The sequence below is a fragment of the Trachurus trachurus genome, assembly GCF_905171665.1.
Source record: "Trachurus trachurus genome assembly, chromosome: 1".
In the NCBI taxonomy this organism is placed as follows: Eukaryota; Metazoa; Chordata; class Actinopteri; order Carangiformes; family Carangidae; genus Trachurus; species Trachurus trachurus.
Window position 1 is genome coordinate 38,737,208 of NC_139891.1, and position 64,364 is coordinate 38,801,571.

At 42.0% G+C, this 64,364-nt stretch overlaps 2 protein-coding genes across 2 annotated transcripts; both read left to right on the top strand.

Moving 5' to 3' along the window:
• The first annotated feature begins 9,398 nt into the window (after window positions 1–9,398).
• sp2 (sp2 transcription factor) lies at window positions 9,399–27,048 on the top strand. Its single transcript, XM_083970847.1, has 9 exons — window positions 9,399–9,453; window positions 14,381–14,457; window positions 15,497–15,850; window positions 16,939–17,373; window positions 18,842–19,057; window positions 20,200–20,554; window positions 21,995–22,172; window positions 24,462–24,655; window positions 25,806–27,048. Exons 1-9 carry the CDS (start codon window positions 9,447–9,449, stop codon window positions 25,904–25,906), a joined length of 1,917 nt encoding a protein of 638 aa, XP_083826973.1. The 5' UTR covers window positions 9,399–9,446; the 3' UTR covers window positions 25,907–27,048.
• A 13,885-nt stretch (window positions 27,049–40,933) lies between these two features.
• Window positions 40,934–49,903, top strand: LOC310984685 (NLR family CARD domain-containing protein 3-like). The gene is made up of 11 exons (XM_083969982.1): window positions 40,934–40,997; window positions 41,235–41,390; window positions 43,274–43,393; window positions 43,508–43,740; window positions 44,212–44,480; window positions 44,598–46,159; window positions 47,649–47,825; window positions 48,665–48,841; window positions 48,971–49,147; window positions 49,503–49,678; window positions 49,785–49,903. Exons 2-10 carry the CDS (start codon window positions 41,254–41,256, stop codon window positions 49,675–49,677), a joined length of 3,027 nt encoding a protein of 1,008 aa, XP_083826108.1. The 5' UTR covers window positions 40,934–40,997; window positions 41,235–41,253; the 3' UTR covers window position 49,678; window positions 49,785–49,903.
• The last annotated feature ends 14,461 nt before the right edge of the window (window positions 49,904–64,364 follow it).

A 64,364-nucleotide genomic window follows, 5' to 3' on the forward strand; every position in this document is an offset into this window, starting at 1 on the left:
CTCCTGAAAAATTTACTTTTCTATACAGCGGAGAAAAAAAAAACTTAATTACAACCAGATTACATTTTCTATTAAACCACAGAAATGAGGATGTTTTATTGATTTTACAACACAGACAAAGTTTTTATTTTCCGCCACGCCGCCAATATCCCCCTAGTGGCCGCTTGTGGTTTTGCAACAATAAAATCTTAAGTGGCCAAAACGTTTTCCACGTAGACCATAATCATTACAGAGATTTATTCAATCAATTAAGATATTTAATAACAAATGACTCATACATTTTTTTATTTGTGTATAAAAATGGACGAATATGTTGCTTTGTAACTTTTACTACACATGAACCAAAAACGGTGACGTACAAAATAGTTTGAATTGACGTGTTATTATTATTGCGTTAACTTTGAGAGTCCTTATTTTTATTTGAAAAAAAAACTTTCCTACACCCGAGAGAAGTGTGTTTATTTTCATGACAGTGTAAAGTGCAAAGTCTATCGCACGAATGGAGCACAAGATGAAATGCTAACGTGTCCGATGCTAACGTGTCAGAGGCTAACGTGTCCGATGCTAACGTGTCAGAGGCTAACGTGTCCGATGCTAACGTGTCGGATGCTAACGTGTCGGATGCTAACGTGTCGGATGCTAACGCGTCCGATGCTAACGCGTCGGATGCTAACGTTTCCGATGCTAACGTGTCCGATGCTAACGTGTCAGATGCTAACGTGTCCGATGCTAACGTGTCCGAACATCGACGACTCAAACTTGGCAACTGGAGAGAAAAAAAATTTACATTGAATTGTCGCTGGACGCTGTTTTTTGTGTGTCCGATGTCCACTTCCTGTCAAACCGTGATGATGTCATAGTGGGTGTTTCTCATTGGCTGTCATACCGTCGCTATCGGCAACAGAATCTTGTTGCTACAATGTTTCATAAAAAGTCACCAGAGCTCCGCCTCCGCCTTGTTTTTACAGGAAGTCTGTAACCGAACTCTTCTGACTTCAGTTCAACTTATTGATGTTATAATAACATTATTTCCATTGTTAGTTCATCTTCTCGTGTTATTAATTTTTAACAAAGTTACATTTCCCAGAATGCCTTTGGACAGCTTAAAGATTGAGGTTGTTATTGAGTCAGATATCGAGTTCATTAACTTCATTAGCAGGAGAGACGTCGTCGTTTTTCTTTTTTTCGTCTCATCGGCTTCGTTCTGGTGGAGGATATTTGGCATCAGCGGCTTTTTTATTTTATTTTACTTTACAACAGATTTAAATCCTTAAAAAACTGTTTTTGAGAAGAAAAAATACACCAAAGAAAAAAAAAATCCTCAGAAATTTAATTTGCACAATGATTTCAACAGACTTTTATTGTGGAACAGGAAATGAAGTCAAAAGAACGATGAGTTGTTGTTGTTTTTTTTAACGCGCTGGGAGTTTGTTCTGGTACTTAGAGGGTTTTTTTTTTGTTTTTTTTGTTTATGTTTTTTTTTTTTCCCCATGATGCCCTGCCTCACAGTGTGTGTATCTCTACATGTCAGGTTTTATTTGTTGAGATGCCCAGGTGTATTTTGCTCATTCTGTTTCTCAGTTCCCTGACGCTGGCCGCTGGCTCAGCATTTTCAGTAAAAAAAAGAAAAAAAAGAAAAGAAAAGAAAGAAAAAATAAATAAATATTGGTTTGTGTCCTAATTTATTTTACACTTGAATATTTTTTTTTACTTTGAAACTGAAATGGAGTCGATATTCAACGTCTGAGAGTGAAAATACGTCGACTTCTGAAGGCTGCAGCAGGAATTTACAAAATAAAAGTCATGACCTGAAAGTTTATCAGTAGATTAATTGGATGATACACCAAAATATTTTCAATTTTTCAAATAGGTCTATATATATTTCATCTGTAAAGGTTGTGCAGATTCAGTTTCTGCATGTACAGTTGGTTTGTTGTTTCTGTGGATGAACAGCGATATAAGATTTGACTGAGAGCTGCTGGATCAACAACAAGGGAGTCAGACTTAAACTTTCATTTTCTCAAGCTGCTTCTTCTGAGTTTTTTTTTTTTTTTTTAATCCTTAGAGAAATTCATTATTCAGATGCTCAAAGTGGGTTTTTAAAAAGTCATTTTAGACTAAATACAAACCCTGAAAAATTCAAAAGTCACCAAATTTAGAGACGCGCACGTGCTTTTTCTCTGCATTGGAACTGACTGTCCAGGAAGAAAGTTCTTTAAAGTTTCAATTAAAGTGCTTTATTTTTGATCCAAACTAATAATATATCAATCAATCAATCAATTTGTTTATTTCGGCCATGTCAATTAAATCATCATCATCACACTTCATCTTAGTTCAAGTAATACAATACACATGGCTGAAAGGGAAAGCGGGAGAAGCTAAAGCTTATTTAGTCCCGCCCCCATTACCCACAGAATAAAAATCTTTATCGTGATCTTTTCTTTTCTTTTTACATTTTGACATAACATTCTTTTATAATATAGATCCAAAGTAGAATTTAAATATGAGAATGTGTTAGTAAAAAAACAATACAGAGCCAAAGGTGACCTTTTTAAATACTTATTTTATTATATAAGACTAAAACAACAACAACAACAACAACAACAGCATATTATGAAAGTTCATTATGTCTGTATGAAATAATTAGTTTTTCTTTTCTTTTCCAAGACAAGAAGTTTGAAGTATGAGAAACGTCTTGTCTTGGAAAAGAAAAGAAAAACTAACAACAGCAGCAGCAAATCAAACATACCGGTAGCCTGTAAGTGACTAAAAACACAAAATGTTTTGATATTTTCTCACAATAACTTATTTAAATGTCCAGCTGATGATCAGAACTGTTGCAGATTGACTTTCTGTTAATAAATCTTTTATTTCCTGATCAACAGGAAGGCGAAGGCAGCTGTAACCGTGCAGCTGTGGTGTCTGTGGATGTTCAGTAGAGTTCCCGGTGTTTTCCCAGCTCTCTGAACTGAAAGTGTTGAATTTTTCAGCGTCAGTTTATTCCCTCTTTAAATGTTTCAGGCGGCTGAAGCTCCGGCTCGTTCAAGACGACTGGTAAGTGTTGAGATTCCCCAGTTAAATTATGCAGCTCTTTCTCTCCGAGGCTCGAGTACAGAGAGGGGCGCCGGAGGAGGAGGAGGAGGAGGAAGGTGACAGACAGCATCATCAGCATCACTGCAGCTCCACTCCAGGTGAGGAGGGAGGACGAGAGCAGGAAACAGACGACTGCATGTGAATAAGGTCAAGTGCACTGAACTCTTTGGGAAAAGCCCTGTACTGTATGAAAAGATGCAGCATCATCAGGCACTGTGGATGTGAACCCAGTGAAAAGGAGAGAGAGAGAGAATACAAAAGATGTATATTTAGAATACTGGGAAAAGAAAAGAAAAACTCAAAGCAGACTAAATTGTTATTTAAAGCAGAAGTAAGTGATATATTTGTGTTAATATAAGTCTTAAAGCTGTACAGAAAAGAAAATTGAATTTGAGCCCACTTTGGGTCATAAAATTAATGTGATAACTCATCTTTCAGACGTTGTAGGCCAAACTTTGTGCAAAATTCTATTTTTGAGTAAATCCGGGATGAAAGTGTGTATTTTTTTTTTCACATTGGATAATGCAGACGCACAGATTATACGTCAGCCTGTACACGATTCATCAGCCACTGATATTGGATCCGTAATCCGTCATTCAAACGTCTGACACACACACACACACACGGAGCTCGGGCTCGCCCCAAGCTTTGAATATCCCGCCCGCTTGATAACGACCAATCAAATTCGTTTTCCTCACTCGGGTAAACTTGTGTTGCAGCTCGGGACAACTCGGCGCGACAAACAGGATAAACGGCCATTTCTGTACACCTTTAAATAGTTATATCTTCCGACAGCAATCACTTCTATAGAGTGTTTGGTCTGAATCACGGGTCTGTCAGTCACTCTGCTCTGCTCTGAGCCCAGGAGAAAACTTTCCTTGTATCCTACAACCTTTATCCAATGAGGAGAGAGAACGGCATAAAGGGGCAGTCCTCTCTGTGTGTGCAGCATCTGCTGACAGGAAGTTAGCCAAAACGACCAGATCGCTTACTTCTGCTTTAACTCTAAACAGAGAATGTAAATTGGCCGAATACCTCCACTCTGTTAGAGACATAAAACAAAGACGGATCCTGACCAAGTACAGGCTGAGCAGAGATGATTTCTCATGTCGGGGCTTCAATACAAGAGGGACATTACATACGAGCAGCATGGAGGTATCTGGATGTTTTTTGGTGTGTCTTTTTGTTACGAAGACAGTTGGTATCCATTTGCAACCGTTATATGGACATGCACTGCTACGCCGAGACCCCCTGTAACTCAGAGAAGCCACGGAGGAAATTTCAATTTTGGGTGAACTATCCCTTTAACATCTTAACTTACACCATTATTATTATTTTTTATTTATTTATTTTTTAAACCTGATTTATACCTAATGTACTTTATATGTAATATTGTTGTTATATTGAAATATGTAATATTGTATATATAGGCATATCTCTAATATTGAAATGTCTAATATTGTATGTGTATATTGAAATGCTTCATATTATATATTTATTGTATGGAAATATCTTTGTAAATAGTTTGTAAAATGCTTTGGCAACAACAAATTTCTGTTCATGCCAATAAAGCTGTTTGAATTGAATTGAAATTGAGAGAGAGAGACAGAGAGAGAGAGTCTTTGATATCTACACTGTTTGTTCATTAGTATCATCTTTATTATCATATTATCTGTTTATTTATTCATTTTGTATGTGTTATTTTACCATTTTTGTAAAGCTCTGGCAATATTGTAATGACAGTCATGCCAATAAAGCTTGTGAAATTGAAATTGAAATTAAGAGAGAGAGAGAGAGAGAGAGAGAGAGACAGAGAGAGAGACAGAGAGAGAGGGAGAACAGACTGTGTATAAGAGAGAGAGAGAACTTGACCAGCACACACACATAGGGTGAATAATTTTATGTATACTTTTTATTTATTTGTATATTGGTTTGATGAGTTGTATTGTGTAATTGATTCCTTACGCTTTGGCAACATAATTCTTTTAACTGTCGTGCCAATAAAGCGAATTTGAATCGAATTGAACACTGTAAAAACTCAACATCTTTCCAAGAATATTTGTCTCATTTCTAGTCAAAACTAAACTCTTTCCACTTAAAATAAGACTCATCACCTAAAAATGAACTTGTTTTTAGACACTTTTTTACTTCTTTCAAGCAGATTTTCACTTGAAATAAGTAGAAAAATCTGATAGTGAAAGGAAGTTTTTTGTGTTTGTAATAAGGAAGAAAAACTTGCTCCACTATCAGATTTTTCTACTTATTTCAAGTGAAAATCTGCTTGAAAGAAGTAAAAAGTGTCTAAAAACAAGCTGCTTTTTATGTGTAGCTATGTATGTATATGTATAAATATACTTATTTTAGTTATAATGAGATTAGTTTTGACTAGAAATAAGACAAACATTCTTGGTAAGATTTTGACTTTTTGCAGTGAATTGAATTGGGAGAGAGAAACAGAGAAACAGAGAACAGCTCATGCTCCATCAGCCGCCATGTTGGCTCAAAGCGCTGCAGGCCGAGTCCACTCAGAGGATGTGGAGCGAGATGGGACTGACAGCCGAGACGGGAACATTTGTCCAGAGGCCCGGCTCGTGTCACACACACTCTCTCTCTCTGAATGTGTGTGTGTGTGTGTGTGTGTATTGTGTGTGTGTGTGTGTGTGTGTGTGTGTGTGTGTGTGTGTGTGTGTGTGTGTGTTGTGTGTGTGTATTGTGTGTGTGTGTTCTGGGCCGAGACCCAAAAAGTCCAAACCAGACGAGACAAGACAAGACAATGAGCAGGACCAAGTTGTCTGGTACAACAACAACAACAACAACAACAACAACACACTGCTGAGGCTGCTGAGCTGAGAGGTTGTGTAGAAGTATTGTGTGTTTAAAGTTGTGTTTATTCACTGTTTTACACACATTTTGTCTTATGAATAAACATGTTGAATGACCACGACCTGATTCATTTAAATTCAGTCTTTCTTTTATATTATGACTTTCTAACTTTCTCTGTTCGCTTCACTGACTCAGACTCACATTTTAAAAACTTGGCTCAACTGGACTTTTTATTTCACTATAATTCACTTAATTGATAACTTGTGTCCACCGGTCCTGCAGGTGAGGACGGGGGAAAAAAAGACAGAAACAAAGGAATTCCTCTGTAAATAACATTTAAAATGACTATCGCTTCATTTTAGAATGGAAAAGTTAAAGTTTTCTCACTTCACTTTGTCATTTCCCTTTTTTCTTCTTTTGGACATGTAGGTAATCATGGCCTCATTAGTCTGACTGATACAATACAATACAATTTAGATTTAAATTTCCTTAATTATTTGCAAATTCTCATTTTAATTTGGGCTAAACTGATCGTCCACAACCTTCAGACTTTTTTTTGGTCCATGTCAGTGTCCATGTGTCTGTTTTTATTTGACTTCTTGTGACTTGTTTTAGTTTGACTCTGAGTCTTATATTAACTGGTAGGCCTATCATCACTTTAATATTTACAACAATCGTTTTCATTAAACTGATACGAGTGCTGTGCAGTATCTAGAACCACCTGGAAGATCCTTTACTCTGGTAGAAGTACAGATACAACCTTCCAATTTAAATTAAAATAAAATAAAATAAAAATGTAAAATGCAGTAAAATAACAATTGAACTGCTTTATTATTCAACAATATATCACATTTGAGCAGAGTTTTATTTGTTGTTGGTCTAACAGTACAATTGCAGGTTGAATATGACGGCTATGACGTGTTTAATACTGTAAATACACTGTTGCCCATAAAGTTGGACTAGATGAAATGATTGTGACTGAATTGTGAATGTGAGTTATTCTCGACAGATAAAATCTTCTGATCAATCTCTTCCAAACATAATACTGTGGAAATTAAACCACAACCTTTATAACAGAAATAAAAAGAGTAGGTAATGTGTCTAAAAACAAAACAGTGTGTATCTATGTCTGTGGGCCAGTATGATTGTATCATATGTGAGTCTTATCAGATCTCTACCTATAAGTGCATCACAGTTTAATCTGTTTAATTTCATAACTTTCAGTGTTGCACCAGTCAAAACTTTGCTCTCTAAACCTAGTCATGCTGTGGTGGTGCAATGATAGTAAAAACACAGACATTCATATTATTTTCTGTGCAGAAGCCTAGTAGCTACTTTTTGGAGTCTATTCTGAGCTCACACAGGCTGAGAAATATTGTATTGGTGCTTTAAAATAAACTTTTAATCCGTTTACGCCGAGATTAGAGCAGCAGTGTTATCCCACATCACGGTGCTGCTGCTGCTGCTGCTGCTGCTGCTCATAATAAACCTCAGGCTGTTTAAACGGGTCAGACGGCAGAGACTTTCTTTTTCTTTTTTTATACACAACTTTATTGACAGCAAGAGTATACACAGGACTGAATACAGTTAGATGAAATAACATTAATACACAACCAAACCATCATAAATACGCGGCCAGGGGATGACAGTCACAGCAAGACAGAAAAAATAGGTTATAAACTTAAATAAATATTTTGTAAAGCTTACAAAGATCAGACGTTTTAACAGCTTTTTTATTCTCACAATCACAGAGGGAGGAGATATATTGACCAATATATGCAGACAGTTCCAAGAAGTTTGGCTTCTTACCAGAACATTTAGACTTATGTATATAAAAGTTGGATAAAATAATTAACAAATTAATGATATAAAACTGAGAATTTAGTTTTTTTTAAATCATATTCAATGTAGCCAAACAAAACATTTTTCCAGCATAAATTAAACTGGGGATAAATATGATCAGTGATAAAGCGTGCCAGTCTGCTCCAGAGTTGTCTGGTGTGCAGTGGTGGTACTTTACTTGAGTATTAGATTTCTTTGGTACTTGTTACTCTGACTTGAATACATTTCCAAGACAAATATTTTTACTTTTACTCGAGTTAATTTCTAGGAAGGCTGAAAAGTAGGCTACTGGTTACTTTCAGGTCTTTTTCTAAAATCCTATTGGACACAAGCTGTGTTTGTCAGAGAAGGAAACCTATCACAGTGCAGCTCTCCACTGGGATCTACGTAAAAGCGGAAATACGTCATCTCTCCCCATAAGGATACCGCCAAAGTTCTCAGAAACAAGAGTTAAAAGCTCCTTAAAGCAGAAGTAAGTGATATTTTTGTGTTAATATAAGTCTTAAATAGTTGTATCTTCCGACAGCAATCACTTACATAGAGTGTTTGGTCTGAAACACGGGTCTGTCAGTCACTCTGCTCTGCTCTGAGCCCAGGAGAAAACTTTCCTTGTAGCCTATCCTACAAGTTTTATCCAATGAGGAGAGAGAACGGCATAAAGGGGCAGTCCTCTCTGTGTGTGCAGCCAAGGGATGCGCCTGAATGTGGTGACGTAGGGACGAGGACCAATAGATCCATGACGAGGGCGGGGGCTGCTAACTCCATCGGCTGACAAGAAGTTATGGTGCGTTCTAGGAAACTCGTAACTCGTGTTTTTCCGACCTGTGAAGTCGTACCAGTTCGATCTGGTACGAGTTCACGGGTCAGAAGTTACGAGTGGCCGTTATAGTGACTTTCACAGGTAAAACAGGTCGGAAAAACACGAGTGGGTTGCCTGGAACGCTACAAAGTCGTAAGTTGTGACTTGAAGCTGTAATTTACGGTTTCAAAAGCCTGCCTGGAACGCAGCATTAGCCAAAACGACCGGATCACTTACTTCTGCTTTAATAGATCCATGCGTTTACCGCAACTATGACAAGACTGAAAACCATGGAAACGTAAACGTACAATTCCACCAAACCGGCAAAACTGGAAGCCGGTTTTGACCATAGAGGACGTTCGGAAACTTGTGGATATAATGATCAGTTGGGTAAAATCTATGAAGCATTTTAAATGAAATCTCTTTGACCTTGTTGGTTAAAAAAAACAAAACGTATTAGGTAGTAGCCACAGACTTTTTCCCAATGAATATTTCCAGACGGCAGCGACTTGCCGCTCATTGATCAGCTCGGTTGTCATTCTGGTTTAGTCCGAACGGCCCCTCGAGCTTCACATTGGCCGTCATGGACGTCAGTGAAACGGTGCTGCTGCTCTTTATAGGGCCAACGGCTGCTCGGAGGAGGCCCCGCCCCCTTCCAGCAGCATCTCGACATCCCATTGGCCCAGCCGCCGTTCATTAACCGACGTTCCCGAACGGCGCGTCGCGGTTGGCTCGCTTGAATCTCAATCACAGCGACGTCTCAAGGCGATTGGTCCGCGCTGCCGTCGCTCAACGCGCCGCTGTCCGCTGATTGGTCCAGCCGCGGCGGGCGGGGGGCGGGACCTTCCCCGGGCTCGGTCTTCAAGGCTCACGGAGAGCGAATGTCGTCATGAGCGGTGGGTAGGAATTAAAACATTGGTGTTTATATCACATTCTGCTTCGTTAAACGTTATATATTCGCGGTGAACAGAAAAGCACCGTTGCGCTGCGCGGGTGTGAATAACCAGTGTGTGTTTGTGTCGCTCACCCGCCGAGCTGTGTGAACCAAAATAAGCATCGCACTTCCGGAAAGGAGGGCTGCCTTTTTCAGTAACGTTATCAAAGAGTTTCTATATTAGCCGAGGGAGCTAACTAACGGCTGCTGAGGAGAAGCTGCTGCTTCTACTTCAGCTTCGTTTCCATTAAAATCCACTAAATGCATTTCCCAAATAAATCCACCAATTCCACATAAAAAAAACCAAACCGAAAACTACTGGGATTATGCAAAGTCAGTTTGTGAAACGAAGGTGCAGACGGTTGGATTTAGCCTGAGCTAGCTGCTAGCCACATTAGCCTGCCCCCGGTTTTATATGAGTACAGCTAGTTAGCATGCTAACTGGTGTTAGCATCTGGTTTTAGTCCACAGCAAAGCAAAGCAAAGCAAACCCACAGTAAATGTTTGATGGCGGCGCTGTATTTAAGGCCGCACTGTTTTTTATTTAATTTATTTTTTATCACTGTTTTATAATTGTATTTCGTTCTATCTGAATGTTCCTGGCCGTGTTAGCCAGGGTTTTACTTTGTGCAGCACTTTTGTGATTGTGATCATAGGCTAACTTACAACACTTTGGTCAACCTTGGTTGTTTTTAAAGGTGCATTATAAATACATTTGATTTGATTTAATTGTGCGATACTGAGACTTTTTAAAGACACAATTCAGCTGGTTGTGTTATTATACTTCTGCTCAGTTTCTGCAAACACACGTCCTCTTCCGTACAGCCTGAATGAAGTGTGTGTGTGTGTGTCTGTGTGCTGCAGAGATGAGCTGACAATATAAAGTTGTTGCACTTTCACTTAATGAGGCATGTAGATGGAGGCATGTGTGTGTGTCTGCAGAAGTTTAGTTGTGACAGATGAGGTAGAAATATTTAAGAAAGGAGCTGTTGTATTGTATTGTGTTGTGTTTTGTCTGGTGTGTGTGTGTGTGTGTGTCTGTGGTTGTAAAGAAGCCTCAGTTTGTGTGTTTGTGTCATTTTGCACCACAACACTGGATTCACACAGCTAAACAACTGTCTGTGCAAAGTGAACCAAAAGTCCTGTATTGATTTTACTGCTGCTGCTTTAGTTAATACATTTGTGCAGAGTCACTCCTGTGACAACAACATGTTTAGTTTTTATCCTGCAGCAGCAAACAGACACAATAGTAGTTTTTATTTTTAGTTCTTTTTTTTAAACATCTTTTAAAAGCAACAACAAACGCTGAGATGTGTGACCTGCACCTTTACCACTGTGATGCTCATCAGTGAGTTTACATGCTCAACACAACTCTGATATTAATCTGATGAAGAAACTTCTGATAATGACCTTAATCCAGTTAAAGTCATAGTTGAATTTATGACTAATCAGATTAAGACATGTGGAGAATTCCTGTTTTAGTCGCATTATCAAACACATACACACACATTAACACTCTGTGGGAGTTTTGCAGCATTTTGTGACAGGACGGATTCACACACACACATGGCAACGGGTCGACTGTTTTACACTAAACTACAGATAATATCAAAGAGATATCGACTCTCTCCCACCAGTTCTTACTTCATACTCCAGAGCAATGTTCCCTCTAATTTTCAAAACTCCTGAGCAGAAATTCAACTCCCCTGATGAGCTGCTTGAGCGACTGTGAGAGACAGCTTAAGCGTACACAGTAGCTACGTCCACATGCTGGTGCTATGGCCTCACCTCTCTAACCCCAAATATCAATACAATTGGCTATTACGATTAATAACAGATTATTTTGACAACATTACCTAGGCTACTCCATATCTAGGTCAGTAGCATAATACAATATTGTTTTGTCAAAACATATTTTGCATTTATTGCTATATGAGCAATATGAAAAAAATAACTAACATCAAGTTGGTGTCATCAACTCTTGGCACAGAAGCATCTTGATATGAACAGTAATAATAATTCTCAAGCAAAAACTTAAATGGTAGTTGCACTACAGACCACAGTTAAGGTCATAGCTACATTTCACAATTTGAAGCCACATGAGGGAGAAATAAACAGTAAACTAGTCGGGGATATTTGAGTGTGCAACTTTTTTTGTCTTCTGGGCAAAGAGGAGGAGCAGTAAAACACCTTAGAGGGAACAGTGCTCCAGAGCCTCCCAGTTTGTGGCGGTGGCACAACTTCACGCCAGATGAAAGTACAGGACAGGACGGTTACTGGAGATGAATTGAAAATGAAACAAACAGAACAGGTTGTAGAGAAAGTCAGATGGTGTTGATCCATCTGAGCTCTGTAACATGTAACAGGAACATGAAAGGAATATCCTACAAGCTCCTCATATTAACACCTAAATCAGAATATTGTCTTATTCAGAATAAGGTCAGTAATCATCGTGGTCAGTGTGAGCGTCTAGTTGTTGTTGGTCTGTCTCAGCAGGTTTGTGTCGGTGGCTCTGTGGTTGTCGTGTGTGTAACGTCGCTCCTGCTGTTTGCTCCAGATGTTGATGATGATGTGTTTTGCCTGTTTGTGAATGAAGACAGATGTTGTCTTGAACCTGAACACAGCAGCTGCATGAAAACTACAGCAGACACACTTTTTATTCAACATTTGTCTTGTGTAGTAACACAACAACACAACACACTGCTGTGTTGATGCAGCAGTGACCCGGTCACTCTCTGTGCAACACCATGAGAGTGTGTGTCTCTTCTCCTGCAGCAGTGTGTTTAGTTTTGACAGAAACATTTGTGTCTGTTAAAGCAGCAGCGTCTAAACGACTGGGCTTCTGCCCTCACTTAACTTCTGCTGACTGTGACTGTCTACACACTAAATATCATCATAAGCCGCAATAAATTGTGCGTCTTGTCGTCTTCTCCAGTGTCGGGGAAGCTGCTTTGTAAAACTACACTTTTAAATCCAGGTTAAAAACATTTCTCTTTTCACGTGCTTATTAACTTAAAACTGTATCTATTTTCTTTTATTCTACTTTTATTTGCTCTTGCTTTTAACTCTGTTTTTAGTGTTTTGTTTGTTTTTATTCTGTTTTATGCTTCTTTTTTTAATGTTTAGTCTTTATGTAAAGCACATTGAGTTGCCTTGGTATGAAATGTGCTATAGAAATAAAGATGCCTTGTCTTACATGTAGTTGAGCCTGGCAGGAGTTTGATCAAACTACATTTCTAAGTTTTATTTGGTTAATGAAAATAAGCTGACATTTTTGGTCAACATACTGTTACCCGGCAATCTGCTAATCTGTAACAAATTATTACCCGGTTAACCTAGGATTAAAAAACTGTCATGTCAGAGGCAGCACAGTCTAGTGTTGGATCAAACTACATCATCATACCATCATGGTTCAGGTGTGTCGTAGCGTTAAACGGTTTTGGATCAAACAAGATGGTTTTTAGCTGTATAAAAGCATTTCTGGATCGAACCTCGAACTTTCAAACCTTTTTACAAGAATGTTTTTGATGCTTAGTTGCAGCAGTGTGATGTAGTTAGAGCTGCAGGTCGGGATTTTATTCTGAAAAAGACAGTTTTCAGCTGCTTTAACTGTGTTTTACTCAGGACCAGGATTTACTTTATTGTCCCCGAGGGGAAGTTTGTCTTGGATCTTGGACAACAGTGCTACTGTCCATCAGCTGCATTAGTAGAATAGAAGATAACACACATGACAGTTTTAATTAACAACAGGGGACAAAACCAGGACAAACCAGGTAAAACTGACCCACTGCACTGAGAGTTAGAAAAAGAAGTTAAAGACTCAATAAACATAAAGCTGCTGTGTAAAGTGAACATATCATTACAACACGTTAAAACCAGGGCTGCAACCAACTGTTATTTTCATTATTGATTATTTAAACGATTAATCGATAAGTTGTTTGGTCAACAAAAATTTAAATAATGTTGAAAAACATCAATCAGTGTTTCCTCAAATGTCTTGTTTTGTCCACAAACCAAAGAGAGACTCAGTTTATTGTCATAAAGGAACAAAGAAACCAGAAATATTCACATTGAAGAAGCTGGAATCAGAGAATTTAGACTTTTTTTTTAAATTAAAAAACGACTCAAACTGATTATTAGATTATCAGAATAGTTGACGATTAATTTAATAATTGATTAATAATTGCAGCTCTGGTCAAAACAAGTTAAGTGGTTTGGAAACAGAAATAAAAGCTGCTGGTGTAAAGTCTGTGATGATGAGTCATGACTGCTGAGCTGATTAGGGTTTTATTCCTCCTGTAACTTTGAGGAAATGTTTTCTTTCAACCTCCCTCGTCCTCCTATGAGCAGTTTGGATGAATCAAAGTTAATGCACTCATCATTAATTAATCAATTAATGAGTGTAACTATGGTTTACATTCTCACATGGTTGCACATATTTACATAATGTAGCTACACATAGTCACCATGAATGAAAAGCAGCAGGATGAAGAAAACCCCTCTCTGTTGTTACAAATTACATTGGCTTACTTCAACACCAGTATTATTCTCTGTTTCAAAATATTAAAGATGATGAAACATAGTAATGACCAGAAAACAAACAAAATAACGGTAGAAACCACTCATCTATCTATCTTTTCTTTTTCTCTTTCTCCTTTTTCTTTTTTGTAGATGCTTATCTTTTCTTTTTTAAACTGAGACATACTTGTACAATTTTTCAATTCCTTGCTTTGTGAATGAAATACACATTTGTTTTAAGCTTTTTAACCTTGTAAATGTTTAAAATCCAGTGTAACAGCTGTTTAGTCGTCACACTGAGGCGTCTCAGTTCAACGCTGCCGCCTGACTCTGTCTCTCTGTGTGTGTGTGTGTGTGTGTGTGTGTTGCAGAACAACAGGACAGTATGGCCACCACTGTAGCTGTCAGTCCCAGTGAATACCTCCAGCCCTCCTCCGCCTCCACACAAGTGAGTAACAGTCAGACGTCGCTGACTCTGCTTCAACTGTTGAACTCTCTGACCGACTGACGACCTCATCATCATCATCATCATCATCATCATCATCACACACACACAGACACACATTCAGCCTTTCAGTTTAGTAACTTAAAGGGATAGTTCAACATTTTGGCGAATCGGTCCATTGCCATAATCCCTATAGTCATTATAGCAGTAGGTTCGTTACCTTTAATTGTCGGTGCAAGCTGTTTTTAGAACGGCGGAGCAGAGCCGTGAGCTGCTCAGAGCTACGCTACGGAGGCTCATTATGGGATTTCTTGGTTTCCCTCATCAAACTCATCAAATACACAATCCAACAACTCCACAACGCTCTGGTGGACAAGTTGTGACCTGCACATTCACCACGCTATGAGATAATAACACAACGTTACCACACAGAGTTGTTTTAGAGGGAAATTCATGCAAAACCGCTGATGCACGTTGCCTTCAGGGACAGTTTTTCATCAAGCAGTCTCTGTATTTCCCTCTACAACAACTCTGTCTGGTAACGTTGTGTTATTATCTCATAGCGTGGTGAATGTGCAGCTCACAACTTGTCCACCAGAGCGTTGTGGAGTTGTTGGATTGTGTATTTGATGAGTTTGATGAGGGAAACCAAGAAATCCCATAATGAGCCTCCGTAGCGTAGCTCTGAGCAGCTCACGGCTCTGCTCTGCCGTTCTAAAAACAGCTTGCACCGACAATTAAAGGTAACGAACCTACTGCTATGACTATAGGGATTATGGCAATGGGCCAGTGTGCCAAAATGTTGAACTATCCCTTTAAATCGCAGACTTTTGTGTCGTGATATTGTGATTAGATCAATCTGTATGTACTATATCAGTTTTGCGTTGTTTTCAGTGTATCAGTGTGTAGCTACGCAGATTATTTCTCGAAACGATGACGTATTTACGTTTTTTTTTTCTATCAAAGCGAAGAACAAAACTCTGGTTGAGTGTGCAGCTCCGTGTCCGTGTGGTCGTTAGTCTCCATCTCTGTCTCTCTTTAGGACGCCCAGCCGTCGCCCCTGGCGCTGCTCGCCGCCACCTGCAGTAAGATCGGTCCTCCGGCGGCTCAGGCCCCCGTCTCGTCTCCCCCGGCGACGCCGCAGCCTCGCCGCCTGCTGCCCATCAAGCCGGCGCCCATCGCCCCGGCGCCGCCCAAGAACCTGAGCTTCCTGTCGGCCAAAGGCAACGTGATCCAGCTGCCGGCCGGCCTGGGCGCCACGGCCACCGGCAGCCCCATCGTCCTCACCATCCAGCAGAGCCCGGCGCGCCACAACGCCACCGCCGCCGCCGCCGCGCAGCCCGCCAACATCCAGTACCAGATGGTGCCGCAGATCCAGGGCCCGCAGACCATCCAGGTAGGGATGTTGTCACGGTTACTTGTTTTTTTAATGAAATTTAATGAAAAAACATCTGATACAGGATATAAATCCTTTACGTCAGACTCAAATAAATAACAACATACAAAAATTAAACACAAATATACCAACCCATACATAATCACTAAAATACATATAACAGAATAATCCCCAAAAATCTCAATAAAACTAAAAAAAAAAAGAAGAAAAACAAAGAAAAAGATTGTTTTCACAATTAATCACGGTATTAAACGCCACAAAATACTGTTTCCTCCCTCCATCCCCTTCCCTTTTCCTTCCTTCCTTCGTTCCCTTCGTCCTTACTTCATCCTTCCTTTTTGACCCAATTGAAGCAATCTGTTCCCTTCCTCCATCTTTCTTTCCTTCCTTTTTCCCTTTCTTCTTTCCGTCCTTCCTTCTTCCCTTCTTTCCTTTCATCCGTCCTTCTGCTTCCTTCTTTGACCTAATCTCTTCCCTCCCTCCCTCCATCTTTCTTTCCTTCCTTCCTTTTCCTTCCTTCCTTCCTTCCTTCCTTCCTTCCTTCCTTCCTTCCTTCCTTCCTTCCTTCCTTCCTTCCTTCCTTCCCTTCGTCGTTACTTCTTCTTTCCTTTTTGACCCAATTAACCCAATCTGTTCCCTCCCTCCATCTATCTTTCCTTCACTTTTCCCTTCCTTCTTTCCTCCATCTTTCACTTTGTCCTTCCTTCCTTCCTTCCTTCCTTCCTTCCTTTCTTCCTTCCTTCCTTCGTCCTTCCTTCCTTGACCCAGGAGGACCACAGGAGGGTTTTAAATGTTAGCGTCTCATTTGTGATAAAAACAAACAAACAAACGATTAAAATAAACTTAAACATTTGGTGTTGGTGACAATTAATGATTTGAATATTTAAAACACTTCCCCTGGAGGATTAATAATAATAATAATTGGTTATATATTAATACTAGATATTTAAATTTTTTGTGTAAATAGTTAATTATATTTTGACTGTATTTGATTTTACACATTCATATGTTGTGAAATGAATCAAAGCTTAATAACGGTGATAATTTCTCTGTCAGTAACGGTACAATAACTGAACCCTCTCCTCCAGATGATGCCTCAGGCCGGGCAGTTCCAGCTCATCCCGGGCACCAACCAGGCCATAATCACCGCTCCCATGGCGATGCCGGCGCCGCAGGCCGCCGCCGCTCCCGTCACGCCTCAGAAGACCGTCGCCATCAAGCCGTCGCCCAGGCAACGCAAACCAAACAACTCCGTCGCCGTCGCCGCCGGCAACATGGTGCAGCTGCCCGGCGGCCTCACGCTGCCGCTCAACGTGGCCACGGGGGAGGTGGGCGGGGCCCAGATCGTCACGGAGACCGCGGCCGCCCCCCCCACCCCGGGGAAGGGGCGGCGAGGGAGGAAGAAGAAGGTGATGCTGGCGGCGCCGGCTGCCATGGCGATGGCGGTGCCGGCTCAGGCCGCGTCGCCGCCGCCCGAACAGATGGAGACGATCCTCATCGAGGCCGGGGACAACATCATCCAGGTAGCTACGCCTATCACCACGGCAACAGTGTTATAATTAAGCAATATATCCCTCCAGTCCGTGGTCTATGCTCATTCTACCACTCTAACTGGCTAAAGGCTAATGCTAAGCTAACAGTGGTCTATGCTCATTCTACCACTCTAACTGGCTAAAGGCTAATGCTAAGCTAACAGTGGTCTATGCTCATTCTACCACTCTAACTGGCTAAAGGCTAATGCTAAGCTAACAGTGGTCTATGCTCATTCTACCACTCTAACTGGCTAAAGGCTAATGCTAAGCTAACAGTGGTCTCTGCTCATTCTACCACTCTAAGGGGCGTTGTTCCCCCTCAGAGTGGTATAATGAGCATAGACCACCTGGAGGACTGGAGGGATATATAGCTTTTAATAAACGGTTACCAATAACAACAATATGAAAGAGGACATGTAGTTTTCTTCCAGCAGAATAAAAAGCTGTTCCCAGCTGTCCAGACGTTAGCTCCAAGTAGCTCTGTCACTGCTCAGTCCCCTCTACCATTGTTAACCCTCTGGAGGTGAAAGTTCACCTTCAACATGTCAATTACACTACTTTACTACATTTTAACATCCTAAAAACATCAACAGTCTGTTGCTACGGACTGCAACAGTCCGTTGTCATGGATACATGACAACAACTTCCATTCATACCAGTCATACGTGCCTGAGGCGGAGTGATAGCCTACGCTGTGATAAGGCTTTAGAATAGTAGCCGTGGTATATGCTCATTATACCACGGTTAACAACCAATCAGATCGCAGGATTTCACCTTTACGTTTTATAATTAAAAATACACAAGAGCTGCTGATATGTAAAAATCATCAGAGTAGAGTTACATATCTAGATACTGAGATAGTTATAAGTTATTTCAGTGTGAACTCATTCTTTATTTTCACTTTGATAAAAATATATAAACTTTACGATGTGATTTAAAATAAAATAAATTAAATGAAGGTCTTGTACAAAACAAACATCGAAAGAAGAAAAAAAAACACCCCTCCCTTTTCCTCCTCAGTTCATTCAGGAAACAAAAAATGTGTGTAACATGTTAGGAGCTGTTGAAAAAACAGAGATGACTGAGGAAACACAGGAGTTAAAAAATGTAAAATGAAAGACATATTAAGACCATTAAATATAATAAAAGAAATAAAACAATAAAAAATATGTAAGTTATCTTATAATAAATGAGTGAGTAAATTAATAATAAAAGCAGCTACAAATGAAAACCAAAATAAACTAAAAGCTCAACTAAAAAGATGAAGTGTTTATAAAAACACTGTTGGACTTTAACTGTTGTTTCCTTAATCAACTTGTTCAGTTCTGCTGCCACCAAGTGGACAAAGAGGAAACTAACCTCTACTCCTCCTCTTCCTGCTTTTCTTCTTCCTCCTTTTTATCCTCCTCCTTTTCCTCCTCCTCTTCCTTCTTCACATGTTCCTCCTCTCCCCCCCCAGGCGGGCGGTAACCTGCTGATCGTCCAGTCTCCGGGGCAACCAGCGATGGTGCAGCAGCTGCAGCTGATGAAGCCTCCTGAGGCTCCGATGGTCCAGATTCCTCCTCAGGCTCTGAAGGTGGTGCAGGCGGCGTCCGCCACGCTGCCGCCCGTCCCCCAGAGGGCGCCGCCGTCCGGCCTGCAGCTCGCCGCCGCAGCCGAGCCCACGCCCACGCAGGTACCAACCAACCAATCAATCAATCAGTCAATCAATCAATACGTTTATTTGTCCCCAAGGGGGCACTGTCACAGTCCGCCTTGTCACTACCCAATTTGTGACAGCTACGTACGGCAACTCCACTTGGACAAACTAAGGGCGCACTCACACTAGGGCCAGTTGATCCGTACCGTGCTGAAGCCCGAATGCCCCCCCTCCTCTGTCCCCCGCTGGCCCGCACTCACACCACCTCCAACCCAAGCGTGCTGACGGTTGCCTCCGACACAAACGTCATCACGTTGATATACCAACACGGCGGATGCGCTCTGACTGCAGAAAGAACGGCGCTTTTTAATTGTTTGAGCGGTTGTCATGGTTATCTTGAAGTTTAATCAAAGCGACGTTAACTAGCGATGTTTACGGCGCGACGTAATCGTTAAGTGACTGTTTACACACGGTTGCAGACACGTGGTGGAGAACGAGCCTGCAGCGCATTACTGTAGCATTCCTGGCCAAGCGTACCGTGCCCAAGCTCCACCTCTCCCAACCGAGCCGGGCCAGTTCACTTCACTCACACTACCAATAGAATCCGGACTTTAGGGGGCAAACGTGCTTGGGCACGGTACGATTGCCTAGTGTGAGTGCACCCTTAGTTGAATTGACTTAGGATCACTGCGTTATGTGCGTCGCCAGAGATCTTTTTATTTTATTTTTTAAAAACTTTATTAGTAATGTAAATTGAGGGTTGGTTGTGGTGGTCTGGATCTTGATGCTCAGAAAACAGGAACAGAGGCAGAGACTTTTACTGTTTACTCTCGTCTTTTCTCGCCGGCCTCATCACCATGACAACCACAAACAATCACAATCACTACCACAACACGGCTGTCTTGTGACGGATGTCCGCGCGGTTTTTTTTTTTTATATAATTTTCACAGTACCGTATTTTAAATGTACAGAACTTTAAGCAGACTTAACTACGCAAATCGGGCAGCGCCCTAATGAAGTTTGTCCAAGTGGAGTTGCCGTAGACAGCTGTCCAAGATGGCGGCCGGTCTGCACATGCACAGACCAGTATTGTCACAAATCGGGTAGCGACACGCCCGGCGCCGGCCTCTGATTGGCTGCTGAGCCACAGCGGTGATGATGTCATCTTCTCCCCTCAGATCCTCTTTAAGACGGCGTCCGGCGAGTGGCAGTCGGTTCTGCTCCAGGACCCGGTCTCCACGACGACGACCCCCACCACGTCGGTCTGCGCCACCGTCGCCTCCGCCGCCATCGCCACGACGACCACCACCGCCAGCCCCCCCATGGCGGCGGCCGTGGCGACGCTCCCGCTCGGCGCCAAGAAGCCTCTGGCGGGCGGCAGGAAGGAGAGGACGCTGGCGAAGATCGCCCCGGCAGGAGGCATGATGGCGCTCAACACACAGCCGTTACCCGCGGCAACCACCGCCGTCCAGACCATCAGCATCAACGGAGTCCAGGTGCAGGGCGTCCCCGTCACCATCACCAACGCTGGAGGTGAGTCACTGATTGGTCGGAGCCTTCCACCTAGCGTCTCCATCCATCTTTCTGTCCTTCCCTTTTCCCTTCCTTCTTTTCTCCCATCTTTCCCCTCGTCCCTCCTTCCTTCTCTCCTTCCTTCCTACTTTTCCTTTGTCCTTCCTTCCTTCCTTCCTTCCTTGACCCAGGTGGACAACAGGAGGGTTAAAGGGGAATTCTGTAGTATTTCCACCTTAACTCAGCTCCATGTGTCCCTTGTCTCAGGTGCTGGTTAAATCAATGCCTTGTAACTAGTTCCAGGGAGAATGGAGCGTCTCTTGGCTGAAAACCAACCTTGTAAGATCAGAGCCTCCGACCCGGTGTCCCAGCTCTCGTCTCCATGGCGACACCGCCACACAAACGTAACGCGCTAACCCCGCAACCCGTGATCAGTGTTCGTGAACTCGTTCATATTTTGGCCAAACGGGAACTCAACGTGGTGCGTTTCTGCTTGATGAACGTTATCGTGAACGCGTTCATTCTGGCGTTTGTGAACGACCTTCCAGGCAAAAACCCAGCTACAACACCGTAACCAGGCGTTAATGTAGCGGGAAAACCACCCAATCTGGCAACACCTATCAGCAGTTTGGAGCGCATGCTGCATGGAAGAGACGGAGTGATACGCCGAGGCGCGGTGCCTGTCTGTATGGAGGAATACTGACCCAGTTGGTTAGAACCGTATTTTCCGGACTATAAGTCAAGCTTTTTTCATAGTTTGGCCATGCGACCTATATTTAGAAGCGACTTATATATCAAAAATATACGCTATGTCATCTATGACGCCGTACAGTGTGACGATCTAGCAACTTTTCCCGGTGTTGTTACAAACGTTTTCTTTTTTTTTTGTTTTTGACCCAGCCTGTAGTAGGCTTTTTGGTGCCGGCCTTTATTTGTTCATGTAAACAAAGCCCCGGCCATTAAATGAGACCCGGCTATTAATTAAATGTTTCAAAAATAAATGTGACTTATATAGGGCATTAGAGAGGGAAGTCCAAGTAAATTTGACATATTTGAGAACTTTATGAAATAGTAACGCAATAGTTACATTTCCTGGTAATTAATTACTTTCATCATGTTGTAACTCAGTTACTTTTTGGGGTCGTTGTACTGAAGCTGGAAACATGTAAAAACTTCAGATTCCTGGTGGAGTGTGTGTGTGTAATGCGTGTGTGTATACGTAGGTGTGTATGCGTGCGTGTGTGTGTGTGTACGTAGGTGTATGTGTGTGTGTGTGTGAGCTCCATCTGGTCCGGTCCGTCGTATCTTTCATGTGTCTCTCATGTTCACGTCTCCATTAGTCTTTGATCCGTGGCTCTAATGAGACGTTTGGAGGCTGCGTGGCTCACCATGTGTGTGTGTGTGTGTGTGTGTGTGTGTGTGTGTGTGTGTGTGTGTGTGTGTGTGTGTGTGTGTGTGCAGGCCAGCAGCACCTCACGGTGCAGACGCTGCAGGGCGGGGGGCTGCAGCTGGCCGCGGCGCAGGGCCAGCCCCCCCTCCAGGTGGACCAGACGCTGACTCTGGAGCTGCCGGGGCAACCGGGGGAGAAGAAGAGACGCATGGCCTGCACCTGCCCCAACTGCAAGGACGCTGACAAGAGGTGAGGAGGAACTGCAGCATCTTCTCTTTCATTAAAGCAGTACTGAAGAACTTTCAGTTTTGGTTGAGTTTAGCATCATACAGCCTACCACTAGTGGTTTTAATTGCAGTTATGTAAGCAAAATGTTGTCAGGGAGAGGGGTAGCCTACTTGTATTAAATTTGGGAAAGGCTACTCAAGCCAAACAAATATGGTGTCTGTTGTATGATTATAATTATTTCTTAGATAGAAAATCGGTATCGGAAAAACCGGTTTTGGCAGGTCAGACCTCCTTAAAGGGATAGTTCAACATTTTGGCAAATTGGCCCATTGCCATAATCCCTATAGTCATAGCAGTAGGTTCGTTACCTTTATTTGTCGGTGTAAGCTATTGTTAGAACGGAGGAGCGGAGCGGCAGGCTGTTCAGAGCTACACTATGGAGGCTAATGGAATTTATTGGTTTCCCTCATCAAACTCATCAAATACAAAATCCCAAAACTCCAAAACGCTTTCGTGGACAAGTTGTGAGCTGCACAATCACCACGCTATGAGATAATAATAGAACGTTACGAGACAGAGTTGTTTTAGAGGTAAATTCATGCAAAACCGCTGATGCGCGTTGCGTTCAGGGACAGTTTTTCAGCAAGCAGACTCTGTATTTACCTCGAAAACGGCTCCGTTTCGTAACGTTCCATTATTATCTCATAGCGTGGTGATTGTGCAGGTCACAACTTGTCCACGAAAGCGTTTTGGAGTTTTGGGATTTTGTATTTGATGAGTTTGATGAGGGAAACCAAGAAATTCCATTAGCCTCCATAGTGTAGCTCTGAACAGCCTGCCGCTCCACTCCTCCGTTCTAAAAATAGCTTGCACCGACAATTAAAGGTAACGAACCTACTGCTATGACTATAGGGATTATGGCAATGGGCCAATTTGCCAAAATGTTGAACTATCCCTTTAAAGCAGTACTAAAGAACTTTCAGTTTTAGTTGAGTTTGGCGGCGCCAGTGGCCCAAAGCGGTAGTGTTTTGCCTGAAGGAAGACTCCATTTCCCATGAACACTAGCACGTAGCCCCGTAAACATCCTGATCTCCCGGTTTATGGAAATTAACAGAAGACGTAAAAACTAAGTTTCTGTTTCCAGCGGATCATTTCACAGTAAACAAACGCTATGCACATTCACCACGCTATGAGATAATAACACAACGTTACCACACAGAGTTGTTTTAGAGGGAAATTCAGAGACTGTTGCTGAAAAACTGTCCCTGAAGGCAACGTGCATCAGTGGTTTTGCATGAATTTCCCTCTAAAACAACTCTGTGTGGTAACGTTGTGTTATTATCTCATAGCGTGGTGAATGTGCAGCTCACAACTTGTCCACCAGAGCGTTGTGGAGTTGTTGGATTGTGTATTTGATGAGTTTGATGATGAGGGAAACCAAGAAATCCCATAATGAGCCTCCGTAGCGTAGCTCTGAGCAGCTCGCGGCTCTGCTCCGCCGTTCTAAAAATAGCTTGCACCGACAATTAAAGGTAACAAACCTACTGCTATGACTATAGGGATTATGGCAATGGGACAATTTGACTAAATGTTGAATTATCCCTTTCAGGGAGGAACGTAAACATTTGAAAAACTGATTTTTTAAATTGGATGCAAAATAAAAAGCGTGCAGGAGGAGTGATCAAACGTCTGATTTCATTTTACGGGAGGAAAAAACACATTTTTTTTTTTCTTTGAACTCTCACAGTGTCACGGTGCAACATAAATCCATTATTAGACAGTTATCGTTATCTCAAAGTCCGTATGGTCCAGTGGTGATGTCCTCTTCCTGGCTTCTATTATCAATCTGTTTTACACTGAATTGTGTTTCTTGTCTCTTATAATCTCAATTTATGCCAGTTTTTCCATTACAAATATCTAAAATACACAGATTTTGATCTTTTTGACATGAGTTTGGTCTGTATGAAGACACAAATGTTAAGTCAAGATGTGGACACAGGGTTAAAGCTTAAAAATACAGTTTTCATTTCATTGGGTCTAAAGCCAAACAGCTAAAAACACAACTAAAACCTGCACATATTAAACATTAAACATCAAACTGCTCATCACTGTGTCTTCAGGTGATATTATTAAAAAAAACTTTATTGATGAAAGACAAAAGAACAAATGAATTCTTAAACCTGTTCAACCTACTTCTTCTCCTATTTCCTGTAAAGAAGATCTGATGTTTGACTCGATGCTCCTGAGATCTGCATGTTTACCTGTGTGTGTGTGTGTGTGTGTGTGTGTGTGTGTGTGTGTGTGCGTCAGGCCGGGGGAGGTGGGGAAGAGGAAGCACATCTGTCACGTTCCCGGCTGTGAGAAGACGTTCAGGAAAACGTCGCTGCTCCGAGCTCACGTCCGGCTGCACACCGGAGAGAGGCCGTTCGTCTGCAACTGGGTCTTCTGTGGGAAACGTTTCACACGCAGCGACGAGCTGCAGCGGCACGCCAGGACACACACAGGTGCTGCACACACACACACACACACACACACACACACACACACACACACACACACACACAATTATCTAGTTATTTGATCTTTAAAAGGCTTAGTTACACAAACCTGCAGCTCTGTGATGATTAAACACATTACGCACATACAGTTGTGCTCAAACGTTTACACACCCTGGAAGATTTTGTAACTGTGAACCATTCATTAAGGAAAACATGAGTCATCAGGCAAAACAGATTTCTCTTTTTTTTAATGGGATTCAAATTAAACTGTTGAGACATCCAGAAATAACACAGTCATTTAAAAAAAAAAGCAGCAAAATGTCTCGTTAATCAGATATTCCACTGAACACTGCATCTGTCTCTGTTTTTTTTTTTTTCTTTCTTTTTTGCATATTTATCAATCATAATTTGTTGGAAAGAGACACAAACAGATGTAGACTGTGTGATTATCGCAGAAGTCAGAAAAAACAAAACTATTTGAAGATGTTTGATTGGCAACTGGGGAAAAAAAAATCTGAGCGTTTTTGCATGAAAACAGAATTAAAAGTTTAAGATTACCGTACTTTTTGGACTACAAGCCGCTACTTTTTTCCCCTGCCCCGGTGTCCCAGCTCTCGTCTCTGCTGCACCGCAACACAAACACACTCCGTAACCCGTAATCTTTTGTTTATGACGGTTAAGATACACAAACACACGCCGTAACATCGCTATGTAACGTTATCCACCGCTCCATTTATTGAGTTTTCGCCGGCTTCGGTTGTAAACAGATGCACATGGAGGAGAGGAGCGTAACCAGAACAGACTGTCACAGTTCCTACTGTCTTTCTGTGTAAATATCTCATGTTACAATATGAAAACCTGCTGCTTATATTCAAGTGCGGCCTATATTATGTACAAAATGTATTTTCTTTTCAAGTTTAGCTGGTGTGGCTTATATTCAGTTGTGCTCAATAGTCTGAAAATGACGGTACGGTAACATAGTTTTGAGTATGTGAGCTCCTTTTATACTCTTGTATTTGATACTAATGATATAACCACAAGGAAATCAACTGTGAATAGTCAGGTTATAATGGTGATTTATATCCCAGTGCTGAGTACAATCTTGTATTATCTCATCTTATCTTTCTTCACTTCTTCTCCGTTTCTCCCCCTTTAGGAGACAAGCGCTTCGAGTGCAGCCAGTGTCAGAAACGCTTCATGAGGAGCGACCACCTGGCGAAACATTACAAGACTCACATAAACACCAAGAACCTGTGAACTCACTCACACTCACTCACACTCACACTCACTCTATAGACACTCAGACCAACCAACTCTCTCTCTCCGAGACTTGAAGACTGACGGTGTGAGAGGAGGAAGAGGAGGAGGAGGAGGAGGAGCTGACGACACCGGTGGAGGGAGTGTGTGTGTGTGTGTGTGTGTGTGTGTGTGACTTTATCCCATAGTGGGAAAATACTCCAACAAACAGCAAACGGTCCCTGTAGCCACTCGCTCCTCGCTCCTCTAGGACTCTGTGTCGTCGTGTGGTGAAACAAAACTAAACAAATCCCTCCTGGTGGACTTCAAACTGATCCAACACATCGATTAATAATAATAGATTATTTTCCTTTTTTGGTTTTTTTTTTGGCTCCTCCCTCTGGTCTGAGCCGGATAAGAAGACGATGTCGAGGAGGAGGAGGAAGAGGAGGAGGCTTCAGATTGAGATGCTCAACCGGCAGATTTTTCTACTTATTTCAAGTGAAAATCTGTTTGAAACAAGTGAAAATGATCTAAAAACAAGTTCATTTTTGATGCTCAACTCCTCCTCTTCTTTCTTTTTTGATTATTTATGAACTTCTCATGGAAGAGGAGAAGGAGGAGGAACATGCACAGATTTATCCAGACACCAAACACCCAACAACAACCAAGACCACGGGACTCAAGTCGCAGCTTCCATCTCTTTGGTTTCGCTTTGTTTTTCTCTCCCCCTTTGTTTTGTTTTTGTTTCATTTGTTTTGTTCATTGTGGAACGTCGGGGCGAGAACTCCCAAATATTGGCCGACGAGAACCAAAAAAAAGAAGAAAAAAAGAAAATTATTTAACACCGTGTTTTGTAAATTTATCAGAATTGTGTTTTTACCTCATTCGAATGGTAATTTTTGTTTAAGTTATTTATTATTCCCCCTTCCCCTCGTCACACAAAAAATTCCCCCCTTACAGGACTTTTGAAGACCTTTAGAAGTTTACATTGGCAATTTTTAAAATGTGTACATGCATACATAATACTATTGATAATGATAATAAACTATTTATGATTTTTTTTTTTTCATACAAATTGTTACAAATTGATTTTTAGAAAGTAGGCAGGTAAAAAAAAAACTCAAATCAGAAGGTGAAAAAAAAAAGTCACTGAATTAATATATTTAAAAGAAACATTTGATATTTACTACTTTGTTTTGAGGGTACAAAGGAGGTGACAGAAGATCTGGTGTCTCCGATGATGAAACATCAACACTAAAGGGTTAAATCTGCAGTCAGGGGTCAGAGGTCACTGTGCCTTAACAGTTCAGTCATTAACCTTTTAAAATTAATTTACTAACAAAGCTGCAGGAGGTTGAGGAGTGTGGGGTTTTGTCACACATTGTCGTGATCTGAAGGCAACAAAATACAACGGTACAGAACTAATTTCAAGGATTTAAAAAGTTACAGAAGTAGAAAAACATAAAACATAAAATTTTACAATCTAGATTGACACTGTCACCCTCGAACGTCTGTGGCAAAGTTTCAAAAGTTGGCTGACAAAGTTTCTGCACTGCAAAAACTCAACTATCTTACCAAGAATATTTGTCTTATTTCTAGTCAAAATGTCATTTCTAGTCAAATCTAATCTCATTCTACTTAAAATAAGAAACATCACATAAAAAAGTAGCTTGTTTTTAGACACTTTTTACTTCTTTCAAGCAGATTTTCACTTGAAAAGTAGAAAAATCTGATAGTGGAGCAAGTTTTTCTTCCTTATTACAAGCACAAAAAACTTGCTTTCACTGGCATATTTTTCTACTTATTTCAAGTGAAAATTAGTTTGAAAAAAGTGAAAATGATCTAAAAACAAGTAAATTTTTAGGTGACAAGTCTTATTTCATCTGAAAAGAGTTTAGTTTTGACTAGAAATGAGACATTTTGACAAGAAATACGACAAATATTGGAAAGATTTTGAGTTTTTGCAGTGTGTGGCAGGGACGGCATGGCATCTCAGAGATGGTTTAAAAAAAAATAAAAGCAATACGTGAGGTGTTTGAGGGAACTCGAGTCACAGAAAATGTTCACACCCTTAAAAATCAGCTCTAAAATCAGTGTTATGTGATGTAATTGGGAAGTAACAGAGGACCGAGGATTGATCCCTGTGGGACGCCAGAATTAAGGAAATTTCAAATTCTCCATAAAGGAAACTCAAGTCACAGAAAATGTTCACACCCTCAAAAATCAGCGTATGTGATGTAATTGGGAAATAACAGAGGACCGAGTATTGATCCCTGTGGGACGCCAGAATTAAAGGAAATTTCAAATTCTCCATAAAACGCTTAAAGTTCAAAGTGTTTTCGCAGTGCGGTGCAGTTGACCTTAACAAAATCGAGGAGATTTCTTCGTTAATCACAAGGAAGAGGTCGTTAATAACGTCTCGGACGATGGGAGGAGTCTGTTTATCTGAAAATATAGAGGAGGCATCGTTAGGAGTTGGGGTTTTGTGATGAATATGATTTCATTTCATGGATCCATGTCGAAGGTTTTTCATGTCGGACAGTTCGTTTAAAAACATTAACTTGTACCAATGATGATGAGTCCAAACTGTCCAAATGATTGTGATTATTTCTCTTATAAAAACCACAGTTACGTGTTATTATTATTAAACTACCTAAAAACTCTCTACTACCTGTGTAGAGAGAGAAGTGCTGCAAAAAAACGTTGGACCTTTCACTTCCTGCGTTGTCAAGGGCAACAGGGCTAAAACTAACTCCCCCTCACACAAAGTTTTGAGAAAGGTGCTAATGATTGAATCTAGTAAAAAATATGATTATTGATAAACCTGCTTGTTTCCCTCTGAGAGATTCAAACCAAGTGGACGACACCACCGGTACGCTGCACATCAAGGGCTGGGCTGTTATTATGTTTTTTTTTGTTGCTTTTGTCGTTGTTTTTTGGTACTGAAACGTGTCTGTGTGTTTCTGAGAAATCAGATTCATGTTCTTTACTTGTTCTTTTAATCACATTTTGTGATTTTGCTTGTTCCAGACAGTATTTGATTTAACGGCTTCTTGTTTAAGATCAACGTAACGACTTCTACTGCTTCTTTTGGTGTCTAAAAAAAACAAAGAAAAGTGAGAATCTGGTACCTGAACCAAACGACACCCAGCCCCACTCGCCACTCCTCGTGTACGTTATATATATATATATATATATATATATAAAAACAACAAATTCCAGGGTAACTCTGCTGTTCGTCTGCTTTACACCTTTTTTAAAGGGATAGTTCAACATTTTGGCAAATTGGCCCATTGCCATAATCCCTATAGTCATAGCAGTAGGTTCGTTACCTTTAATTGTCGGTGCAAGCTATTTTTAGAACGGCGGAGCAGAGCCGTGAGCTGCTCAGAGCTACGCTACGGAGGCTCATTATGGGATTTTTTGGGGTTTCTCTCATCAAACTCATCAAATACACAATCCAACAACTCCACAACGCTCTGGTGGACAAGTTGTGAGCTGCACATTCACCACGCTATGAGATAATAACACAACGTTACCACACAGAGTTGTTTTAGAGGGAAATTCATGCAAAACCACTGATGCACGTTGCCTTCAGGGACAGTTTTTCATCAACAGTCTCTGTATTTCCCTCTAAAACAACTCTGTGTGGTAACGTTGTGTTATTATCTCATAGCGTGGTGAATGTGCAGCTCACAACTTGTCCACCAGAGCGTTGTGGAGTAGTTGTTGGATTGTGTATTTGATGAGTTTCATCAATGAGGGAAACCAAGAAATCCCAGAATGAGCCTCCGTAGCGTAGCTCTGAGCAGCTCACGGCTCTGCTCTGCCATTCTAAAAACACCTTGCACCGACAATTAAAGGTAATGAACCTACTGCTATGACTATAGGGATTATTATGGCAATGGGCCAATTTGCAAAAAAATTTTGAACTAACCCCTTTCATTTGGTTATTTGTAGCCTATGCATTTGCTGTAAGTAAATATGATTGGGTTTCCAGATTTTCCGGCTTGGAACGACAATCATGTCACAAGATGCAAAAAAAAAATGTCACAAAAAAGCAAAACAAAAACAAAACCCGACATCTTTCTCAGGCCTTCGATGGATCAGTTCCTTTGTACATTGACTTTTTCTCGGCTATGTGATTTAGCTTTAACTCTGACTTTACACTTGAGAGGTTTCTGTGTGTTGATAAACCGACGACCAGCATTAGGCCGACTTACTGTACAGTATTCTCACAAGTCACTTAAATATCCACATAACTGTTTATGCTTATATCGTTTTTTGATATAATGATGATGAAGACGCGCTGACGTTTCACCCAGTTGATCATTTTTGAAGCCCATGGTTTATACGGGAGTTCCTGATTTTTTAATTTTAATTTTAATTTTTTTTTAATGTACGGACGATTAATTAATTAATTAAATAATTTATTAATTAATTGATTAATTCAGCTCTTTGGTCAGATGAGCTCGGTGCCATCAGCAGGTAGTGGAGTTTTCACTGTGGCGTGTTTTGATACTGTGACTCCGCCTCTGTACACAGCAGAGAAATTTGACCAAAGAGCTCAGGTCAAGTCAAGATTTTCTTCTTCTTTTTAAAGGGATAGTTCACCCAAAAAATTCTAATTTCATTATTTCATCTCATTATCTCCTACTCCCCCCTCATGTTGGACTAATAAGGGCTGGGAGAAGTTTCAGAGTCCTCCGTGGCTTCTCTGAGTTACAGCGGGTCTCGGCGTAGCAGTGCATGTCCATATGACGGTTGCAAATGGATACCAACTGTCTTCGTAACAAAAAGACACACCAAAAAACATCCAGATACCTCCATGCTGCTCGTATGTAATGTCCGTCTTGTATTGAAGCCCCGAAATGAGAAATTGTTCAGAAAAAAATTAAATAAGTCTATATTTCAAGCTTGTTTGTAGCGGAAGCTCCTCTTCCCAGTTAGTCCAAATTTGAGCTTCGAGAAGCTTCCGCTACAAAACAAGCTTAAAACATAGACTTATTTAATTTTTTTCAGGACAATTTTGCATTTCGGGGCTTCAATACAAGAGGGACATTACATACGAGCAGCATGGAGGTATTTGGATGTTTTTTGGTGTGTCTTTTTGTTACGAAGACAGTTGGTATCCATTTGCAACCGTTATATATGGACATGCACTTTTCTTCGTAACAAAAAGACACACCAGAAAACATCCAAATACCTCCATGCTGCTCGTCTATAATGTCCCTCTTGTATTGAAGCCCCGACATGAGAAATTGTTCCGAAAAAAAATCAAATAAGTCTATATTTTAAGCTTGTTTGTAGCGGAAGCTCCCAGTGTTGCTCTATAGTTTCTCATATTGGGGCTTCAATACAAGAGGGACATTACAGACGAGCAGCATGGAGGTATTTGGATGTTTTTTGGTGTGTCTTTTTGTTACAAAGACAGTTGGTATCCATTCACAACCGTCATATGGACATGCACTGCTACGCCGAGACCCCCTGTAACTCAGAGAAGCCACGGAGGACTCTGAAACTTCTCCCAGCCCTTAGTCCACATGAGGGGGAGGAGATAATAATGAGTGAAAATGAAATTTGAATTTTGGGATTTGACTATCCCTTTAAAGCACTTTTGAACCAGTTCAGCTAAAGTGCGTCATTGTTAAAGGAGGGATTGGGGTTGTTGGGGGAGGCGACAGTCAGTCGATGTAAAGCTTAGGTGGCCAATATTTGGTGTATTTTTTTAATGTGATGCCATTGGAGGTGGAGAGACAGAGCCTGCTCATATTTATGTTTGTATTTCATGTCTAAATATGTAAATACAGTGTGTGTGTGTCTGGTATAGACACAAGGTAAATGTAGGATGACGAGAAACAAAAAGTTACGCTGCCTATAGTGTCGCGGTTGGCGCGGTCAGCCCTGAAGGAAACAGACTTTGTACAGTGTGTAAGGAATAAAATATAATGTGACATTGTATAGCTTCATTCCTGCTTTGTAATAAAACTTCTAGATCTTTTTTCTATTGAATTAAAGATGCCTTAGATAGCTGCACCCAGTATTTAATGATGTTTTTTTGTTTTTTTTTCCCCTGTCTAATTCCAGGTAACAACATTTATAAAATAAAAATCCTTTTGTGTTTTTAACTTATGTTACATGTGCACTGTTTAAAAGAAATTCCCAGGTTCCAAAAATTTGTAAATTTAATCTTGATTGTAATTAAAAACATAAGAAGATTTTCCAAATTGAGACATTTCTAGTGCTTGTTTTCTCTGAAATTAAACACTTCTTCCTCTTCTTCTCCTTCTTCTTCTCCAAGATCATCTGTTATATAATGTTCTGCATTCATTCTTTTGTGTACATCAGGAAAACCCCAGAGAACCAGCAAATCCACTTTATAAAACTGGTGCTAAAAAATAAAAGTTTGCCCCCTTTTTTACAGCCGCCCCCTGAATAAAGAACTCAAACCATTCTGGCTTCTTTTATTATCATCATTTTATCCATTTTAAGGTCAGTTAAAGCAGAAGTAAGTGATATTTTTGTGTTAATATAAGTCTCAAATAGTTGTATCTTTCGACAGCAATCACTTACATAGAGTGTTTGGTCTGAAACACGGGTCTGTCAGTCACTCTGCTCTGCTCTGAGCCCAGGAGAAAACTTTTCTCGTATCCTACAACCTTTATCCAATGAGGAGAGAGAACGGCATAAAGGGGCAGTCCTCTCTGTGTGTGCAGCCAAGGGACGCCGTGAATGTGGTGACGTAGGGACGAGGGCGGGGGCTGCTAACTCCATCGGCTGACAGGAAGTTATGGTGCGTTCAAGGCAACTCGTAACTCGTGTTTTTCTGACCTGTGAAGTGGTACCAGTTCGATCTGGTACGAGTTCACGGGTCAGAAGTTACGAGTGGCCGTTATAGTGACTTTCACAGGTAAAACAGGTCGGAGAAACACGAGTGGGTTGCCTGGAACGCTACAAAGTCGGAAGTTGTGACTTGAAGCTGTAATTTACGGTTTCAAAAGCCTGCCTGGAACGCAGCATTAGCGAAAACGACCGGATCGCTTACTTCTGCTTTAAAGATAGAAAAACCTTTCTTTTTTTTTTGTAACTTTTTCCCATGATATTTATACAAGATTTGTATGTATTTGTGGTTATAAATTCAACATCTTGGTAGTTTTTATTTTATTTTTAACATTATTGGTGTTTAAAGAGCATCTGTCATGAAGTGCATGGAGTAAAGTGCCTACTATTTTTAGTATTCTAAAATAAGAGAACTACCCTTAAGTGTCTGTCAGTGACATGAAAAGCATTAAAACTGAGATTATTATTGATATTATCTGGATGTTAAACATCACAGGTACCACATAAATCCATCTGTGGTGACTTTTAATACTATTCTTCGATAATGTGCGTTACACAAGCTGATTTAAAGCTGGTTGATCTCGGTAAGAACTGACTTAACTGTTGTAGAGTGACTCCAATTTTTATTTTTGCATTGATTTGTTTCCATTTCCATTCATTTGAGAATTTATTTTATGTTTTAATAGACTTAATTACGATTACTGACATTGTCGTTGTAGCTGTAACGTTCAAAAGTCCTCAACACAGCTGGAATTCAATCCTTATTATGCTGCAGCATCGTGTTTATAATAATTAATGCATGAAGCAGATTTTATTTATGCAATAAGCTACAAAAAAGTCCATAAAGTTGATTTAACGTCTCTGTAAAACAGTGTAAACACAAACTGAACGTTAAAACCATCATGGAGGGAGGATTCACTGCAGGACTGATGCTGTTTGTTTAGCTGCCAACTGAGTGCATGAGATAATTAATTATATGGTGGGAGAAAATATATTTATGAAGTAAAAACTACAAAAACAGGAAGTGGTCGTATTTTGAAAGAACAAAACAAACAAACAGATCAAACATGCAGCCAGAAGTTTATTTACTTCAACAAGCCGACATGTTTGTAAAACTAGATCTAATTCAAAGTCTGGCGGAGTCGAGACCCAAATTGACGCTCGGTGTGTTCAGGTGCAGTGGGAAGCTCCCGTTTGTGTCATAAACACAGGAATATCAACTCTGGACTTGCTTCAAGTAATAAAAACTTCTCTGCACATGTTTGAGTCGCCATCTGAAGCTGTCTGTGGAAAGAAATGTACACTTGAATCAAGTCCAGAGTTGATATTCCTGTGTTTATGACACAAACGGTAAAATACAGTGAAAAACAGCATTGTCTCCCTGTTCCCTCCTTCAACCCCTACACACTATAGCATGAAATGAAATATAAGTCTGCCGTGACTCCATATTCCTTATTTGCTAAGTATGTTTTTGTGTAACTGTGTAATAAAGTCTCTTGTCTTTACCCTCTCTGGGAAAAAAATGCCATTACTGTAACTCCCGACTCAGAGGCTGTGGCCCCCAGTTGTATGAAAAGTCTAAGGCCGAATTCCGATTCCCCCCTTAGCCCTAGCCCTTGGCCCTAACCCTTCGTTTTGCGCGTTCACGTGAAGTGGTAGGGGTGTCCCGATTCTGGTTCAGACGAGGGTTAGGGGGAAGGGGTAGGGCTATCTCGCCCTCGAAACGGAGATCTTTCAGGGGCACACTACGGACCGAGGGCTATGGCAAGTTTCCCAGAATGCATCTTGCGGCAACCGGCAGCTGATTTATTTCTCACTGTAGCGCTGTTATTACGTCATTTTGTTAAGTTTTAATATTTTTTCATGCGAGAAAGTAGCTGTTTAGATCCCAATGTGCGGTCGGTTTATCCACATGAGGCTGTTTAGACGTTTGCTCCGATGTTTTTCGGAGAAGTGAAGCTCCACGTTGGAGCCTCCACTTGTGGAGCAGATCAGCGGCTCGTCACGGAGACACCACCCCGTCCGGAGAGCTCGTCAGCCGGCCAACCTCCCGACCTCGTCCCGGTAGAAAAGACGATCGCTAATTAACTTACCCGCAGGGTTTTAAAGGTTTACCGCCGCGTAGTTACATTCTTTTTAGGAGGTAAATGCTAGTCTCATTGATGAAATGTAACAATTGTCGCATTAATTTGTTTGAATTAAAAGTGAAGCTTCATGTGTTTTGGACACAGAAGCAGAACTGCCTGGGGGATCTGTAGCAGAAATCACCACATTTACATCAATAAATACATGTTTTACAATGAACCGATCATTCTTCATTACATTTTATTTTATTTTATTAAGTTAACGTGGTTTTGAATAGAGGATTTGTGGCAAAAGCTCGTCACGTCTGCTTATGTGAAAGCCAGCAGAGACGACTGATGACGCATGTGATTGTTGAAGTGGTGTCCCAATTCGTAGGGGTTGACTACTCCTTGTAGCTCCGTTTCAAGGGCAAGGGTAAGGGCTAGGGGTAGGGCTAGGGGTAGGGGTAGGGATGAAAAATAGAATCTGACATGTCCCCCCCTTTTTTTTTTTTTTTTTTTTTTTTGCATTTTTACAAATACAATAAAAGTTTCACAAATCAGATATCGTGTAATAAAGTACCCTCTCTGGAAAAGAGTTTAAGTCGGTCTCCGACTGAGTAACATTCAACGCAATAGGGATTTCCTGAAAATACAGATAAGGAGGGGGAGTCATGCAGCCACACATTCGAGAAGTGAAAAGTGAAAGTGAAAGTATTCAGACGCCCTATTTAATGACAAAAGGAGCAGAAGGAGAGAGTCTAAAGTCTGATGCGGGTGAGTGCTAAAACATCATCATTATTATTATTATAGTTATTATTGAAGTGTGAGTCAGTTTGTCCCTGTGGACTGTGGAGGAAAGAAGAGTCACAGTGAACTTCAGTCCACACAGAGACACAGAGAGAGAAGAGGAGGAAACGAAAGCACGAGGTGGTAGCCTATACACTTCAAGCGCAAATACACAGACTATAGTGTCAAACTATTCCATTATTCTTCGTACTTCACCCACGAACCTGCACGTAACACAGACATGACTATTGATTGATTGATTGATTGATTTTTACACATACTGTATATCTTCACACACGATCTGATCGACTGTCTAGGTCTGTTACACAGGAAATAATTGTTCAGAACAAAGAGGAGAAGCTATAGATGTAGATATGAAGGCTTGGTTTGTTATGGACGTCAGAAATGCAGTTAAAATACTGCATACTTAAAGTTACGAATGATTCTTGCACTAACTGTTTGTTTTTATTATTCAGAATTTTACTCTATTTGTATCATCTTACTCTATATTTTATAAGTAAGTGGGTATGTGTGGGGGAAATGGAGGTGGGAGGGGGGAGTGTGTGTTGTATTTTGTGTAAATTAGAGCAGTGTAAAAGAGAGTAACGCCACCACCATTGACTCCCGTGGTAAGGGCTTAAGGGTTTAAGGGTTTTGCGCCCCTAGTGGCAGGATATGGGTATTGCAAAAGCGCCCAGAAAACCCATTCACTCCAATGTATGTGTGTTGCCCACTGGCTTGTAAATTGATGAAAACGGCCGTGTTTTTGTTTTTAGGTGTCTTGGTCATATCGAATTATACTTATAATTTGTTTATTACAAAATGTAGATTGAAACATTAATGTAGACAACTGTTTTTTTTTTACTCGCCTATGTGTTAATGTTTATCTGTAAAGGATCCTCTATAAATGTCCTTAAATTACTGAAAACACCTAGCCTGGTCGCGCCCACACTAGTGACGTCACGCCTCGCAAAAGCGCTGCTGACTTCTAGTCTGGCCAACCGTGCTATTAACTGGATTTCTGTCTCCCGAATTTTCGGGAACTCCACCCTCTTTTTCGAGAGAAATCAACGTCGAGCCTCTCCAACGGCTCTGGGTAGAGGCGTGTTCAAGTAAGTGACGCAGTAGAGCAGCGACCGGAAAGAGCGGTGTGATTGGTTTAAGCTTCGACACCGCCTATTCTGGCTTCGACCAATAGCAGACTGAGGCATTTGAGGGGGGCGGGTAAACCAGGTTTGAAGGATGCGCTTTGAGAAATGGATTCTCTTAACGTCTTGGCCAGACCCAATGCTGAGTATCAACATTGGAAAGTCGTGCCAACCAGGCTAGAAAACACCACACTAGCTCATTCACCAACAATGCAGAGTTGTCAGTTCTTGGGCGCTTTTGCAATTCCCATATTCCTCCATCAGGAGGCGCTTCCATTGGACCAATGCGTGTCATTACTCTCTTTTACAGTGCTCTAGGTGTAGCCTACCTGAGAAACGAGTTGATAGACTTCCACAGCCAGCCTGCAACAAATGGTCTATATTGGTAATAGTGCAAAGTAGAAATGTGCAGTGTGTGTCATGTGTAAAGTGCTGATTGACTATAAGTAATGACCAGACTTGTTATTGTACAGTGTGATGGCATGTGGCAGGAAAGATCATAACCTGCAACCTGCGAGGACATCGTTGTAGATATCCATCGGGAAGGGGACAGGCATTAATTTTTTGCTGTTGATGCTGATATGAATATTAAGTTATTATTTTTGGATAAATATAATAATAATAATAATATAATATTATTATAATACACCGTCAGACCCAGTAGACCCTCCCCCTCCAGAGAACAAGTTTGTCAACTGCAAACTTCTCCAGTCGTAGGGACTTCAGCACAGACAGACCGATAGAAAAACACTGTTGTCTGTGGAGCCAAGAGCCAACCTCTTAAAAAAAGCCGCTCACAGCCACAAATAATGCTCAGAACAGCACCAAACTTCATCATCAACAGTACAAACAGGGTCCCATCCCATAATACAAAGCATCAAACACCTGCTAGCTTTGTCTGGTTTCTATTGAAAAGAGACAAAAACACAGCTCACACACTCCCCTCCAGCCGCTCCTCCAGAGTCCAGTGATGTTTAGTTCCTGAAATGCAGTGACTGTGACAGTTTTGAATTGAAAAGAATTATAAATATTTTATCCAAAATCACATTATCAGCATGAGCACATACATAAAGCAGTTAGAAAAATACGTATCTTAGTCTAATGATGTACAATTCATATTCTCAAAATGCGATTTAAGAGGTTGCCAGTGTTCATAGAATTTATTGGTGGATCCCCGAAGTGTAAATTTGACTGTGACAGTTTGAGCAACTCAATGTTTAGTGTTCTGAAATAAGGAGGCTTATTGTAAATGGTAAATGGTAAGGACTTGCACTTATATAGCGCTTTTCTAGTCTCTTGGACCACTCAAAACGCTTTACACTGTAGGTCACATTCACCCTTTCACACACATTCATACACCCAATGGACACATTGGGGGGCAAGTGTGGGTTCAGTGTCTTGCCCAAAGACCCTTCAACATGTTGTTGTTCAACTGGGCTAGCTTTAAAGCAGAAGTAAGCGATCCGGTCGTTTTGGCTAATGCTGCGTTCCAGGCAGGCTTTTGAAACCGTAAATTACAGCTTCAAGTCACAACTTACGACTTTGTAGCGTTCCAGGCAACCCACTCGTGTTTCTCCGACCTGTTTTACCTGTGAAAGTCACTATAACGGCCAATCGTAACTTCCGACCCGTGAACTCGTACCAGATCAAACTGGTACGACTTCACAGGTCGGAAAAACGGGCTGCCTTGAACGCACCATAACGTCTTGTCAGCAGATGGAGTTAGCAGCCCCCGCCCAAGTCCCTACGTCACCACATTCACGCGCATCCCTTGGCTGCACACACAGAGAGGACCGCCCCTTTATGCCGTTCTCTCTCCTCATTGGATAAAGGTTGTAGGATACGAGAAAAGTTTTCTCCTCGGCTCAGAGCAGAGCAGAGTGACTGACAGACCCGTGTTTCAGACCAAACACTCTATAGAAGTGATTGCTGTGGGAAGATACAACTATTTAAGACTTAAATTAACACAAAACTATTGCTTACTTCTGCTTTAATGTACTGTAGCACACCACAATACAGTCAACGCATCTCTGCAGTCTGCTCGCCAACAACACTTTGTTCTTCTACTGTAGTTCCTGTAATACTACCGTATATGTCCAGCCTAGAGCACAGCTACCCGACCCGAGCCTGCATTCGGTAATCAACTCGTCAAGGCTTCTGTATTAGTAGCAAGCAGCTGAGGGAGAGTGGGTGAGTTGTGTTTTCGTCTCTTTTCAATAGAAACCAGGCAAAGCTAGCAGGTGTTTGATGCCTCGTATTATGGGATGGGAGTGGGACCCTGTAAATACTGTTGATGAAGTTTGGTGCTGTTCTGAGCATTATTTATTGCTATCAGCATCTTCTTTGATGGCGGTTGTTGCCTGACCCTGATGTTGAGTAACATTTATGCTTTCTGTGAATGTTATGGCAAGGCAAGGCCAGGGCAAGGCAGTTTTATTTGTATAGCCCGTTTTTACAGTTTGTCTCAAAGGGCTTCACATGGCATCACAACAACATCCTCTGCCCTTAGACTCTGCTTTTGTTATTTTGTTTAATACTTGTGTGAAACTTTGGGCATCATGGGACGCAAGACAAATTTCAGAGTGATCTGACAATAAAGTGTAATCTTATCTTATCTTATCTTGTTACCCCAGCAGACAATGGCAAAGAATGTAACACAGCAATGATGGACTGATAGAACATGCACAGCATTACATTACAGATGTCAAAGGACCTGAGTCTTCCCAAAAAGAAAAGCCTGCTTTGTGTCTGTGGTGACTATCCAAAAAGCAAAATCTTATCAATCACCTGATGGTGGCTGGAGGACGATCTTTACTTGAGTTCAGAGGAAAAAATAAAGGAAAAAATTAGGTTGTGCCAGGTTGTTCTCTTTGGGTGAGGTTCCCATTTATTGCAACAAAAAGAAGTTATTAAAGGTGTACAGAAATGGCCGTTTGTCCTGTTTGTCGCGCCGAGTTGTCACGAGCTGCAACACGAGTTTACCCGAGTGAGGAAAACTAATTTGATTGGTCGTTATCGAGCGGGCGGGATATTCAAAGCTTGGGGCGAGACCGAGCTCCGTGTGTGTGTGTGTGTGTGTGTGTCTCAGACGTTTGATTGAAGGATGATGGATCCAATATCAGTGGCTGGTGAATCGTGTACAGGCTGACGTATAATCTGTGCGCCTGCATTATCCAATGCGAAAAAAAAAAACACACTTTCATCCCGGATTTACTCAAAAATAGAATTTTGCACAAAGTTTGGCCTACAACGTCTGATAGATGAGTTATTACACTGATTTTATCACCCAGAGTGGGCTTAAAGCAGTACTAAAGAACTTTCAGTTTTGGTTGAGTTTGGCGGCGCCTGTGGACCAAAGCGGTAGTGTTTTGCCTGAAGGAAGACTCCATTTCCCATGAACACTAGCGTGAAGCCCTGTAAATATCCTGCATTAAAATTAACAAAAGACATCAAAACTAAGTTTCTGTTTCCAGTGGATCATTTCAAAGTGAAAACACAAACATAGTCCATTGCTAAAGTGCTGTTTTGCCTGTTCCCTCCTTGTTGTGACTCGCAAAAGTGAAAGTGAAGGAAGACTCCATTTCCCATGAACACTAGCGTGAGAGCAGGGTTCCTACCATGCTCCTCAAAGCTGCTTAGTGCCAGAGAAAGAGATACAGACCCCCTCAGGCCATGACAGAGGTGTCATTCAACTTGTTGTAAGTCGATGTATCATCACAAAAGTTATGAAAATATTTTATGAAGGTTGAAAAGTTCCTTAGTGTTGGTTTAAATTCAATTTTCTTTTCTGTACACCTTTAATAAACAGAAAAATTACCATAAAGATGATGCAGATTGCAGCAAAACAAAAATCCCTGGCTTTCCTCTGACTGCCAGTAAGAACTGTGAGAGAGCCCACCAGCACCATCAAACTCAAACTAATTGCTTCTCATGCCAGGCAGGTTTTACTCCACAGCAGCTGCTGGGGTTTCAAACAAACAAAAGAAAAAGGTACTGCCCCCTTGTGGTCAAAATAAAAACTTGCACAAGACACAAACTTGAAAAGGTGGCTCCTACAGTGTCTTTTTGTGTACGCTTGTGTGTACAGACCAATCCAACCTGTCATCAAGGTGTACTCCAAGGTACTTGTATGACTGAACCCACTCAATGTCCACCCCATCCACAGTCACAGGCCGCGAGGAGCGACAGGAGTCTGATTACAAGTCCAAGCGTGGTGGAAAACTCCCTCTCTCTTGCTGACGTCACAGATGACCCACTGATCAGTGTTCAGTCAGTTTGTTTGTTGTGGTTGTTTTTCCTCCAGTGCAGGGATCTTGTGCAGAGGTGGCTCCTGTTCTGGCAGCACTGACTTACAGGTTGATTGTTGAGCTCAGATTAAAGTTGGTCTGGGGGAATGAGGAGGGAGCTTGTTGTGTGATAAACACCAGTGTTGTGTATTAACAACATGGGCTTATTATACTGTACACTCTGTATGTGTGTGTCATCTCTTACTGGTTTCCCTCTCAGACTGAATGAAGTCCTGAAGATGAGTGTTCGTGTAGATGAAGACGAGGACGGAGCAGATTCTCCAGGATCCATCTGTCTGTCCATGAAGAGTGACAGGTCCAAAGGATACCCACCAAACTTCAGTCCTGAACCTGAACCTGGACCCTCAGAGTCACGGTAAGCGACGGTTTCTACTGTAAACTGAGCTGATTCAGTCATTAGACTCATGTGAAGGAAACAGAGAGAAACCAGGAACCAGATCCATCAGACTTGTTAAAATATTCCAGTAAAATGACAAATAAAAAGAAGTTGGACTTCACTACACACTACAGTCAGCTGTTAGCTCCTATAGCAGCCCCTCAGTGGCTTTAAGTTCAGCCTCAGCTGAGGTTTTCATTCAGCTCGCCTCACTACACTCATCTCCCGCTTCTTTCTCTCTCTCTCTGCTCCTCTGGGGTCTCATTTATAAATGTTGCATATGCACAAAACAGGGCCTGAAAGTGGCGTACGTCACTTTTCACGCAAAGGTTGTAATTTATAAAAAACGATCTTGACGGTAGAATGTGCGCACCCATAATAAGCAAACTCTGACCCATGCATACGTATCGTCTGGAGGAAAAGGGGAATTGGCGACACAGATGGTGTGGTGGTGAACTGAAGTCACATCGTAGAACTGTAGAGTGAGAAGAACAATTGTTTTTATTATTGCCCTTCACACATTTAATTTCAACCCATATCATGTGTTAGATGCAAGTTATCAGAATGACTTAATTCAACAGTGTTATTTTGCATTTGACTGAGTAATTGTTAACGAAACATCTTCTTAGAATCTAACTGAAAATTCAATATCAAAATTCCTTCTCTATATTTAATCACCACCATCTCTCCGTCATATTGTCCACTCCTGGAGTTCAGGGGGAGGACGGCGCGGTTGCATGAAATAAAGCATCCAGGTTGCCTTACATGCTGTGAATAATGAGATATTTTCCTATGATACTGTGAACATATGACCGAGAGTCAATTAAATATTAAAGCCTGTAAAAAAGCCAGTAATTGTTCGATCGTTACACTCTGTTTTCTTGTTATCAGTGTAACGGAGGTCTGCGGGTATCATAGACTGTATAAAGAATGGACGTAGCACCCGTGACGTCACCCATTGGTTTGGGGGAGTCTGTTTTGTGCCGCTACTACGGGGGTTTGAACTGCGCCATGTTGGATTTCACTTTCCATATTTGGAGAGGTGCGGCGGTTAGCCGGCCGAGAACCCGCACACTGGCCTCGAAGCAGTGGTCTCCGGACCTGTCACTCAACGCTCAACTAATTGGCCAGAACTTTAAACCTAATAACCTAAAGTGTGTGCGGGGGTAGAAACTATCGGTTGAGACCAAAAAAATAAAATGTACCAGGCTGTAAATATGTTTTTTTAAGCTGTAAAGTCGGCTATTTTAACATGGGGCTCAATTGGAGTTGCTCCCTTCTGACACCAGCCCCCAGAGGAAGCCGAGGGGATTGCAGTCTTTTGAACGCGGAAGTGAGCTTCACTTCTCAGCTTGACAACTGCCCCCTTGGCGGGTATAGCCACAGTCACGAAGTACCAGTGAGGAGAAGCAACGACGTGTGGCAGTTAGCGGTACTGAAGTTAAACTCACTCACCCGTAAAAAACGTGCAAACCCACTTGCCAAGTGGTCATTGACCTCTTGGCAAAACGGTTTGCATCGTTTGCAAAGGGAAGTTTGCTTACAAGTGTGCGTATGCTGGGTTTTATGAATATGAATATTTTTTGGCGCACACAAAATTTGGCTTTTGGTCGTACATATACCTTTAGTAACGATCCTACGCACAGTTTAATAAATGAGGCCCAGCTGTGACTGTGACATGTTAGTGATACAGAAATCCATTGCCCCACCGGCAATGGATACGCCTATCGGCGATCTCCTGGGAGGGCGATTAGGACGATCTGAGAATGTCAAGATCGCCCAACACTAACAGAAATATATTAACAGGGAGAAGACAGCAGCTGGAGACTGGACACAGAATAAAAACGTGTTTCTGTTTGCAGAGGTCAGAACCAAAGACTGAGAGCAGAGTCTCCAGGATCCATCTGTCTGTCTATGAAGAGTGACTGGTCCAGAGTTACTCCTCCATACTTCAGTCCTGGACCTCGACCCTCAGAGTCACAGTAAGAGATCTCTGCTCCTCTGGTTACTGAAGCCCTGCCCTCTTGAGGTGGACAACCAATCAGTGCACAGATGTGGAGCTGTGACATGTTGTTGATACAGTAATGTCTTCACAGAGAGAAGAGGAGTGGTGTCTCTGTGGATGAGCAGCTGTCCTGCTGTGGTCTCTGTCAGGACGTCCTGAAGGATCCAGTCTCCACCAGCTGTGGACACTGGTTCTGCAGACAATGTTGCATCTCAGACTGGGACCAGTCTGGTTCTTCAGGACCCCCCTCCTGTCCCCAGTGTGGAAAAAGACCCAGAACCAGAGGTGAGCTGCAGACAGCCAATCAGAGCAGCTGTGTACAAAGTGAGACTGGAACAATGAAGAAAATCCACACACCATAGAAGCTCCCTTTCAAGGATTTAATAGCATCGTGACGTTTCGAGCAGAACGCTCTTTAGACGCTCTGTCACAATGCTATTAAATCCTTGAAAGGGAGCTTTTATGGTGTGCGGATTTTCTTCATTGTTCTAGTATTCCCTCCTTTATCCAGCACCCATCCCAACTGGGCCTATCTGATGTGCGTGTTTTTTTTTTTTGTTTTTTTTTACAGTTTTACAAAGTGAGACTGAACATCTGTCTGCTGATGTGGTCATTTCTGAAACCAGGACCTGTTGTTTTTGACAGAGTCATTGTTCCATCACACAGCACTGACATTTAAGATGATGATTGAAACCTTCTCTTTGTTGATTGTAGTTTTTCTGTAGCTGATGAAAATAATCTGATCAGATTGTCAGACTCTCTGTCTTCAGTCTGACTCTGTCTCTTCTCTCTCAGCAGATCGTGGTCTGCAGGAGGTTTTAGATCAACATAAGATCAGTCTGAGGAGCAGATGTGAACGAGTGACTGAAGGAACCGAGGGAACAGGAAGTGGAACAGGAAGTGGAACCCTCCTCAACAGGATCTACACTGAGCTCTACATCACAGAGGGACAGAGTGAAGAGGTTAATACCCAACATGAGGTGAGACAGCTGGAGACAACGTCCAAGAAGAAGACCCTCCATGACACTCCAATCAAGTGCAACGACATCTTTAAAGACTTACCTGTCCAACAGAGAGAGGACGTCTCTACGGTCTCACCTGTCCAACAGAGAGAGGACGTTTCTACAGTCTCAACTGTCCAACAGAGAGAGGACGTCTCTACGGTCTCACCTGTCCAACAGAGAGAGGACGTCTCTACGGTCTCACCTGTCCAACAGAGACCCATCAGAGTGGTTCTGACCAACGGTGTCGCTGGCATTGGAAAAACCTTCTCGGTGCAGAAGTTCACTCTGGACTGGGCCGAGGGCTTGGAGAACCAAGATGTCAGTCTGCTGGTTCTGCTTTCGTTCAGGGAGCTGAACCTGATCAGAGATCAGCGGTTGAGTCTTCTCAGGCTGCTCCATGTTTTCCATCCAACATTACAGAAGGTGACAGCAGAGCAGCTGGCTGTCTGTAAACTTCTCTTCATCTTTGACGGCCTGGATGAAAGCCGACTGTCACTGGACTTCAACAACAGGGAGGTTGTGTCTGATGTCACACAGACCTCATCAGTCAACGTGCTGCTGACAAACCTCATCCAGGGGAATCTGCTTCCCTCGGCTCTGGTCTGGATCACCTCCAGACCTGCAGCAGCCAATCAGATCCCTTCTACATGTGTTGACAGGGTAACAGAGGTCCGAGGCTTCACTGACGCCCAGATGGAGGAGTACTTCAGGAGGAGGTCCAGTGATGAAGATCTGTCCAGAAGAATCATCTCACACATCAAGACGTCCAGGACCCTCCACATCATGTGTCAAGTCCCAGTCTTCTGCTGGATCAGTGCTACAGTTCTGGAGCACATGTTGACCACAGACCAGAGAGGAGAGCTGCCCAAGACCACGACGGACCTGTTCTCACACTTCCTGCTGGTCCAGACAAAGAGGAAGACGAGCAAGTACGGTGAAGGACATGAGACGAGTCCACAGGAGCTGACGGAGGCCGACAGGGAAGTTCTTCTGAAGCTGGGGAGGCTGGCGTTTGAACAGCTGGAGGAAGGAAACATCATGTTCTACCAAGAAGACCTGGAGCAGTGTGGTCTGGATGTCACAGAGGCCTTGGTGAACTCAGGACTCTGTACTGAGATCTTCAAAAGAGAGAGTGTGATCTTCCAGAAAACAGTCTACTGCTTTGTTCATCTGAGTGTTCAGGAGTTTCTGGCTGCAGTCTACATGCTCCACTGTTTCACCAACAGGAACACACAGGTCCTGGAGAACTTCCTGGGAAAACAAGATGTTGATTTAACCCTGGATGACTTCCTGCAGAGAGTCTTGGAGAAATCCCTCAGAAGTAGAAATGGTCACCTGGACCTGTTTGTTCGCTTCCTTCATGGCCTCTCTCTGGAGTCCAACCAGAGGCTGTTAGGAGGTCTGCTGGGTCAGACAGACAACAGTCCAGGAACCATCCAGAGAACCATCAACAACCTGAAGAATATGAATAGTCATGAAATCTCTCCTGACAAAAGCATCAACATCTTCCACTGTCTGACGGAGATGAAGGACCAGTCAGTTCATCAGGAGATCCAACAGTTCCTGGAGTCAGAGAACAGATCAGAAGAGAAACTCTCAGAGATCCAGTGTTCAGCTCTGGCCTACATGCTGCAGATGTCAGAGCAGGTTCTGGAAGAGTTGGACCTGGAGAAGTACAACACATCGCAGGAGGGACGACGGAGACTGATCCCAGCTGTGAGGAACTGCAGGAAGGCTGGGTGAGTCCAGACATGATCTTTATAGTTATTGATCAGTGGATCAGATCAGTAGTAACACCTGGAAACGGCTCAGGCGGAGTTTTGATATCTCTACGATTGGCACACTCTCCCTAGTACCCCTTTTTACATAGGGGAACCACCGCCCCGGTCTGCCACTCTTTAAGCACTGCTCCAGACTTCCAAGCAATGTTGAAAACTTAGTGTCATACTAGTCCCTCAACATCCAGAGCCTTCAGTATCTCCAGGTGGATCTCATCTATGTGGAGTTGTTTGGCTACCTCAACAACTTCCCTCTAGAAAATTCATGTTGATCCCTCATCGTCCTCCAACTCTGCCTTTTCTACAGAGGGTGGATTTGATGGACAAGTTGTGTTGAGGAGTTCCTCAAAGTTCTCCTCAGAGGCTTTGAACATCGACCATTCTGATTCTGGAGGTGGGAGTAGAAGTTATCTAGGGCACAGGCCTCCTCCAGATGTTCCCAGTTCACCCACACTACTTGTTTGGGCCTACAAGGTCTATCCAAAGGTTTTCCCCTCTACCTGAGCCAACTCACCATCAGATGGTGATCAGTAGACAGCTCAGGGGCCAGGGCCTCTCTTCAGAAAGTGTCCAGAACATGCGACCTTTGCCCCAAGGTTGCCCTGGTACCATATACACTTATGAGAATCCTTATGTTTGAACATGTTGTTCATTATGGACAAACCATAATCAGCACAGAAGTCCAACAATAAAGATCAGGGCTGTTCCTCCCAATCACGGCTCTCCAAGTGTCACCACCCAGAGGCTTGTGAGTTTCCCCATATGTCCAACCTAAAGCACTCCACCTCCCACACAAGCTCCAGCCCCGTCCCCCCAGAGAAGTAACGTTCCACATCCCCAGAGCCAGCCTCAGCCACCCAGGTCCGGGTCGCCAAGTACCCTTGACTTCATTGCCACCCATCTGGCAGCACATGCAACCCAATCATATTCATGCAAAACAACTTTGATTGATGCATTAGACAATTGACACATGAATATAATTCACATATTTTGAAAACATAGAGAGTGAGGCCCCCCCCTGTGTCTTGCTGCACCAAGACACACGCAGTACATGGCTGTCTATGAGGACAATTAATCAGTGTATTTTCAGCCGCCTATGAGAATAATCTCAAAATAATACACCAGTACATACAAGAGTACGATATAAAGTAAAAATGTACAGTGCATCAGCTGGGCAGAAAAAAGCATGATGCACTGGTGTTCACCTTTCTACTGCAGAATAGTATACTTAATGGCCATGTGTACCTCATACAACCCCACTTCAAAAAAGCATGTTGCATGTTTGCTGCATGATCATTATTTAGCAAAGTAGCTGCATCAGACAGAGACACTGACCTGTGGTTGTGATTATGAGGTCAAACCAACGACTTTACAATGGGCCCAATATTACACACAGGTTAAATGCTGCCATGTTATGTATTGACTGATTCTATGTTTTCTCTAATCACAGACTACGTTGCTGTGGACTCTCAGAAACTGACTGCGGAATTGTGGCATCAGCTCTTAAGTCCAACCCCTCCCACCTGACAGAACTGGACCTGAGCTACAACTGGAACTTGCATGATTTAGAAGTGAAGGTTCTGTGTGCTGGACTGGAGAGTCCAAACTGTAGACTGGAGACTCTGAGGTTAGTTTGTCTGTATTCAGCTCAAATGTTTGAAGTTGTTGTTGGTTGAGGATTTAAACAAAGAGCTGGAGAAGAGAAAGGACTCAGTGTTAGGAAGGTGAGACCAGTCATAGAGTTTGAGGGGCGGTGTTTACCTCAGTTGGTAGAGCACCCGCCCCATGTGTTGAGGCTATGGTCCTCACTGCAGGCGACCCTGGTTCGAGTCCCGCGCCATGTGGCCCTGTCCTGCATGTCACCGCCCCCACACCCCCCCACCCACTCTGCCTCCTGTTTCCTGTCTCTCTCTCAACTATCCTGTCAATTAAAGGCAAAAAAGCCCCCCAAAAATAGATTAAAAAAAGAGGGTGAGACCAGTCATAGAGTTTGTGATGGAGAGAAGTTCTAGCATTTGAAAACACTGTATTTTATCTTCAAATCATAAACTTGATGAGAATCAAACTCACAGATCTTCTGGTGATTTGAACATGACAGAAGCTTCATCTGTTTTCAACAAATATTTCACCAAGCTTAAGTCACATCAGTGACAAAGGTTTCTAAGGTCCCAGTTTAGTTCCAGCTGAGTCTTGAAAACAGAACCTGTTGTGTCCATTTTCACTGTTGATCATTTCATTTTTGGTGTCTGTTCAAACAGATTTACAGGCTTTAATGTTCAAAACGAGGTGATTTTCCTTTCACTGTAGATGTGACATGTGTCTGAATCGCTCTGACAGAGCTCAGGCTCTTTGAGATCCAATAATAGAAGAACAAAGTCCCTCTATTCATTTAGACACTGACCATTGATCATAACTGATCTGATTGATTATCAGTGATTTGATGTACAATTTCGATTCTTAATTCAGATTGGAGTACTGCAGGTTGTCAGAGATCAGCTGTTCTTCTGTGCTTTCAACTCTGAAGTCCAACCCCTCCCACCTGAGACACCTGGACTTGAGCTCCAACTGGAACCTGCAGGATTCAGGAGTGAAGGATCTTTGTGGTTTTTTGGAGAGTCCAGACTGTAGACTGGAGACTCTGAGGTCAGATTCTGTTTTATTTTGGTATTGACATGTGTGTTGTCTTTGAAAACTCAAGCATCGTCAGTAAATCTCTGATAAATGTGGCTGCACAACATGAGTATTTCATCACTTCTTTTATTCTTTATTCAGATTGGAGCGTTGCAGTTTGTCAGAGATCAGCTGTTCTTCTCTGGTCTCAGCTCTGAAGTCCAACCCCTCCCACCTGAGACACCTGGACCTGAGCTACAACAGGAACCTGAAGGATTCACACCTGAAGGATCTGAGTGGTTTTCTGGAGAGTCCAGACTGTAGACTGGAGACTCTGAGGTCAGTTCACTGACTGTTACTGTTGTAGATCTTCGATCTTTGATCCACAACTAAACCTGATTGATCTTCACACACTTTGATGTCATGAATGAAGGACGTTTGAAACAGTTGTCGTCTCATGTTTCCAGTTGTTCTTGTCTCACATTGAGACCAAGAACGACCTTAGTTATCAGGGCCTCTAAACTTCGATCCAGTTCAGTCCTGAATAAAAGTGATGGAGTCAGTGTTTAGTCCAACATGTCTGATCAGATATTGATTCTATATTGACAGACTGTCCTGAGGTCAGCAGCAATGATCGATCAGTTTTGACAAGAAGAGGTGAATGAATGTTGTACTGCTTTTATTCTTTATTCAGATTAAATTACTGCAAGCTGTCAGAGATCAGCTGTTCTTCTCTGGGCTCAGCTCTGAGGTCCAACTTCTCCCACCTGAGAGAACTGGACCTGAGGGGAAATGACCTGAAGGATTCAGACCTGAAGGATCTGATTGATCTCCAGAAAAGAGTCCAGACTGTCGACTGTAGACTCTGAGGTCAGTTAAATCTGTAGCTGTTTCCCTCCAGATCAATCAACTCATGAAGGAAAAGTGTTTCTGGATAATTCCTGTCATTCATCACCTCTTCTGTGTGTGTTTCTAGGTGTTACTAGAGCTTCTTCATCTTTGACTGATAGAGGAACCAGAGGAAGTGCAGGTGACGACAGTGCTTCAGTCTGAACTGATCTGAAAACAGCTCCACTGTCACACACAACAGGTCTAGAGTGTCATTCTATGCTGATCAAATTAATTGAGCTTTTAAAAATGTTGTTTTTTCAGTTCAGATGCACCAGTGGCAAAGAATCAGATGTTTACAATAGAAGCTCCATGGTCACACACGGTCAAAAAATTAGAAATCTCATGCAGAAAAGTAAAAAGAGAAATGTTATTTTATGACAAATAAACAGGAGAGTAAAGGTCAGCAGTGTTCAAACACTGATATGTCAGGTGTGGAGGAAGGAGTCAATATTCTTTTGAATTAAATACTGAAAAATAACATGTTAATTAATTGTCCTGTTGTGTTGTAGCTGGAGCCAGTGATCAGATACTGTTTCTGCTTTGATCTGTAGTAATGCATTGTATCTTATCCACGAGTCAAATGTTTGTGCTGCCACATCCAAACAAACAAATAAACTCCTCAAAAAAGTTTGTAAATGTTATTTCAGTCAATTATTTCTCCCCTTTAATAATACCAACTGGTGTTGTATTTTATATTGTTCAAAAGCCTAATTAGTCATCTTTAAAACAAGGTACAACTTGTAAGGAGTGTGCATCCGTGGAATGAGCAACACAGTTAAATGTTTGTGTAGCGCCCCCCCCCCCCCCCCCCAAAATGTGCCAAATCCCCAAAACAGAACTTGTCATATTTTGAAGGCAACCTCACTTCAAAACTGATGTAATGTGTAGGCTACTGTTCAGTTCGTGCATGAGGTAGTTAACCTCAGTTCACTCTACTCACTGGTGTGATTATTGTCCACTCCAATAATACCTCATTTAGCTGTCAATAACTTAGGGTAACTCACGTTAGTTTGGGTTTATTTATGGGGCTACCAGTGTTAGCATTAGATGAGAGCTTGACCAACTCCCATCTGTTTCAGCCAAGTCAATGTTACTCGCTGCTGCTGTCAGAATCACAACCTTACTTTATCTTAAGGTATCTCGAACCAACAGACGTTGGCTGTGACCACTCACGTAAGGCTAACGTTGATTTAACAAGACAGCAACGTGTTCATGAGCTTTATTTGAGCAGCAAGTAGCTAACATTATCTTAGCTGAAGCAGCCGGATAGATGGAAGTTGGTCTCATCTGTTTAGGCAAGGCAAGGCAAGGCATCTTTATTTATATAGCGCATTTCATACCAAGGCAACTCAATGTGCTTTACATAAAGACAAAACATTAAAAAAAAGAAGCATAAGACAGAATAAAAACAAACAAAACACTGAAAACAGAGTTAAAGGGATAGTTCACCCTAGAATGATATTTCGCTCATTATCTACTCACCCTCATGTTGACTAAGGGCTGGAAGAATTGTCAGAGTCCACCGTCCCTTCTCTGAGTTACAGGGGGTCTCGGCGTAGCAGTGCATTTCAATGCAACGGTTGCAAAGGGACACCGGAGCTCTTCGTAAAAAAACACACACAAAAAAACATCCAAATACCTCCATGATGCTCGTATGTAATGTCCGTCTTGTGCTGAAGCCCCAAATTGCGTAATTGTCCCGAAAAAAATTAAATAAGTCTATATTTTAAGCTTGTTTGTAGCGGAAGCTTCTCGAAGCTCCTCTTCCTGGTCCGTCCAAATCTTGCGTGATTCGCAGTAACCGCACTGACGCCGGCGCAAATCACGCGAGATTTGGACGGACCAGGAAGAGGAGCTTCGAGAAGCTTCCGCTACAAACAAGCTTAAAATATAGACTTAATTAATTTTTTTCGGGACAATTACGCAATTTGGGGCTTCAGCACAAGACGGACATTACATACGAGCATCATGGAGGTATTTGGATGTTTTTTTGTGTGTGTTTTTTTACGAAGAGCTCCGGTGTCCCTTTGCAACCGTTGCATTGAAATGCACTGCTACGCCGAGACCCCCTGTAACTCAGAGAAGGGACGGTGGACTCTGACAATTCTTCCAGCCCTTAGTCAACATGAGGGTGAGTAGATAATGAGCGAAATATCATTCTAGGGTGAACTATCCCTTTAAAAGCAAGAGCAAATAAAAGTAATAGATAAATAGATAAAGTTTTAAGTTCTCAGCTATAAGCATGTGAAAAGAGAAATGTTTTTAACCTGGATGTTAAAGTGTTTACAGTTGGGGCTGATTTCAGTTCTGCTGGTAGTTTGTTCCAGTTGCAGCATAACAGCTAAATGCTGCTTCACCATGTCTGGTCTGAACTCTGAGCTCCACTATCTGACCTGAGTCAGTAGATCTCAGAGCTCTACTGGGTTTAGACTCTACTAACATGTCATTCATGCATTCTGGACCGAGACCATTGAGTGATTTGTAAACCAGTAGCAGAACTTTAAAATCTATTCTGTAGCTGACTGGGAGCCAATGTAAGGTCTTAAAGGGATAGTTCAACATTTTGGCAAATTGGCCCATTGCCATAATCCCTATAGTCATAGCAGTAGGTTCGTTACCTTTATTTGTCGGTGTAAGCTATTTTTAGAACGGAGGAGCGGAGCGGCAGGCTGTTCAGAGCTACACTATGGAGGCTAATGGAATTTCTTGGTTTCCCTCATCAAACTCATCAAATACAAAATCCCAAAACTCCAAAACGCTTTCGTGGACAAGTTGTGACCTGCACAATCACCACGCTATGAGATAATAATGGAACGTTACGAAACGGAGCCGTTTTCGAGGTAAATACAGAGTCTGCTTGCTGAAAAACTGTCCCTGAACGCAACGCGCATCAGCGGTTTTGCATGAATTTACCTCTAAAACAACTCTGTCTCGTAACGTTCTATTATTATCTCATAGCGTGGTGAATGTGCAGCTCACAACTTGTCCACGAAAGCGTTTTGGAGTTTTGGGATTTTGTATTTGATGAGTTTGATGAGGGAAACCAAGAAATTCCATTAGCCTCCATAGTGTAGCTCTGAACAGCCTGCCGCTCCGCTCCTCCGTTCTAAAAATAGCTTACACCGACAAATAAAGGTAACGAACCTACTGCTATGACTATAGGGATTATGGCAATGGGCCAATTTGCCAAAATGTTGAACTATCCCTTTAAGAACCGGGGTGATGTGATCTGATCTCTTTGTTCTGGTTAAAACTCGAGCTGCAGCGTTCTGAATGAGCTGCAGCTGTTTGATACTTTTTTGGGGGAGACCAGTCAGAAGACCGTTACAGTAGTCTAGTCCAGGGGTTCCCAAACTTTTCCATGCCAAGGCCCCCCAACCAGCATTAGCTTCTGGCCGGGGACCCCCCAACCCCCCAGCCAGCGGGGGGGGGGGGGTGTTTATAATGTATTTTCTTACTTTCATTCACTTTTCAATAATTATTACTATTTGTTTAATATAAGAATCTTATGAAACATATTGTTATTGATTTGACAGATAAGAAAAACACAAAATAAATCAAACCCCTCAATTGTGTGTGTGTGTGTGTGTGTGTGTGTGTGTGTGTGTGTGTGTGTGTGTGTGTGTGTGTGTGTGTGTGTGTGTGTGTGTGTGTGTGTGTGTGTGTGCGTGCGTGCGTGTGTGTGTGTGCGCGCGCCTGGGAGTGACAGACAGGCTATATACTGTAAATGCTACACATGAGGAAAACTACAGTGTTTTCTCTTGTTACTGATGTGTTAGTCAGGGATCCACGCACTGTAGCAATCACACAAGCCTAAATAGAGAATGCAATATTCCACATAACCCAAGCTCAGAGCAAATGAGAGAACAGCAACAACTTTACCTCACTTGTAGCGATCCAGCGCAACAATAGCGGATTGCTACTATAACTAATTACAAACGTAAATTATCCTCCTACTGTTTTAAATCAATAGAATAAATTGTTCCGTTTAAATAGACACAGTAAGCACAGACCAGCACCACAAACGCAGCATGATGATGGATATGCTGTCACTCACCAATAGCCTACTGTGGACTGCTGGATCTGTCGAACCGGACCCGGACGGACTGTCGGAGCAGAGCAACTCACTCCCATTCAATAATCAGAACTTTTCCTCGGCGCGCACCGCGGTCTCAGGTCAGTTTCATTTCCGGTCCGTCTGAGCTGCGGTCAGTCCCTGCGGACGGCACCGCCTCGGCAGCTGTTCTCACGGATGAACGTTAACAGAGACGTCACACCGGTCTGAGGCTCAGTGTGGCGGTACCGGTGTCAGAGTCCAACTTCTCCAGCCGTAGTTTCACAGCACAGCACAGTCAAGCTCAGAGAATGACTGGAGCTTTGTATCGATCAGGTGATCACACTGTAAAAACATCTGGTCCACCTGAGTGACGTCGATCATTTTAACTAATTAGTTAGTGTTAGTTGGATCAGCTAAATCCAGCGTGAGCTAAGAAAAGTTTTTCCTCTGAGAGAGTTTTGTCCATTTGGCGCTAGCTAGCTGAGCAGAGCCATGGGCAGAGCAGCTTGGTAACAGGCCAAACCCTGGTCTACACAAGATTATGGGGTCGTGAATGATATTTTGACTGGCAGGCAGTCAGAAAGATGAGCATGGCAAATAACATTTTGAAATATATTATTATAAATTATATTTTATAACAATGATAAAAAAAAAAATGTGATAAAAAAAAAAAAAATTGTTGCTTTTTTTCCTCATCTTTCCTCCCAGTTTCTGAGGCCCCCCTAGCGCCCCCTGGCGGCCCCCACTTTGAAAACCACTGGTCTAGTCTACTGGAGATAAAAGCATGAACCAGCTTCTCCTGATCAGTTTGGGACATAAAACCCTTAATTCTGGATATGTTATTAAGTTGATAAAAGGCTGATTTGGTGACTGATTTGATATGGCTGTTGAAGGTCAGATCTGAGTCTATCAGCACGCCAAGGTTTCGGACTTGGTTTTTAGTTTCTAAAGACAGTGACTCAAGGTGTTTACTGACAGCAACCCTCTTCTCTTTATTTCCAAAAACAATGACCTCAGTTTTTTCTTGATTTAACTGAAGGAAATTTTGGCTCATCCGATTTTTGACTTGCTCTAAACAGTGACATAATGACTCTATTGGACTGCAGTCATCTGGAGGCTAATCGGTAGCCTCTTAAATAAACCCAGCCCAGAAAACAAACTAATGTTAAAGGGATATTCCGGCATAAGTTAACCCATGGTGTAACACACCGTGAGACCCAGTAAACCACCCCTCCAGAGATAAACTTCTCTAGTTGTAGCGACTTCAGCACAGACTAGAAAAACACTGCTGTCTATGGAGCCAAGAGCCAATCGCCATCAAAGAAGCCGCTCATAGCCAGAAATAATGCTCAGAACAGCACCAAACTGCATCAACAGTACAAACAGGGTCCCATCCCATAATACGAGGCATCAAACTCCTGCTAGCTTTGCCTGCTTTCTATTGAAAAGAGACTGTGGTGACTATTCAAAAAACAAAACTTGTCACCTGATGGTGGTTTGGGATGGTTCCTAACTCGATTCCAGAGCGAATAAAAAAGAAAGGTTGCGAAGGTTATGATGTCTTTGGGTGAGGTTCCCGTTTATTTTAACAAAAAGGATAAGGCAAGTTGACAAACAAAAAGCTTCTATTGATTCTCTGGCTGTCGTGTAAAAACTGTGTCTCTCCCACCACCACTCAACTCAAACTAATCAGCTCTTCTGATCTCCAACAGCTGGGGCAGATTCTGGGGTAAAAGAAAGGAACTGAAACAATACTGCACCCTTGTGGAAAAGTAAATACCTACACAACATAAAAAATGGCTCCTACACACCGGCCCCATAATTGTGTTGGTGTGCACTACAATTATATAAACATATTTCAAAAAGGAGCCAAAAAGAGTGTGTGTGTGTGTGTGCAAATCTTCTTCTTCTTCTTTCAGAAGTCAGTGTCCATAAATCAAATCTTCTTTCTTTCAGAAGTCAATCCATAAATCAAATCTTCTTTCTTTCAGAAGTCAATCCATATTTTAGTCTTTAATACAATCTTTATGTCTCCAATAGCATGCAGAGCTTGGTGACAGGCCTCTCCAGAAAGCCTGTTTTGGTCTTCAGCTGAACTGACCGGACAACACCTCTCCTGTCTGGAAAGGTTTTGGTCACTTTACCCATCAGCCATGAACTTCTTGGAGCAGAAGGGTCCATGATAACAACAACGTCGTCCACAGAAAAATTCCTTCGTGGCTTTGTCCACTTTTGTCTTTCTTGGAGCAGTGGAAGGTACTCCCTTACCCACCGCTTCCAAAATAAATCTGACAGATACTGTACCTGTCTCCATCTTCGTTTGATGTATATATCACTATCATCAAAAAGTCCAGGAGGAAGAAGGGGTTTGGCCTTCAACAGAAGAATGTGGTTGGGTGTAAGTGTTTCCAGGTCATTAGGGTCATCGGATAGTTTGGTTATTGGGCGACTGTTGAGAATGGCTTCAATTTCACAAAGAATAGTGCAAAAGCTCTCATCATCCATGGTTTGCTGTTTGACAATGGAATACAGCACCTTTCTTATGAGGCGAATGATCCGCTCCCATGTTCCGCCGTAGTGAGATCCAGCAGGAGGGTTGAATGTCCATGCTATTCCTCTTTTTGCCAAAGCACTTTGAATTTTGTTGTGATCCAGGGCTCTAAGAGCTTCCCTTAGCTCTCTTTCAGCTCCAACAAAATTGGTGCCGTTGTCTGACCTGAGGTTGGAGATTTGCCCACGTCGACACATGAACCGTCGGATGGCATTTATGCATGAATCTGTTGTTAGTGAGTGGGCTGCTTCAAGGTGTACTGCCCGGCTGGTCATGCATGTGAAGATTACGCCATACCTTTTGACCATGCTGCGACCTCTTTTGATGTCAATAGGGCCGAAATAATCCACGCCTGTATTAGTAAACGGTGGCAAGTCTGGCAGGAGTCTTTCAGCTGGAAGGTCAGACATTTTCTGTTCTCCAACTCTCCCTTGAAGACGACGACAGGTAACACAATCAGCAATGATTTTTCTGCAGGCTGAGTTTGCATTTGTTATCCAGTAGGTTTTTCGAAGTGTAGATATCATATGATTACGTCCAGCGTGACCCACTTGCTTGTGAATATGTTGTAAGATAAGTTTGGATATGTATTGATCTTTAGACAGAATTATTGGATGTTTTACTGTTTCAGGCATGGATGCTTTTCTCAGGCGGCCTCCTACTCTCAACAGCCCATCTTGGAGTGTGGGATCCAACCTGTAGATGTCACTGTTGGTTGGCACAGATGATGCTCCTTTCTCCAAGAGGGAGATTTCCCTGTGAAATCTTTGCTGTTGGCAGAGGCGTGCAATTTCCATTTCTGCATTATGTAAGTCATCCCGTGTCAATGGTTGAACATTTATCTTTGCTTTGTGTTGATGTCCTTTGTTGCATGTTTTACCTTTTTTCCTTAGCTGTTGAAGCAGGTCTTTAAACTTCAAAAACCAGGCGACTGAAGTTTTGAGTTTTTCCCAGTCTGAAAAATAGGTCAGAAGCTTGTTCATAGTATTGGATGCATCATCAACAACACAAGCATTAACTGTGAGGTCTTGTTTGACCTCGGGGTCATCCAAGCTGACGGCAGGTTTATTTACCTCCTGTCTTGGCCAGGTCCTTTCCTCAGTCAGCAGAAACTCTGGTCCTTTGAGCCAACGTTCACATTTCAGAAAATCATCAGCTGACAGTCCTCTTGAAGCCTCATCAGCGGGGTTCTGTTTAGAGCCTATGTACCTCCACTGGGCCACCTCTGTAGCTTCTCTTATGACAGCCACTCTGTTCGCTACAAATGTGTGGAATCTCTTTGTTTCACTTGAAATGTAATTAAGCACAGTCGTGCTGTCGGTCCAGAACACTGACTGGTCCAATTCCAGTTGAAGCTCCTTTGTAATCATCTTGTCCAGTCTGACAGCTAATACAGCAGCTGTGAGTTCAAGCCTTGGTATTGTGGTTTGTTTCATGGGGGCGACTCTGGACTTTCCAACCATAAAAGCAATGTTAACTTTATCAGAGATGCCTTTCAATCTCAGATAAGAAACAGCGCCGTATCCACACTCACTAGCATCTGAGAAGTGATGCAGCTGTGCATTGCTTACCTTTCCAAAGTTCTTCGGCTTGATACACCGTTCCACCTTTAACAGTGACAATTTATGCAGATTTGTCAGCCACTGTGTCCACTTCTGCAGAAAGGTTTGTGGTATTGTGTCATCCCAACCAATTTTTCTTTTGCACAGCTCTTGTAGCATCAGCTTGGGAGGCAGTGTGAATGGTGACAAGAAACCAAGAGGGTCATAGATAGAGTTAACCACTGACAAGATTCCACGGCGGGTACATGGACGATTTTCCAGTGCAATCTTGAACATGAACATATCTGTTTCTGCACACCAGTGCAATCCAAGAGCTCTTTCAACAGGTAAGTTGTCTTTATCCAAATTGAGCTCTTTGGTTGCTTTGGAACGATTTTCTTCAGGGATGCTGGCAAGAACTGCTCGACTGTTGCTCATCCACTTTGAGAGCCGAAAGCCTCCTTTGGCACACGCAGCAGTGAGATCTTGTACCATTTGCAAAGCTTCCTCTTCTGAAGACACAGACTTTAAACAATCGTCCACGTAAAAATTTTGCTTGATGGTCTGTAACACTTTGTCACTGTAATGAGCCGTGTTGTCATCAGCAACTCTCTTTAACGCATAATTGGCGCAGCTCGGTGATGAAGTTGCTCCAAATATATGAACTTTCATTCTGAAGTCCACCAACGGTTGCATTACATTTCCATTATGCCACCACAAAAATCTGAGAAAATCAACATGTTTCTGAGAAACTTGGACTTGGTGAAACATAGCTTGAACATCAGTCATGATGGCAACTGCTTCTTGCCTAAATCTCAGAAGAACACCAAAGAGGGAATTTGTGAGGTCAGGACCTTGTAACAGCTGGCTGTTCAAAGATGTGCCTTTGAAACTTGCTCCACAGTCGAATACAACTCTCAGGGTTTTCTTCTTGGGATGATACACCCCATGATGTGGTATGTACCAGATTTTACCTTCAGTTCCGTTCAGTTGCTGTTGAGGCACCTGCTCCGCATAACCACTTTTAATAACATCATTAAGGAAGTGCACATACTCCTGATGATACTCTTTGTTCCTCTGAAACTTTCTTTTCAAACTCATGACTCGTTGTTCAGCAATGCACCGATTGTTTGGCATTATGACATCATCAACCTTAAAAGGTAAATCAACACAATAATGGTTGTTTTCAAGACGAATTGTTTTTTCCATAATGTGGAGAAACCTCATATCTTCTCTTGACATTAAAGTGTCATCACATGACCTTTCATTGAAGTCTTGGTTGTATTGTGTGATTAACAACTGTTCCACTTTATCAATGGAGATCCTATTGACAGTGACAGTAGGGCAGCCATTCTTCCCTGTATCACTTCCACTTCCTTTAAGCGGGCCGTTCACCACCCACCCCAATAGGGTCCGAACAGCATAGGGTCCATCATTACAGCTGTTAATGATTTCCCAAGGCTCCAAAAGCTTTGAGGCATTTGTGCCAATCAACAAATCCACTCCAACTTCAAGCTCGGGAACTTTAATCTTTCGCAGGTAAGGCCATCTTCTGAGATCCTTTTCTGTCGCAATATTGTTTCTTGTAACTGGCATGGTTTGTTGAGTGTAAACCTCAGGTAGATCTAGAAACCTGTTGTCGTCATAACCAGCTACTTCCAGTCCAGTCAGAACATGAGTCTTTACAGTATGTGCTTGTCCCATAGTTCGTAGGAAGATGTGTGTTTGGATACTGTCCATGTTCAGCTGTCTCATCAGGCGTTCTGTACAAAAGGTAGCTGAGCTTCCTGGATCAAGGAAAGCGTAAGTGGTCAAAATTTTGTTTCCATTCTTAACCTTTACTTGTACAGGTACAATTGAGAGAACACATTTCTGTGTACCGGCCCCAGTGTGAGCACAGGTCTGCTGAGGGACAACAGTGTTGTTTGACTGTTCAAATGTTCTGAATTTAGCTGGATTGTGAAGCATTGTAGGATGTCTGAAGTTACATACATCACATGTTAGACGTTTTTTGCAGCTCTTGCTGATATGACCTGGTTTTAGACAACCAAAACAAACACCACTTTGCCTTAAAAGATCAAGTTTCTCACGATGCACTTTGTTCTTAAGATGTACACAATCTTCTATTGCGTGATCCTCTTTACATATGCAACATGATTTAGTCTTGCTTTTTGATTGAGAAAAGGCATGGTAGAGCGGTGTTTCTGCAGACCTTATACCTGCTGAAGTGCTTACAGCTGCCACAGTTGCTGGATTTTTATTCCTGGGTGGAAATCTTGGGGGAGCTTTTCCTTTAAGGGTAGCAGTTTGTGTGTCTTGCAGGTTACCAAAAACAGGATCAGAGAGAATTTTGATCTGATGTTCCAGAAAGTTGACCAAATCAGAGAACAAAACTCTACTTCCACGTCTCTCCTGTAGGTCACAAACAGCTGCTCTCCACCTTTCTCTTAATTTGTAGGGCAGTTTCATCACAAGCTGTTTCAGGTTTGATGGTACATTCATTTCTGCCATATATTGTAGACTTTCCATCATGTTACAACATCCTCTCAAGAACAACATGTATGTTTGAAGAGCGCCAACATCTTCAGCTTTTATTGGTGGCCAACTTAAAGCTTTTTCCATGTAAGCTGCCCCAATCTTCATTTCATTGCCGAAGTGTTCCTTTAACAAATACTTGGCTCTGTGATAGCCTTGATCATTTGGCATGTGATAGCAGCTTCTGACCAGTTCTCTAGGCTGCCCCCTGGTGTGCTGTTCTAGGTAGTACAAGCAGTCCTGGAGATTATTGACTTTTCTTTCAACCCCCTGCTCAAAGGCCATGATAAAAGATCCATACTGTAGAGGGTCACCATCAAATATGGGTATTGCTCGAGGTGGAAGAGATGCTGAGTGTTGTTGTTGAACCAGCTGAGCAGTGATTTCTGTTTGTCGCTGCATAATGTTGCCAATGTCCTGTATTTTATTTTCATTTGTGTTCATTTGTGGTGTGGTACAAACATTGCTTGACCTGTGACCTTGCAGTGAATTGAAGACAGTTGTATGGCCTCCTGGTGGTCTTTGTAGGGATTGCATGGGTTGTATTGAAGTGAGGGTTTCCCATGGTTGTGTTTGGGCAGATTTTCTTTCCTTAGGGCGTGCATCATGCAGGTGTGAGGGTGGTTGTTGTACTGGTTCTGACTTTGACCTATGTGACATTTCCATTTTTGATTTTGTGGCTTTATTGAAATATGAGTCCATTCCATCGGATGGTGTAGAACCACTTCCCACCACACTGCTTTCCAGTATGGCTATTTTAGCTGTAGCAGCAGCTAGTTGGGTTTCCATTTCCAGTTGCTCCTTTTGTCTTTTCAATCTTTCCTGTTCTGCATGCAGCTTTTCCTCTTGAGCCTCCAGTGCATGTTTCTTCTCCAGAGCAGCCATGTGTTGGATTAGTGCTGCCTTTTCAGCTTTTGCTCGTAAGCATGCAGAACTTGTGATGGAAGATTTAGACGAAGATTTAGACTTAGATGAGACCCGTGTTTTTCCTAGGGGGGAAACATTTGAAATACTATCATTGGGTTGAATCTCATCCTCCTGGTCAACATTTGGTTGAATCTCATCCTCCTGAAGTACAGACTCTTTGTCACAATGTGTTTGAGCATCCTTCAACCATTTATACACATCACACATGAACTTTTCATTTGCTTTAAATTTCTGTTCAAACCATGTTTGCTGCCTTTTACATTCTTCTTCAGGCAGTGGCATTTCCATCAATGCACCATGAGTTTCAGCAGCAGCATCACACAGCTTATTAAACTCCTTTATAAGATTTTCAACATTGCTCAAAGAATCAGTTGTTATTTTGACAGATAACAGATCATCAATCTGCAACTTGATTTTGGATGCTTGATTCAAGGTTAACTTCCGGTTCTTTTGTAGGTTTTCGATTAGAAATGAAACACCTTTTGCAGTTAATTTTCTCTCTCTTTTTGCAACATCACTTTTTACAGCACGTTCTTCAAGTTTTGCAACATCACTGTTTGCAGTTGCAACATCACTTTTTGCAACACGCTCCTCAGGAATAACATTTTCAACATCAGCATTTTTCTCCATTTCCACACTGTCAGTATGTCAACATGTGACGTCAGCAGGACAATAGCAGTCATTCACAGGTGATGATCATTTTCCTCCATTTTCCAATTAGCTTTCCATTTTCATTACTTTTTCCATTCATCAACATCCATGACATCCAGTTCCAAAATCCAATGCATCAATACAGTCCAGTTCCATTAAATCACTCAAACAGGCTCAGTTTCTTTGTTCGTGCAGTTTTATTGTCTGCTGTTTCCTTTACCTTTCTCATCTGGCTCTGTCTGGTGAAGAGGGGAGAGGGGTTGCAAGCTCCATGGCCTCCTCTTGATCCACACAGCAGCCTCTTTCCATCCAGGCAAAGCTCCTTACTTGTCCTCCATCCAGGGCAAACAGTTTTTACTTGTGTGGTGACTATTCAAAAAACAAAACTTGTCACCTGATGGTGGTTTGGGATGGTTCCTAACTCGATTCCAGAGCGAATAAAAAAGAAAGGTTGCGAAGGTTATGATGTCTTTGGGTGAGGTTCCCGTTTATTTTAACAAAAAGGATAAGGCAAGTTGACAAACAAAAAGCTTCTATTGATTCTCTGGCTGTCGTGTAAAAACTGTGTCTCTCCCACCACCACTCAACTCAAACTAATCAGCTCTTCTGATCTCCAACAGCTGGGGCAGATTCTGGGGTAAAAGAAAGGAACTGAAACAATACTGCACCCTTGTGGAAAAGTAAATACCTACACAACATAAAAAATGGCTCCTACAGAGACCAAAACACAACTCACCCACTCGCCCTGGCGATTACCGAGTAGAAAGACCAGTGACGTTTAGTTCCTGAAATGCAGTGACTGCTGACTGTGATAGTTTGATCAACTCAATTCTGTTCATTTCCCTGTCAACACCCACTAGTTATTGTTAGAGAGGTAATTAGAGAGTAACAGAGAGGGAAGACAGATAGGAACACTTTCCCACTTCTAGCAAGTGGGCCTGGAGGAAGAGTGGGTGAGTTGTGTTTTGTCTTTTTTTTTTTTTTTTTATACTTTATTTTTTTGTTTGTTTTCATAACACGAACATCAGGTCATATACAAACATGAGGTCATATACAAACATTCAGTCACATTGAATAATACACATAAGTGCGCGCCACAGGGTGATAAACTTTTGTTCACAATCTACAACAATTTCAGCCGTCGCACTCTGCGTCGGCTAGGTATGTAACCCATTTCGCCCAGTAATCTTTCCCCTTTTCCTTCTGTAATCTCAAAGTGAAAGTTATACGTTCCATACTGTATATATCATTTATTATATTTTTCCATAGGTTCAGGGTGGGAGGTTCTCTAAGAAGCCAGCATCTGGTTATTGCTTTTTTACTTGCTGCCATGAGGATCTTTAATAAATATCTATCCCTGTTATGCAGATCCTTTGATAAATTCCCCAAATAAAATGAAACACAAGTGAAGTCAATATCAAGCCCCAGAATCCTCTTTGTTGTGGCTTGTACTTGGGTTAAATGTGAGTATGGTCTGCCATTAGTTGTCCGCATTGTCTCCAGCATTGGGTCTGGTGTCCTGTTTGTTTTGATTTTATTTTGGGGGTTATGAAAAACCTCACCAAGTTCTTCGAGCAAAAGCATCTCCAACACTGTGAGTTTGTGGTCGACATCTGGGTGTGTATTTATGGCAGTCCATTCCTCTGGGGAGATTACAATTGCCAACTCTCTTTCCCATTTTTGTTTTATATAATCTGTTGAGTGGGTCTTCATCAATGAAATACTTGAGTACAGAATCCCAAGTGTTTTGTCTTTTGTAAATACAAAAAAGAAATCCAGTCCAATAGAGTAACAGTTGATGATACAGCAGCATTTGTTACTAAAACATTTCTCAGTCACAAACACAAACAAAATAGTTTTTATTTTTATTTTTTTTTCCGTTCTGCTGTGTTAAACTACCCAAGATGGGTTTTTTTTGTTGTTGTTCTAGTTAATACGGTGGCCTGGAGGGATCAAGACAAACACACAAAGGTGTAATCCACCCTAACCACAGCACCTGTGGTTCAGTGCAACATCTGTTGTTTCTGGATTCACAGTGTGTTGCTTGTGCTCTCCAGGCCACCATAGTTTCAGTTGTTAGGACAGTCCAGTCTCCTTGGTAACGTGGGACAAAGAGCTCCATGCTAAAACTGATGGTGAGTGTCCTGTGGTGGTCGATTCATAGAGGAATACGACAAAGACGACGACAACGAGGTTTGTTGTTACTTGTTTTCTGGGTGTTAAGTGTCCATCAGTTACATGAAAAGCATTAAAATTATTATTATTATTGATATTATCTGGATGTTAAACCTCACAGGTGCCACATAAATACAGCCTTTTATTAGGCTACTCTTCTTCAGTAGAAAATGTGTTTACATGTGTGTTACACAAGCTGATTAGTTGGATGCTGATCTGGGTAAGAAC

Bases quoted from the DNA above. Each gene is read 5' to 3' on its own strand.
- sp2 (XM_083970847.1), top strand. The intron at 15,851-16,938 runs GTAGGGATGTTG...CCTCTCCTCCAG, and splicing joins AGGGCCCGCAGACCATCCAG to ATGATGCCTCAGGCCGGGCA. The intron at 24,656-25,805 runs GTGCTGCACACA...CTCCCCCTTTAG, and splicing joins GCACGCCAGGACACACACAG to GAGACAAGCGCTTCGAGTGC.
- LOC310984685 (XM_083969982.1), top strand. From the start codon at position 41,254: ATGAGTGTTCGTGTAGATGAAGACGAGGACGGAGCAGATTCTCCAGGA. The intron at 41,391-43,273 runs GTAAGCGACGGT...TTCTGTTTGCAG, and splicing joins CCTGGACCCTCAGAGTCACG to AGGTCAGAACCAAAGACTGA. The intron at 46,160-47,648 runs GTGAGTCCAGAC...CTCTAATCACAG, and splicing joins AGGAACTGCAGGAAGGCTGG to ACTACGTTGCTGTGGACTCT.